General features: G+C 40.9%; 2 non-coding genes and 2 pseudogenes across 2 annotated transcripts; 2 read left to right on the plus strand and 2 right to left on the minus strand.

Annotated features, from left to right (window-relative positions):
• Positions 1-30,217: 30,217 nt before the first annotated feature.
• Positions 30,218-30,348, minus strand: LOC120101314 (small nucleolar RNA SNORA17). Its single transcript, XR_015679424.1, has one exon. It is a non-coding gene; the product is annotated as a small nucleolar RNA SNORA17 (small nucleolar RNA).
• Positions 30,349-30,894: 546 nt separating this feature from the next.
• On the plus strand, positions 30,895-32,228 carry LOC147996283 (vomeronasal type-2 receptor 1-like; annotated as a pseudogene).
• Positions 32,229-46,221: 13,993 nt separating this feature from the next.
• LOC120101291 (small nucleolar RNA SNORA17) lies at positions 46,222-46,352 on the minus strand. Its single transcript, XR_015679367.1, has one exon. It is a non-coding gene; the product is annotated as a small nucleolar RNA SNORA17 (small nucleolar RNA).
• Positions 49,800-50,692, plus strand: Vom2r-ps74 (vomeronasal 2 receptor, pseudogene 74; annotated as a pseudogene).

Here is a 72,089-nt window from a genome sequence, read left to right on the forward strand (position 1 = left end):
ATAGCCAAAAAAAAGTCTCTCATGACCACCTTCTCTGTATATGACTGATACCAACATTATAAGTCATGCTCATCTCCAGCCCAACTTCTTGCCTTCTGTTTTCCAAGCTAGTCCCACACCATCAGAGCATGGTGGCTATTTTATAAGCATAACATGCATGGTCTCACCTTCAAGTTTTCAATTATATTTCTGGGTGTATATGGAATCAGATTTCTATGTTCTCTGCCAGTTAAATGAGCACTAGTCATTCAAGAGGAAAATGAGACAATATCCCATTTTGTAAACTTTTTCTTTTCCCTTTTTGTATGCCCAAACTTTATAAGAAAAGTAACCTCTGCCATCCTCAGTACTCCCTTAATCTCTGTCTGACATCTACTTTAATACCCACCATGTCATAGTTTTATGCATAGTGAGCAACTAGGTTTAACTCCTTTGCAGGGGCTTAACTTAAAGCTGAATTTGTTCTGGGTGTGTAATAGGTCATCACTGTAGCAGTAATTCTTCTTGTTATTGTTTTAAAAAAAGCTACCTGACAAGCAGCAACTTAAGGAAGAAAAGGTTTATTTTGGCTTAGTGTTAGATAGGATACAGTCTATAATATTGGGAAAAGTATCATGGTAGGAGTGTGAGGTCTGATCACACTGTGCTTATAGTCCAGAAGCAGAGAGAGATGCAGAAGTTTTGTCTATCAAAACTAGAGGCCTGTTTTCAGAGATTTATTTCTTTGTATAAGTCTCTGTCTTAGAAAGTTCTACAGTCCACAAAGTTGCACCACCATCTAGGGGACCAAGTGTTCAGATGTATGGTGTTGCAGGAAACAGTTTCCATTTGCGCTATAGCCAGCATTCTCCCCTTGGCCCCATAGGCTCATAACAATTTCATGGTGTAAATACATCTATTCCAGTTTCAGAAATCCCAATAGTGTTTAGCAGTCTTAACACTGTTCAAAAATCTCATGATATACAAGCTAATCTTTCCCCCATGGGGCCCTGTAGGATCAAAAACGAGTAATAGACTTCCACTATAAACCAACCGGAGTAAATAGTCCCATTCCAAAGGGGAGAGGGGAGGAGATTGTACAAATATAGGCCAGGAAAAATCAAAACACAGCGAAGCAAACAGTAAATTCTGCACCTGTGTGCCCACCATCTGACATACATAATGGCACCGTCACAGAGCCAAATATCCTTGGGCCGCCTCTTGTTTTCCTTTGCCTATAACAGATGCAGCTTCTTACTTGGTCCAGCTTTACTTTATGCCCACAGCTTTCCTCAGCAGATGCCACATGATTTCGGCATTTCCAGCATGTTTTCGTTTCCACTTCTACTTAGGCTTCTCCTTGAACACTTCACACTAGCCTTCCATGGGCTCCTTGCAGGTAATCTAGGTGTGCAACACATCGCCTGACCTCCGAGATGTTCCAGAAGGTTGGTGCTAGCCACCATTGCCTACTTGCTTTCATATCTTGCATAAATGTAAAACTACTATCATATGGATAATACTAGTAAGTTGTACTGCCAACCAGAGATATATTTTCATCTCTAGTTGCAGCATCCTCCATGTGCCCACCTTAGGAAATATACCCTAAATCAGTGGTTCTCAATCTTCCTAATACTAAAACCACTTAGTACAGCTCCTCATGTTGTGGTGACCCCACCATAAAATTATCTTCATTGCTACTTCATAACTTATTTTTTGCTACTGTTATGAATTGTAAGTGTAAATATCTGTGTTTCCAATGGTCTTAGGCAATGGAAATGATCCTATGAAAAGGCCATTAACCTGAAAGGAATCAAGACCCACAGGTTGAGAACCACTGCTCTAGATAATTACTTCATTGCTAAAAGCATGTTCAGCAGCATTGTCGATCGTGGTTCTTTCTTTCAACTGATCTCTCATTTTAAATAGATGGAACATCCCTTGGCTGTGGTCTTACCCTTCCTATTATCCCATTAGGAAACGTTATCACTAGGATTTGGAGCAATAAGATACTTGATTCTTAAATTAAGATGGCTGGAGAACATAAAATGCCTTTACAAGATTTTCTCCTGTTCCAGCAGAGGACCCCTTAAGCATGGCAGGATGCCTGAATTCTGGCAGGAAAATGGACAATTTTCTAGACAAATACCAGATACCAAAGTTAACTCCTAAAGAAATAGAAGCAATTATTAAAAGTCTCCCAACCAAAAAGAACTCAGGACCAGATGTATTTAGTGAAGAATTCTATCAGACCTTAATAGAAGACCTCATACCATTACTGTCCAAACTATTCCACAAAATAGAAACAGATGGAGCACTACCGAATTCCTTCTATGAAGCCACAATTACTCCTATACATAAACCACACAAAGACCCAAGAAAGAACGAGAGCTTCAGATCAATTTCCCTTATGAATATTGATGCAAAAATACTCAATAAAATTATTGCAAACCAAATCCAAGAGCACATCAAAATGATAATCCATCATGATCAAGTAGGCTTCATCCCAGAGATGCAGGGATGGTTCAATAATATGGAAATCCATCAACATAATCCACTACATAAACAAACTCAAAAATAAAAACCACATGAACATTTCATTACATGCTGAGAAAGCATTTGACAAAATTCAGCACCCCTTCATGATAAAAGTTCTGGAAAGATCAGGAATTCAAGGCCCATACCTAAACACAGTAAAAGCAATATACAGCAAACCAGTCGCTAACAACAAACTAAATGGAGAGAAATTTAGCAATCCCACTAAAATCAGGGACTAGACAAGGCTGAACACTTTCTCCCTACTTATTCAATATAGTATTATCTAGTATAGTATATTATAGTATACTTATTCAATACTCGAAGTCCTAGCCAGAGCAATCAGACAACGAAAGGAGGTTAAAGGGATACAAATTGGAAGGGAAGAAGTCAAAATATCACTATTTGCAGATGACATGATAGTATACTTAAGTGACCCCAAAAGTTACACCAGAGAACTACTAAACCTGATAAACAACTTCAGCAAAGTGGCTGGGTATAAAATTAACTCAAACAAATCAGTAGCCTTCCTCTACTCAAACAATAAACAGGCTGAGAAAGAAATTAGGGAAATGACACCCTTCACAGTAGTCCCAAATAACATAAAATACCTTGGTGTGACTTTAACCAAGCAAGTGAAAGATCTGTATGACAAGAACTTCAAGTCTCTGAAGAAAGAAATAGAAGATCTCAGAAGATGGAAAGACCTCCCATGGTCACGGATTGGCAGGATTAATATAGTAAAAATGACCATTTTGCGAAAAGCAATCTACAGGTTCAGTGCAATCCCCATCAGAATTCCCAGTCATTTTCTCATAGAGACAAAAAGAGCAATTTGCAAATTCACTTGGAATAACAATAAAAAAAAACAGGATAGCGAAAGCTATACTCAACAATAAACAAACTTCTGGGGGAATCACCATCCCTGACCTCAAGCAGTATTACAGAGCAATAGTGTTAAAAGCTGTATGGTTTTGGTATAGAGACAGGCAAATAGGTCAGTGGAATAGAAATGAAGACCCAGAAATGAACCCACACATCTATGGTCACTTGATCTTTGACAAAGAAGCTAAAACCATCCAAAGGAAGAAAGATAGCATTTTCAACAAATGATGCTGGTTCAACTGGAAGTCAGCGTGTAGAAGAATGCAAATTGATCCATTATTATCTCCCTGTACAAAGTTTATGTTCAAGTGGATCAAGGGCCTCCACATCAAACCAGATACACTGAAAGTAAGAGAAGGAAAAGTGGGGAAGAGTCTTGAACACATAGGCACTGTGGAAAATTTTCTCAACAGAATACCAGTGGCTTATGCTCTAACATCAAGAATTGACAAATGGAACCTCATAAAACTGCAAAGCTTCTGTAAGGCAAAGGACACTGTCATTAGTACAAAATGGCAACCAACAGATTGGGGAAAGATCTTTACCAATCTCTACCATCCGATAGAGGGCTAATATACAATGTATATAAGGAACTCAAGAAATTAGACTCCAGAGAATCAAATAACCCTATTAAATATTGGGGTACAGATCTATAAAAAAATTCTCAACAGAGGAATATTGAATGGCTGAGAAGTACCTAAAGAAATGTTCAACATCATTAGTCATCAGGGAAGTGCAAATCAATACTACCTCATGCCAGTAAGATGGCTAAGATCAAAAACTCAGGTGACAGAAGATGCTGGTGAGGATGTAGAGAAAGAGAACACTCCTCCATTGTTGGTGGGATTGCAAACTGGTACAAGCACTCTGGAAATTAGTCTGGCTGTTCCTCATATATTGGACATTGAACTACCTGAGGACCCAGCTATACCACTCCTGGGTATACACCCAAATGATGCTCCAACATATAACAATGACACATACTCCATTATGTTCATAGCAGCATTATTTATATAATATCCAGAAGCTGGAAAGAACCCAAATGTCCTTCAACAGAGGAATGGTTACAGAAAATGTGGTACATTTGCACAATGGAGTACGTCTCAACTATTAAAAACAATGACTATATGAAATTCTTAGGCAAATAGATGGAACTAGAAATTATCATCCTGAGTGAGGTAACCCTGTCACAATAGAACACACATGGTATACACTCACTGGAAAGTGAATATTAAACCAAAGTTTTGGAATACCTAAGAAAAAATTCACAGATCATATGAGCTCAAGAAGAAGGAAGAGCAAAACTTTGATGCTTCATTCTTCCTTAGAGGGGAAAACAAAATATTCATGGGATGAAATACAGGGACAAAGAGTGGAGCAGGGACTGAAGAAAAGTTCATCCATAGACTGCCCCACTGTAGCCCTCCAGGGGTTTAAGGTCGGGCAGGACACACCTGAAAGGAGGGCTGGAAATGAAAAGGGCAGGGGGCAAGAGAAGCATGGAGCCAAGACATTATTCTGATCAAGCCTCAAGGTTTAATATTCAGCACAGTGTATATAAAAAGTAGAAACCACAAAACCCACTCCCAGAACAATAAATCTGAGTTTCCATATCTTTGCAGTTCATTAACTCCAGCACAAATCAAGGCTGCAGCTTGTTAACTCTGGCACCTCAAAGTTCACAGCTATAGTCAAGGCAGATGTTTCTGCTCAGCTCTATCACTCAAAGTCAGCTTCTGCCTTTGGTGGGAGTTTTCATAGTCTCCCCAGCCTGCCAGGCTAAGGATATCACACCCTACATGGGGATCCCTCCCATATGCAGCCACCAAACCCAGTCACCATTGCTGATGCCAAGAAGTGCTTGCTGACAGGAGCCAGATATGAACATCTCCTGAGAGGCTCTGCAAGAACCCTTCTGATACAGATGAGGATGCTTGCAGCTAACTATTGGACTGAACAAGGGGATCCTAATGGAGGAGTTAGAGAAAGGAATGAAGTAGCTGAAGGGGTTTGCAACCCCATAGGAAGAACAACATTATCAACCAAGGAGACCCCACCAGAGCTCCCAGGTACTAAACCACCAATCAATGAGTACACATGGAGGAACCCATGATTCCAGCCACATTTGTAACAGAGGATGGCATTGTCCAGCATCAATAGGAGGAAAAGCCCTTGTTCCTTTGAAGACTCATTTCCCCAATGTAGGGTAATGCCAGGATGTTGAGGTGGGAAAGGGAGCATCCCCATATAAGCAAGGGAAGTGGGGAGGGAGCACGGGAGAAGGGGTGAAAGGGGATAACATTTGAAATGTAAATACATAAATTATCCAAGAAAATAATTTTTTTAAAAAGTATAGTGAAAAAAGGAAAGAAAAATCAGACAGTGATCAAAGTAACACTCAGCATTTAAAACTCAAGGTCATACTTTGTTGAATTGTATCATAGATTTAATTCAGATTGTGGTTTTAATTTCATTTACCAGAGACTGGGTTTAAAAAAAAAGAGCAAAAAGCCTTTTCTAAATTAACAGTGATAATGATAGATCCAAGAATAAAATCTGAGGCGGGGGAAGAATGGACCAAGTTATTGGAACTGTAATGGCAAGGATTAGGAAATATGGCATTGGCCGAGGAAGTGTGTCACTGGGATTGTGCATTGAGCTTTCAATAACCCACACCACCAGCAGACTCTCTCTCTCTCTCTCTCTCTCTCTCTCTCTCTCTCTCTCTCTCTCTCCTCTCTCTCTCTCTCTCTCTCTCTCTCTCTCTCTCTCTCTCTCTCTCTCTCTCTCTCTCTCCTTCTCTCTCTCCCTGAAAGTTGCAGATCAGATATAAGCTCTCTGCCACTGCTCCAGCCCCATGCTTGCCTGCTGCCATGCCTGCATCAAGATGTCCTTGGACTCACACTCTGAAACTGTAAGCAAGCCCCCAATTAAATGTTTTCTTTGATGAGTTGCCATGGTCAGTGTGTCACATCACAGCAATATAACAGTAACTAATACAGCTATGTTCTCTCTAAATTTAAATTTTCCTTTATCCCAAAAATACCTCCTATAAAAGGGATTTCAAAAGGTCTTCATTTGGTTTGACATGGTTCGATGACAGCATTTCCATTTGTTTATTTAATGAGATTTTATTGAGGGAATATGACAGTGAATAGGATAAATATCTTAGTTCCTACGACTGATATGTGTTTGAACAGTTGAGTATAATAATTTAGCCATATTTTCTTATGCAGCCATTACTTTCAGGAGCAGAATCAAATTTCCCTCCTCAACATCATTTCAACTCTACTAGGACAGCCAGCTGCAGAACTGGAACCAGCAGAAGCTAAAGCAATATAGCATTTATTGCATGGACCTCAGTGCACACTGGAGTCATGATATCGTTCAGTGCATCATGGATGTACATAAGACACATTCTAGAAATTAGGTCTGGAACACCAAGAAGATACCACTTTCTTCTAAAAGGAAGCTATCCAACCTCATGCTGAGACTATAAATAAATACAAACCCAAAAGCAAAACCAGAAAACTAAATAAAAAGTAAATATTACTTCTGATTTTAGTGTCAGATAGCAATAATTGACAATGTTTTCCTTCCTACTGGAAATTCCCAGTGGAAGAAAGGGAGCTAATAATGAAGTCTTTTATGTTTTGTTAAAAACAAAGAGGGCACCAGGGATGTTGACTCATACATAGACAGGTTGCTTTGCAGAAAAGCCATCAGAGTAAGGAAGGAACTTTGTGACCTGAGAAAGTTGAGTATCTTTTTTGAAGTGAATAAAGCTATAAACAGTAGTAAGAATGCCTTTACAGCATACAACGTTTGCAAGGGTTGATAGCTATGAGTGAAGCAAGTTGGAATGTAAGCAAATGTCTTTACAGTTAATTCCACCATCACAGCTCTTATTGCTGTTAACTGCTAAGTTTTGAATGCATAGCTGGAATTCTAATGTGTATAAACACAGCAAGCTAGACCAAAGCTTTTGATTTTATGAAGTGCTACCCATGACTCTCCTATGAGGTAAGCAGACAAGCTCAGTATGTGGCTTTATTTTCTATTTATTTCACTTAATTTTGTTAATATCACAAGGCTAAAAATGATTTCTTGGTATCCGGGGGCACACAAATATCCACCTCCGTAGCATAGGTTCTAACATGATATATAGTGTGTATAGGGGCTGTGAAAATGTGAGTCAGAAAGTGTGAGTGCTCGTTTTTCAGCCAGATCATAAGAGAGAAATTTTCTTGAAGAATTGCTGAGGAAATTGCACAAGGGAACACGCATGCATAGAAATTAGAAATTAAGAAATCAATAGTTTATTCAAGCTCGTAAAAATTTAAATAACTTCCCCACATTTTCTTCTTAGCTTACCAGAGTAACCTTCTTTTGCTGGCTTTTTTTCATCTTTACTGCCATGAAAATAAAATAGCCTTAGGCTCACTGCAAAAGAAAAAGAAATCAAAATGAATTAAAAGAAAAATACAAAGCATTCTCATTATGTGACTTAGTGACTGGTGGGTGGCATGTCATATCGGTTTTATGCATGTTTTTTTAAAAAGAATAAAAGATCAAACTCTGTGTGCACGTGTGTGTGTGTGTGTGTGTGTGTGCGTGTGTGTGTGTGTGTGTGTTCTTTTAAAATTTACCAGGGACTGTAGAGGGCCACAATAACATTCGCCACCACTAGATGGCGCTGGCTTCCACTGCGCCCCACGTGGAAGGCCAGAACAGCCTCCGCCATTACAAGATGGTGCTAGCCTTCGCCCCGCCAGCTGACTCCCTTTCAGGAAGTTAACTGTGCGCATGTGCAAGAGTGCCTTCGTGCCAGGTCTTTGCCCACTCAGGGGTGTGCCTGATGAGATCATGGGTAAACAACCAATCAGGTGTGGATGCGCCGCGCTAGGGTGTATATAAGCGCACCATGTTGGCACGCCGAGGCTTCTCCTTAAGATTAAAATAAAAGTTTGGATATAGCAAGGATTTCTATGTACCCGCGTGTTTCTTGCCGGCGAGAAGTCGCGTGTGGGACAAGGGACAGTATAACTGATTTTTATCCCATGGAACTTTAGGTTGATTCCAGTTCATCTCTGTTTCTGGATAATCAGGTTATTTCCAACTAGATTTTTGTTGTTGTTGGATGCTCGGTTCCTTCTAGCCTATCACTACTTTAATCCTTGTCATGGCAAAAAATTCCCAGAAATTTAGTGGCTGAAAAAAGTACACAGGCCAGTGATATGGTTCGACAGACAAAGGTGCCTGTCATCCCAAGCCCAACCACTAGAGATGAATCCCCAAACCCACGTGGAGGAAGGGGAGAGCTAACTCCTGAGTGACATCTTGTGTGTGACTTTCATCAAATAACATAAAGTTCACCCTAGCAGTAGGATGAGACGCAACTTACGTCGATTGCAGGAGTTTATCAGGGGAGTGAAAAGTCAGCCTAGATCTAAGGAAATGAGGAGCATCAGAGGAAACACAAGGAGCTAACTCCTCATACAAGGAACTGTTGAGTGCACGTGTAGGAGCCTACAGCGGGCGTGTATGGCCACTGACATGTCCTATGGTGTCAAGGGAAGGGCTGCTGTAAAAGAAGCTGCACCGTTGCATACACAGAGATAAAGACAAACCTTGTAAGACCTGGTTTGGATGGATTTACTCCCAAAATAGATACAGATCTCCTGAAAATGACCCAGGTCATCTGAGACATGAACTTAATATTACTAAGGTATCAGCTACTCTCCAAATGATCTATAAACTCAACATAATAAAACTTAGCAAAATCCCCAGTGTTTTTTCTTCAAAAGTAGCAAACAAATCTTAAGACTCTCATGGAAATAAGAAAGGACCATTAACGTGATTTCAAAAGAACAAAGAACAGGCTTCTAAAAGATAATATAGCATAACATATTTTTAAAATTGTGAGACCAAACAAAGCCTATCACATCATAGTTTCACAAGGCAATTTATCAAAAGGAAAAGAGCCCCAAGAGCAGGCATAAGAATCAAAGACCCACTTGCTATCACACTCAGGAGTCCCATAAACATACTAAACTGAAAGCTATAGTATGTACTCAGGGGACATGGTACAGACCCATGTAGACCCTATGCTCACTGCTTCCATGTTTGTGAGTACACACGCCAATCCCAATCTCTGCAACACTACTGTAATGAAGACAAAATGACTCGAACATATTGGTTGATGGGATGAACTGAGGTAACAAATCCTTAAATTGACGTTAGTTTTTTCAAAGCTGCCACAATAGTTTAATTGGGAAAGAATAGTATTTTCAAAAGTAATGCTTCCAGAATAGTTGATTATCTTTAAAGGGAAAAATACCCAAAACATTAGGTTTCGGTTTTTATTTCATACACAAAATTCCACTCTAAAAAGACCATGAACCTAAACTTGAAAGTTAAACATTTCACAGTATCTTAAAGTATGCACACAGTATGGTTTTCTTTGAAATGAATTGCATTAGGAAAAAGCAAACCCAAGCACAAGGGGAGGCAGACAAAAATATAAGCACTGGCAAGGCTCTCACAAAACAAGGAAATACTAAGTATTTGCAAAGTACTGCTGATGTTAAAAACTCTACCTTGCTTGTAGGTGTGAAGAAAAGGTCTAGACACTTCAGGAAACTTTGAAGGAGTTCCTCAAACTTCAAGGACGACCATCACACATGATCTATCAGTTGTGCTCCTTGGTATTTGTCAAAAGAACTGAGAACACAGGTTAAGAGGTAGTTTCCTGAGTCCAGCCATCTCCGGAATAAGTTCTTTGCTGGCATGTTCAAAACTGAGTTCCTATTTCTTCAGATGGTTCACGTTTGTCACTTAACCAGTAAGGGATGGATGCAAAGAGGGAAGTCGCCGTTATCCTGTAATCTAACTAGGGCCCACAGCCATAAATGTGTTTCTTGTCTTGACTTAATTCTACATCTAACTTGCCCATTCCAATATTTCCTTATTTTTCTAAAATTCTGAACCAAAGTCCAGGAGAGGACCTGTTTGCACAATCCGAATCAAGGGTCCAGGGACCAGGTGACCCAGATAAGGCCCAGTCACCATCGTTAACTTCCTTGCTTAACCCCTTGTGTTAAAATATGATTAGTCAGTGCAACAACCCACCCGGTCCCCCTGGCTTTGTGTTCCCATCCTATACAAATGTCGTACAATCTCCTTTCAGGGTTGCATTCAGATCCTGAACTGGCCAACTCCCTGGTCACTCAGAAAATAAAGCTTTTATTAAGCTTCCATACCAAAAGTGAACTTTCTTGGCTTCCATTCTGAACCCAACACACACCCATCTACACATTCTTATAGAATGTTTATAGTAGGACGTCTCGTAGTAGCCAGGATGGAAAAAGTCCAAATGCAATATCAGCTATGAATAGGTAAATAAATGTAGTGAATTTATACAAAGCAGTATTGTAGGTTAGTGGTCCTGTGTCTGCTCTGTCACAAGGTTCAGGCCTCTCAGGGAGGCAGAATGTGGGACGTTGACCATACTTACCAGTGTTTGGCTGTGGGAAGTTGCTGGACACTCCTCTTGGGGGTGTGGGGAAACAGGGTCTGAGGAACACAGTCGGAGCTGGCTCGTGTGTCCCGGGCCTGCAAGGAGGCCAGGCCTTCAGGTTCTCAGGCTCTTGGGCATCCAGGCGCTACTGGGATGCCACAGAAGAACTGAGAACAGAGTGGGAGACAGGTGGGCTGGATCCAGCCCGGGGACGAGAGGGAAAAGGGGAGCTCCAACTAGTCCCGCAGGGAAAGTCAGTGGTTTGGCAGTGGCTGGCTGCAGGCTTGGTGGTAAAGGTAGCTGGAAGTGCAGGGAGGCCTTCTACAGGAGTTTAGATGGCGGCTCTGTAGGCTAAGACCTTCTCTGTGGCTCCCCACAGGGGATCCTGTTGAAAACAATCAGTCTGTGGTTTTAAGGCATTTATTGCCATAGTACCCCACTTCTCAGAGTGGGCCTGGGATTAAATAACTTTTGCAGGGAGGAGTGTCTGGGAAGGAAAGGTGATTGGGTAGGCCTCCAGGATTCAGGTATCTCATTGTTATGGAGATCTGCCTTGAGCTTATGTGACCAGTGGTCACATCCTCTAACTGTGGAGGGGCTTGGGGCATTGCTCTTATGTGTCTGATGGACACAAATCTATGGAGGGCTGCAGGCTAGTGACAGGCCTGGTTTCCTGGGAGTCAGGCAAACTGCCTACTGTCCCTTCAGGGTCACCGGGATCTCAAACGTCCTCAACCAGGAACCAGGGTGTCGTTCATGTTCCCACACAGTATTACGAGGCAACACCAAACAGACAAGTAAGAAGGATGAACATACGAAAAGGTGTCACATATTGTTTGATTTCATTGATACAGACATCCATAAAAAGAAAATATTTAATGACAGAAAAGCAAATTAGTAATTATGTGGGTCTGGGGATGGTGCTGGAGTAGAATGAGTATGTAATCAGAATGCATTGAAGTTTGTTGTTTTGTTGTTGTTGTTGTTGTTGTTGTTGTTGTACACAAAAACAGCCAAAGTTAGTCCAAGGTGATGGCTACAGACCCTCACAGATAATAAATCTCACTAGACCAGTTTTTAATTGTATAAAATTTGGGGTGTATAAATATTAATTAAGATATTGTAATGAAGTGCTAATATATCCTACAGCATGGATAAACTTTAATACATAATTTATGTGGTAAGAGCTAAATGGAAAGCATCCACGTTAGATGATCTTACTAAGTGCAATGCCAAGAGAGGGCAAATGAACAGGAACGGAAGGTAGATTGAGTGGCTGCCTGGAGTTTGGGGTGAGGGAGGACTGGGAAATGGGATTTCTTTATGAGAAGGGGGAAATACTTTAAACATGGAGTACGATGGTGGGTGCACAATTCTATCAATATACTAAGCCAAAAGTGAAGTATATACCTTAAAGAGTTTGGTTAGTGGAATGTAAATTGTATGCTATAGCTGCAAAAAAAATATTTTTTGACACAGCCATTTTTTGGTGTAGAATTGACTAGAATAGGCAGGCAGATAAACACGTTGTTTTTGTTTTAGATTGCCACTAAATCTGGCCATTTTCCCTTACTTTACTTTTTAGTCACTTACGTGCTTTGTCAGCTGCTTTTTTATAACTGAACAAATATCTGAAAGAAAGACTTCCAGATTTCTTCTGGCTCTAGTTTGGGTGGGTTCGGCCCTAGGTCACATGGCTCTATGAGCATGGGCACAGAGCATCACTAGTAGGAGACTAGCAGAGGGGATTCCTTACTTCATCTAAACAGGAAGTAGAGCACGGACAAGGGTTCTAGGGAGCGGGGTATATGTCAGTGGGAACTGGGTTTTGCCCTTCAGGATCTACTTCTGCCATCTAGACCCCACTTTGTAAGGTTTACAGTCACCAGAAGGGTCAACACAAGACCCTATGAGGACCAAATACTCAAACCATAACCCATATTAATCGTCACAATTTCCATATAGCCACAGCACACTGCTGCATGTAATGTGCTGTACTTGAAAAGGAAGAGGACACTCTGGGGCCTATAGGCTAAACCATGGCTTTCTTTCAAGCCAGCTAAATTCACAGCAGGAGATTAATTAGGATGTCAAATTGTTTCCCTGAAAATAGATGCAGTAAAAGGGGTGGCAACCCGTCGCTTTCTCAATTCAGCAAAGCAAGTACTTAAAACTATGCCTGCAGCGTCTGAGTTTCTTTCATCTTGGATATAACTGAGAGCTGCCTCTATTTAGACACGAGTGGGGGGTGGGACTCTTGTATAACGAAAAGTGTGTACTGGAATATTAAATATCCAGAAATCTACTCAAGGCTCTCATGGCCTCCCATCAATAATTTGAATTTCACAACAATATGCTTATAAAAAAAAGTGCCATTTTTCCATTTTTCCATTCCTCTGTAAACCAACATACAAATAAGATAATTCTATGTAACAAAGTTCAAACTATAGGCAGTAATTAGTTTTTGGAGGAACTAGTACACACTTCATATATTAGAGGAAGCAATCATTGCCCAGCTGGAATATAGTGTATGTTGTAGGTTACAAAAGCTGACTATGGGGGTTGGGGATTTAGCTCAGTGGTAGAGCGCTTGCCTAGTAAGCGCAAGGCCCTGGGTTTGGTCCCCAGCTCTGAAAAAAAGAAAAGAAAAAAAAAAGCTGACTACAGGATGCTGCCCTAGGGAGCATTTTTAACACTTTTTAAAGGCTTAGGGGAAGCTTAAGGCAAGAGACAAGGTATAAATAGTCAAATCCTACTTTGAAATTATTAATATAACTTAAAATAATTTCAATACAAATAATTAGGTGTTTTATTTCCTACTGATACGGCCAGTCTGCCTATGAAATGTAAAGATTAGGGAGATGAATATATCCATGTCCTTTCATGGGATAGGTACGAATTAGGATTCCAAATGATCTTAACACTGAAGGAGTGACCATGAACCATTTGACAAGCTGGGGTCCAGAGTGTGTTCAGTCCAACAGCCACGGTAGCCTGGCTTCTCGGCAGCACCCACAGGAGTTCATCAGTGTGCTTGGCGTCTGAAATTCTCCTACAGCCCTTTGATGACATGAAAGCCTCTGTAGACTCTGGCTTTTCTTTGCTTAGAGGTAAAGAAAAAATGACAGGGTCTGCCCCTGTTCTTAGAAGAGTACTAGGGAACTGAAGGATAAAGCATGTTAGTATATGCTAGAACATGGGCCTGCCCTTCGAGGCAGAATCAGGCCATGCCTCCCTGTAGCTCCTCTAGGAGAAAAAATTAAGAAGCAGTCAGTGCTATGACTTGACAATTCTGAAGTCATGGTTATTGACTCCTCCATGCTCCCTGTCATGTCTGTTACACTGAACTAAATCCCATGACATGGAGCCTTTCCTCATACCGTTAAAGGTTGTTAAAGTCAAATTGCTCTTTGCCCTGGAGATTGATCTGCAGATTTCTGTGGGTAGTGGGGTAGGGGGCATTTGTTCAGGGAGGTGTTCTAAAGGCTACAATCTGAGAAGGCTCTTCCAGTTTTCCCTGCCATCTTCTCATGACAGCCATCTCTTTCTCTTTTCCCTATATATCTCTTATTCCCACTCTCAGTGAAGCACCCACAGATTTCAAAGTGAACACTTTTCTTCCCTTTAAGGTGCCCTCCCACCTCAAGGACTAGTTTTGACTTTGAGCCTCTTTGAGTCTAATAGACCTTGTACCAGAAGGGGATTATAATCGGCTGGTTTCATGTCGGTGTGATATAAGCTAGAGTCCTCAGAGAGGAGGAATCCTCAACTGAGAAAATGCCTGCATAAGATCAGACTGTAAGGCCTTTTCTTAACCAGTGATTGGTGGATGGAGGAGGCTCGTTCATTGTAGGTAGGACCAACAAGAAGGGCAGCTGGTGTGCCTTCCTTACTTAAGAAAGATGTTCCCACATATAACAAGGACACCTGTTCCACTCTGTTCATAGCAGCCTTATTTATGATAGCCAGAAGCTGGAAAGAACCCAGATGTCCTTCAACAGAAAAATGGATACAGAAAATGTGGTACATTTACTCAGCTATTAAAAACAATGACTTCATAAAATTCTTAAGCAAATGGATGGAACTAGAAAATATCATCCTGAGTGAGGTAACCCAATCACAAAAGAACACACATGGTATGCATTCACTAATAAGTGGATATTAGTCCAAAAGCTCAGATTACCCAAGATATAATCTACAGACCACGTAAAGCTCAGGAAGAAGAAAGACCAATGTGTGGATGCTTCAGTCCTTCTTAGAAGGGGGCACAAAAATACTCACAGGAGGAAATATGGAGACAAAGTTTGGAGCAGAGACTAAAGGAAAGACTATCCAGAGACTCCCACCTGGGGATCTATCCCATATGCAGCCACCAAACCCAGATAATATTAAGGATTCCAAGAAGTGCATGCTGACAGGAACCTGATATATCTGTCTCCTGAGAGGCTTTACCAGGGTCTGACAAAACAGAGGTGGATGCTTGCAGCCAACCATTGAACTGAGAATGGGGTCCCCATTGGAAGTGTTAGAGAAAAGACTGAAGGAGCTGAAGGGGTTTTCAACCCCATAAAAAAAACGACAATACCAACCAACCAGACCCCCCAGAGCTCCCAAGGCCTAAACTACTGTCCTAAGAATACACAGGGTTGGACCTGTGGCTCCAGCCGCATATGTAGCAGAGGATGGCCTTTTCAGGCATCAATCAATGAGAGGAGAGGCCCTTGGTCCTGTCAAGGCTTGTTGTCCCAGTGTAGGGGAATGTCAGGACAGGAAGGTGGGAGGGAGAGGGTGGGTAAGTAGGGGAGCACCCTCATAGAAGCAGGGGGAGAGGGGAGATGTGATAGGGGGTTTCTGGAAGGGAAACTGAGAAAGGGGATAACATTTGAAATGTAAATTTTAAAAGTATCCAATAAAAGAAAAAATAAATAAATAAATAAATAAATAAATAAATAAATAAATAAATAAGAAGCAAGCTGAGCAAGCCAGTAAGCCTCTATGACCTCTATATTAGGTCATGCTTCTAGGTTTCTTCCCTGCTTGGTCTCCTGTCCTCACTGCTTTTGAGGAAAAACTATGTTATGAGAGTGGGATCAAAATAAACCCTTTTCTCCCAAGCAGCTTTTGGTCATGGAGGTTCATCTGATATGATGAAACCATATGATAATCTTAACTAAGACAGGATTGTGTTCAGTTTCCTTTCTGGACTGATGACTACTGTTCTTTTATTATATTTAACAGTGGTAAGTAGGAAATATATCCAGTCACCATTTCTAATCCAGGAACCTTGATGGAGACAAATGTGATTAGACACCTAGGGCCATTTTTAATATTTGTCGGGTTGCTTTCTCCTACATCAAAGCTCTGTGGAAATGGCACTTAGAAATCTCTGTCAGGGGAAGTCCCACACCCGCGGATCCCGGCCCGCAGCAGCTCTCTGCTCCCAGACCCGGTGAGAGAGAGACCCAACCGCCTGGTCAGGTGGGCACTCCTGAGGCTGCAGAGCGGAAGAGACCACCAACACTGCTCACCCCTGCCCACATCCCTGGCCCAAGAGGAAACTGTATAAGGCCTCTGGGCTCCCGTGGGGGAGGGCCCAGGAGCGGCAGGACCCCTGCCGGAGACACCGCCTGACCCTGAAGGAAACAGACCGGATAAACAGTTCTCTGCACCCAAATCCCGTGGGAGGGAGAGCTAAACCTTCAGAGAGGCAGACAGGCCTGGGAAACCAGAAGAGACTGCTCCCTGCACACACATCTCGGACGCCAGAGGAAAAAGCCAAAGACCATCTGGAACCCTGGTGCACTGAAGCTCCCGGAAGGGGCGGCACAGGTCTTCCTGGTTGCTGCCGCTGCAGAGAGCCCCTGGAGAGCACCCCACGAGCAAACCTGAGCCTCGGGACCACAGGTAAGACCAAATTTTCTGCTGCAAGAAAGCTGCCTGGTGAACTCAAGACACAGGCCCACAGGAACAGCTGAAGACCTGTAGAGAGGAAAAACTACACGCCCGAAAGCAGAACACTCTGTCCCCATAACTGACTGAAAGAGAGGAAAACAGGTCTACAGCACTCCTGACACACAGGCTTATAGGACAGTCTAGCCACTGCCAGAAATAGCAGAACAAAGTAACACTAGAGATAATCTGATGGCGAGAGGCAAGCGCAGGAACCCAAGCAACAGAAACCAAGACTACATGCCATCATCGGAGCCCAATTCTCCCACCAAAACAAACATGGAATATCCAAACACACCAGAAAAGCAAGATCTAGTTTCAAAATCATATTTGATCATGATGCTGGAGGACTTCAGGAAAGACCTGAACACACTTAGGGAAGCACAGGAAAACATTAATAAACAAGTAAAAGCCTACAGAGAGGAATCGCAAAAATCCCTGAAAGAATTCCAGGAAAACACAATCAAACAGTTGAAGGAATTAAAAATGGAAATAGAAGCAATCAAGAAAGAACACATGGAAACAACCCTGGATATAGAAAACCAAAAGAAGAGACAAGGAGCTGTAGATACAAGCTTCACCAACAGAATACAAGAGATGGAAGAGAGAATCTCAGGAGCAGAAGATTCCATAGAAATCATTGACTCAACTGTCAAAGATAATGTAAAGCAGAAAAGGCTACTGGTCCAAAACATACAGGAAATCCAGGACTCAATGAGAAGATCAAACCTAAGGATAATAGGTATAGAAGAGAGTGAAGACTCCCACCTCAAAGGACCAGTAAATATCTTCAACAAAATCATAGAAGAAAACTTCCCTAACCTAAAAAAAGAGATACCCATAGACATACAGGAAGCCTACAGAACTCCAAATAGATTGGACCAGAAAAGAAACACCTCCCGTCACATAATTGTCAAAACACCAAACGCACAAAATAAAGAAAGAATATTAAAAGCAGTAAGGGAAAAAGGTCAAGTAACATATAAAGGGAGACCTATCAGAATCACACCAGACTTCTCGCCAGAAACTATGAAGGCCAGAAGATCCTGGACTGATGTTATACAGACCCTAAGAGAACACAAATGCCAGCCCAGATTACTGTATCCAGCAAAACTCTCAATTAACATTGATGGAGAAACCAAGATATTCCATGACAAAAACAAATTTACACAATATCTTTCTACAAATCCAGCACTACAAAGGATAATAAATGGTAAAGCCCAACATAAGGAGGCAAGCTATACCCTAGAAGAAGCAAGAAACTAATCGTCTTGGCAACAAAACAAAGAGAATGAAAGCACACAAACATAACCTCACATCAAATATGAATATAACGGGAAGCAATAATCACTATTCCTTAATATCTCTCAATATCAATGGCCTCAACTCCCCAATAAAAAGACATAGATTAACAAACTGGATACGCAACGAGGACCCTGCATTCTGCTGCCTACAGGAAACACACCTCAGACACAAAGACAGACACTACCTCAGAGTGAAAGGCTGGAAAACAACTTTCCAAGCAAATGGTCAGAAGAAGCAAGCTGGAGTAGCCATTCTAATATCAAATAAAATCAATTTCCAACTAAAAGTCATCAAAAAAGATAAGGAAGGACACTTCATATTCATCAAAGGAAAAATCAACCAAGATGAACTCTCAATCCTAAATATCTATGCCCCAAATACAAGGGCACCTACATATGTAAAAGAAACCTTACTAAAGCTCAAAACACACATTGCACCTCACACAATAATAGTGGGAGATTTCAACACCCCACTCTCATCAATGGACAGATCATGAAAACAGAAATTAAACAGTGATGTAGACAGACTAAGAGAAGTCATGAGCCAAATGGACTTAACGGATATTTATAGAACATTCTATCCTAAAGCAAAAGGATATACCTTCTTCTCAGCTCCTCATGGTACTTTCTCCAAAATTGACCATATAATTGGTCAAAAAACGGGCCTCAACAGGTACAGAAAGACAGAAATAATCCCATGCGTGCTATCGGACCACCACGGCCTAAAACTGGCCTTCAATAACAATAAGGGAAGAATGCCCACATATACGTGGAAATTGAACAATGCTCTACTCAATGATAACCTGGTCAAGGAAGAAATAAAGAAAGAAATTAAAAACTTTTTAGAATTTAATGAAAATGAAGATACAACATACTCAAACTTATGGGACACAATGAAAGCTGTGCTAAGAGGAAAACTCATAGCGCTGAGTGCCTGCAGAAAGAAACAGGAAAGAGCATATGTCAGCAGCTTGACAGCACACCTAAAAGCTCTAGAACAAAAAGAAGCAAATACACCCAGGAGGAGTAGAAGGCAGGAAATAATCAAACTCAGAGCTGAAATCAACCAAGTAGAAACAAAAAGGACCATAGAAAGAATCAACAGAACCAAAAGTTGGTTCTTTGAGAAAATCAACAAGATAGATAAACCCTTAGCCAGACTAACGAGAGGACACAGAGAGTGTGTCCAAATTAACAAAATCAGAAATGAAAAGGGAGACATAACTACAGATTCGGAGGAAATTCAAAAAATCATCAGATCTTACTATAAAAACCTATATTCAACAAAATTTGAAAATCTTCAGGAAATGGACAATTTCCTAGACAGATACCAGGTATCGAAGTTAAATCAGGAACAGATAAACCAGTTAAACAACCCCATAACTCCTAAGGAAATAGAAGCAGTCATTAAAGGTCTCCCAACCAAAAAGAGCCCAGGTCCAGACGGGTTTAGTGCAGAATTCTATCAAACCTTCATAGAAGACCTCATACCAATATTATCCAAACTATTCCACAAAATTGAAACAGATGGAGCCCTACCGAATTCCTTCTACGAAGCCACAATTACTCTTATACCTAAACCACACAAAGACACAACAAAGAAAGAGAACTTCAGACCAATTTCCCTTATGAATATCGACGCAAAAATACTCAATAAAATTCTGGCAAACCGAATTCAAGAGCACATCAAAACAATCATCCACCATGATCAAGTAGGCTTCATCCCAGGCATGCAGGGATGGTTTAATATACGGAAAACCATCAACGTGATCCATTATATAAACAAACTGAAAGAACAGAACCACATGATCATTTCATTAGATGCTGAGAAAGCATTTGACAAAATTCAACACCCCTTCATGATAAAAGTCCTGGAAAGAATAGGAATTCAAGGCCCATACCTAAACATAGTAAAAGCCATATACAGCAAACCAGTTGCTAACATTAAACTAAATGGAGAGAAACTTGAAGCAATCCCACTAAAATCAGGGACTAGACAAGGCTGCCCACTCTCTCCCTACTTATTCAATATAGTTCTTGAAGTTCTAGCCAGAGCAATCAGACAACAAAAGGAGATCAAAGGGATACAGATCGGAAAAGAAGAGGTCAAAATATCACTATTTGCAGATGACATGATAGTATATTTAAGTGATCCCAAAAGTTCCACCAGAGAACTAATAAAGCTGATAAACAACTTCAGCAAAGTGGCTGGGTATAAAATTAACTCAAATAAATCAGTTGCCTTCCTCTATACAAAAGAGAAACAAGCCGAGAAAGAAATTAGGGAAACGACACCCTTCATAATAGACCCAAATAATATAAAGTACCTCGGTGTGACTTTAACCAAGCAAGTAAAAGATCTGTACAATAAGAACTTCAAGACACTGAGGAAAGAAATTGAAGAAGACCTCAGAAGATGGAAAGATCTCCCATGCTCATGGATTGGCAGGATTAATATGGTAAAAATGGCCATTTTACCAAAAGCAATCTACAGATTCAATGCAATCCCCATCAAAATACCAATCCAATTCTTCAAAGAGTTAGACAGAACAATTTGCAAATTCATCTGGAATAACAAAAAACCCAGGATAGCTAAAGCTATCCTCAACAATAAAAGGACTTCAGGGGGAATCACTATCCCTGAACTCAAGCAGTATTACAGAGCAATAGTGATAAAAACTGCATGGTATTGGTACAGAGACAGACAGATAGACCAATGGAATAGAATTGAAGACCCAGAAATGAACCCACACACCTATGGTCACTTGATTTTTGACAAAGGAGCCAAAACCATCCAATGGAAAAAAGATAGTATTTTCAGCAAATGGTGCTGGTTCAACTGGAGGGCAACATGTAGAAGAATGCAGATCGATCCATCCTTATCACCCTGTACAAAGCTTAAGTCCAAGTGGATCAAGGACCTCCACATCAAACCAGACACACTCAAACTAATAGAAGAAAAACTAGGGAAGCATCTGGAACACATGGGCACTGGAAAAAATTTCCTGAACAAAACACCAATGGCTTATGCTCTAAGATCAAGAATCGACAAATGGGATCTCATAAAACTGCAAAGCTTCTGTAAGGCAAAGGACACTGTGGTTAGGACAAAACGGCAACCAACAGATTGGGAAAAGATCTTTACCAATCCTACAACAGATAGAGGCCTTTTTTCCAAAATATACAAAGAACTCAAGAAGTTAGACCGCAGGGAAACAAATAACCCTATTAAAAAATGGGGTTCAGAGCTAAACAAAGAATTCACAGCTGAGGAATGCCGAATGGCTGAGAAACACCTAAAGAAATGTTCAACATCTTTAGTCATAAGGGAAATGCAAATCAAAACAACCCTGAGATTTCACCTCACACCAGTGCGATTGGCTAAGATCAAAAACTCAGGTGACAGCAGATGCTGGCGAGGATGTGGAGAAAGAGGAACACTCCTCCATTGTTGGTGGGATTGCAGACTGGTAAAACCATTCTGGAAATCAGTCTGGAGGTTCCTCAGAAAATTGGACATTGAACTGCCTGATGATCCAGCTATACCTCTCTTGGGCATATACCCAAAAGATGCCTCAACATATAAAAGAGACACGTGCTCCACTATGTTCATCGCAGCCTTATTTATAATAGCCAGAAGCTGGAAAGAACCCAGATGCCCTTCAACAGAGGAATGGATACAGAAAATGTGGTACATCTACACAATGGAATATTACTCAGCTATCAAAAACAACGAGTTTATGAAATTCGTAGGCAAATGGTTGGAACTGGAAAATATCATCCTGAGTGAGCTAACCCAATCACAGAAAGACATACATGGTATGCACTCATTGATAAGTGGCTATTAGCCCAAATGCTTGAATTACCCTATATCCCTAGAACAAACGAAACTCAAGACGGATGATCAAAATGTGAATGCTTCACTCCTTCTTTAAATGAGGAAAAAGAATACCCTTGGCAGGGAAGGGAGAGGCAAAGATTAAAACAGAGACTGAAGGAACACCCATTCAGAGCCTGCCCCACATGTGGCCCATACATATACAGCCACCCAATTAGACAAGATGGATGAAGCAAAGAAGTGCAGACCGACAGGAGCCGGATGTAGATCGCTCCTGAGAGACACAGCCAGAATACAGCAAATATAGAGGCGAATGCCAGCAGCAAACCACTGAACTGAGAATAGGTCCCCTATTGAAGGAATCAGAGAAAGAACTGGAAGAGCTTGAAGGGGCTCGAGACCCCAAAAGTACAACAATGCCAAGCAACCAGAGCCTCCAGGGACTAAGCCACTACCTAAAGACTATACATGGACTGACCCTGGACTCTGACCCCATAGGTAGCAATGAATATCCTAGTAAGAGCACCAGTGGAAGGGGAAGCCCTGGGTCCTGCTAAGACTGAACCCACAGTGAACTAGTCTATGGGGGGAGGGCGGCAATGGGGGGAGGGTTGGGAGGGAAACACCCATAAGGAAGGGGAGGGGGGAGGGGGATGTTTGCCCGGAAACCGGGAAAGGGAATAACACTCGAAATGTATATAAGAAATACTCAAGTTAATAAAAAAAAAAAAAAAAAGAAATCTCTGTCAGAGAAAGAAAACTTACCTTTACAGACAAAACAACTTGTCACTACCTCCTCTGACAGTATTATTATTTAATACAGGTACTATTCAACACTCTGACAGTATAACTATTCAATAGAGGTACTATTGAATCTGACACTTGGAAAGACTCACCCATACCCAGAGAATTTCTGATTTAAATAGGGCCTTTGGAGTTCTGGGAAAGGCTCACATAGTCTCCCCTAGTACTTTCAAGATGTTGCCAAATAGCACTGCTATGTGGTCAGAGGTCAAGGGTCTCAGAAAAGGAAGGGAAAGCTAACTAGTGAAGACGTGAGCAATAATCTTACCTCCTGGACCTTACTGGTCTCCTTTCCACAAGGTCTAAAATGGATCACTGGCTTTGGATCTGTACCTCCGCCTGCATTAGCCAAATGAATTCATGCTACTCATTTTTAAAGAGAACTAAATGAAAACAGTTACTTGAGGTGTGTTGAAAAATGAGGAACTGAAAATTTATCCATCAGTGTGCATTCAGAAGACCCTCCCTGTGAGAGCACAGAGATGGGATTTTTATGGTCTGCTTTCTCTTTGATGAATTCCATGATACTTGGAGGAGGCAATCACTGAAACCCTGATATAACACCAGTTTTCTGAAGGTTCCTAAACGGAGGACCAGATGCTGCTGCACAGATCAGAAACCTCCTCAATCTGAACCTAATTCATGACCTAGAGGAAGAATGAGAAATGAGGAGCAATTTATAAGTGTGAACTGTGAAGTTTGAAATATACTTATAGCTTAAAATAATGTATGTTCATGATTTTATAGTCTCAAACACAGAATTTCCTCAGAGGATTAGATCAAAAATCTCTGTGAATGATAAACATAGCATTGCCAAGGGGTATCCTTAGCAACTAATGGGTAATTGCTCAGAAACAGCTGCCTTCTGGTAATAAAGGGAGGCCAAGCATGCATGAGGCATTCTTCTGAGGCATTCCAGGAAGGTTGTGAACTAAGCCTGGGAGCTCAGGAAGGACTCTCGTGCTGTTAGCACTGAAGAGAGGGCACTCACCCAGGGAGACATTTTATTAGATGAAGCCAAACTCTGAAGAGCATCGAGGGAGAGAAACCTTTGAGAATCGAACTAGTCACTAAGTCTTGTTGGTAACACCTTAAAAATATGAGGGGAGACTATGTGAACCACCCACAGTTTAGAAAATGGAGGCAAATAAGACATTTGATAGAGCTAGATATTTTTTAGTCAGAGTTAGTTGTGTTACTTACAGGGTCATATGTGAAGGCAAAACCAGCTGTGAGTAAATGGGCAACAGCCCTCAGTTAAACAGTAAGCTATGAATACAGACTGGATTTTGGGGTTATGACCCAAATAATCACGCTAACATACTAAAATAAAATCTTATAAGATGGATACAATTTGGAGCTACTAATTTTTATACCTTTACAAATTCTTTTAAATTTAGACAGAATGACACATTTATACATAAAATAGCTGATATCATAAAGAATGAATTATAGAAAAACATTAAAATTTTCTATAATTGTTTCTAAAGATAAGTCATTCGATGCTTATAATATTTGTCACAATTTTGCATCACTTTGATCATATACTTTCCATTATCCTCTATGATCTTCTACCTTTTCTCCAACTCTTCCTTTTTCACAGGTCTGCTTTGTGGGAGTGTGTGTGTGTGTGTGTGTGTGTGCGTGTGTGTGTGTGTGTGTGTGTGTGTTCCACTACATTTAACTGAGCTTGTTTGAGTGATCATGGATGAGGGATTGCTTACTTAAGCAAGAATAATTTACCAGTAGATACACCATTGAGGAGTATTCCTCTTCCCTCTCCAGTAAGTGCTTATAGCTTCTCAGGGAGTGATGCGGCCTTATAATCGCGCCCCTATTCATTATAGAATGTTTTTAGTTCAGTCTTGCACAGGTAACTACTACTTCTGTGAGTTCCTGGGCACTGCATCTAAGTTGTATGCAGAAGGCAGTACTTTACAGCACTCTTCCCTCTCTTCCTGAACTTATATTTTTCTCTACTCCCTTTCCCTCAGTGTTCCCTGAGCCTTAGAGTAGTAGAAAAGATGTTTCATATAGGCTCAAAATTCAAAAGTCACTTATCTTCAGCATTTTAACCAGTTAGCAGTTTATGTGTCTCTAAATTAACCATCTATGGCAAACAGAATCTTCTCTGATCAACACTGAGAGTAGTACTAATCTATGGGGAAAAACATAAAAATTTAGAAGGCAAATCAGTAGTAGTGGATTTTCCCTAGAGTCTATAATCTTCCCTTCCATAGATTTTTACTTAATTTTCAGTAGCAGGAATAAGTTCCCTCCTGAGGAGTGGGTGTCAAGTTCACTCAGAAAGCAGATGACTTCCTCCAGCAACAGTCAGGATACAATTGCACCAATCGGCACATCTGGCCTAGAAAGTTGGTATTGTAGCTCATAAGAATCACAACTATATAAAAGTGTGAAGTTTTCCTCAAGGAGACTACATAACACCTTCTGATACTATGGAAGGTATTTGGGGAGGAAGCTTTTAGTTTAATTTCAGGTTGATTTTTCTATGTTCTTCAACCAAAGAATGTGGTCTCCAGCAATCGGTACTTAGCAAGCTCTGCTGTGCAACCAAGAGTAATGGCGATGATCTGTTATTTTGGTGGCCTCTGAGTCATGCTTAACAACTCACACGAAGTGGTTATCTCATGCAAGGCACTGGCATTTTTTTTCATCTTTATTAACTTGGGTATTTCTTATTTACATTTTGATTGTTATTCCCTTTCCTGGTTTCTGGGCCAACATCCCCCTAACCTCTCCCCTTGCCCTTCTATATGGGTGTTCCCTTCCCCATCCTCCCCCCAACAATCACGTTCACTGGGGGTTCAGTCTTGGCAGGACCAAGGGCTTCCCCTTCCACTGGCTCTTACTAGGCTATTCATTGCTACCTATGAGGTTGGAGCCCAGGGTCAGTCCAGGTATAGTCTTTGGGTAGAGACTTGGTCCCTGGAAGCTCTGGCATTGTTGTTCATATGGGGTCTTGAGCTCCTTCAAGCTCTTCCAGTTCTTTCTCTGATTCCCTCAACAGGGGTCCTGTTCTCAGTTCAGTGGATTGCTGCTGGCATTCGCCTCTGTATTTGCTGTATTCTTGGTGTGTCTCTCAGGAGAGATCTACATCCGGTTCCTGTCAGCCTGCACTTCTTTGCTTCATCCATCTCACCTAGTTTGATGGCTGTATATGTATGGGCCACATGTGGGGCAGGCTCTGAATGGGTGTTCCTTCTGCCTCTGTTCTAAACTTTGCCTCTCTATTCCCTGCCAAGGGTATTCTTGTTCCCCTTTTAAAGAAGGAGTGAAGCATTCGCATTTTGGCCATCCTTCTTGAGTTTCATGTGTTCTGCACATCTAGGGTAATTCAAGCATTTGGACTAATAGCCACTTATCAATAAGTACATACCATGTGTGTTTTTCTGGCACTGGCATCGTGTCAAGGCATATTTATGAGAATGATTATCAAAGTTTTAGTGGCAGTAAAGTAGTGGTAAGGGAATATACCTTGCATTTTGTCTGTTCACCTGTAGTACTGAGGATAAAGTCTAGGGATTTGCTCACACTAGGCAAAAGCTGCACCACCAAACCACATGCTCAGGCCTGCATGGTATCTCCTGTGGAACTGAAAGTGCAAATTTAGAAGGAATAAAAAATAGAAAGAAACAGAAACAAAGGAAAGGGTAGGTGACTCGGCTTGTACCTTAGGTGTAGATTTGGTATAGTTTACCCAAAATTCTAGTCCCAAAAATCCTGTCTTTTATTAAATAATAATGAGAGATCACATATGGACTAAGGACACTTAGACACATATACTAGCACAGGTATTTCAATAAATCTAAAACGAAAGCAAAATAAATGTTCTAGATGATACTATTGTATTTGTTATCTCATTAATGAATTGAACAACCATCTATATTATCTCAATTATTAACTTTAGAAGCCAAGGTCCAAGAGGTTCAAATATCAAGATAAATTTTGGGGTTTGTGATTTTGTCTGTTTGTTTTACAGCAACATTACATTTTTCTGAAAAGATTTATTTAGTTTACTTTATGTGTATAAAGGTTAGCCTAGACACATATGTGGGCACCACATGTATGCCTGATGGATCCCTTGTAATTGAATTTATGGGTGGTTGTGAACTATTATATAGGTGCTGAGAATTGAACCCAGATCATCTACAAGAATAACAAGTGCCCTAAACTACAGAACCATCTCTCTAGACACAAGTAACAAGGTCTTATATGGCTACATTTTAAAAAATGCTTTTATTCAGAATTTTATACATCATATTTTAATCATATTCAATGCCATTTCTCCTCCTAACTTCTTCCATATCTACTTCTACCTCTCTACCTTCCCCCAAAATCATGTACTTCTTTGCTGTTTGTTTGATTGTTTGATTGAATGATTAACTCATGGAGCCCAATATATTCTGTCCATGTACTCATGGGTATGGGGTCAACCTACCAGGAGCCACACTCCTAAAGAAAGCTGATTCTTTCTTACCCAAAGCCATCAGCCATCCACATCTCATTAGGAATGGGAACTCATGAAGACCGTCCCCTTCCATGCTAAGATGTTCACTGGATTGATAGCGTGTCGACCTTGTGTAATTAATTGTGGTCTCTGTGAGGACATGAGTTCACCAGTCCTGTCATGGTCCAAAAGACACAGGTTTGTTCCAGCCCTTTATGACCTCTTGGTCTTGCTGCTCCCTCTCTGTGATGACAACTGAACCAAGGTAGTTGTAATATAGATGTCTCATTTGTGGCTGTTCAAAGAGACCTCACTGCTGACATCTCAGAGCTCCATGTATTTATGGGTAGAAATAGGAATTGAGAGGAAAGTTGGATGTATGTCTATTTCATAGAATAATACTAGTAGGTTCACCCTTGGGACCTATAAAATCCCCAACCATTGATTCTTGGTCAGATTTACAGTGCCAAATGTTTTTCTTCCTTCGGAGCAGGGTTTAAATCCAAATCAGAAAGGTATAATTCTATAACATTCATACCATTGTTCCAGCCATAGGTATATCTTGCCATGCCAGACATTATCACATTTCACAAGGTTCGTAGTTGAGTAAGACTTACTTAACACAGCAGCATGAAAGTTAGACAGCAGGAAAGAAGCTTTGTGGTCAGTAGCAAAACTTGAATTCTCCACATTCTAATTCCAGTGTGTGTGTGTGTGTGTGTGTGTGTGTGTGTGTGTGTGTGTATGTGTGTCTGTATCTGTGTCTGTGTCTGTGTCTGTGTCTGTGATCTTCATTAATTGGGGCTTACCATCAAGTTTTGGGGGCAACAAAGAGTAATGGCAATAGCCTATATTGTTGAGAGTTTCTGGAACATCTAACCCACAATTTCAGGGGAAATATCCCATAGCTGGCCCTGTGCTTTTTATTTAGCAATCTATGGCTTCAGGGATAAGCATACTCCCCTGAATAGGATAACACCAATTAAATACTTTTATATAATATAAACTATATGAGTGTATGGTAGCTTATAAAATATTAGGTTTCCATATGTCCTTTTCAAACATTAGTTATTCTGTCCACAAATGGATGAATTCTTTAACAAGTCATTGAAATAAGTTGTCTTTGCTTCAGAAACACAGTTCTTTCTTTTAAAAGATTTTTTATCAGTTCTTTGTGAACTTTGCATCATGAATACCAATCCCACTCATCTACCCCTCTCCCACTACCCACCTTCTACCCTTGCAACCACCACCACCCACCCTCCGCCAACAAAAACAAAAAGTATTTTAGAAGCTGTAGTGTACCATAGTGTGTCCCATAATATATCCTTTCATCCACACTTTGCTTGCAAATGTTCATTGCAATGACTCATTCATCTGGCACGAGGCCTCTGACTTCTACTCTGCTATCAGTATTAGAACCTCTCTGGGACTCCTCTTGGATAACCTGTTGTTGTCCTATGTGGTGAATGTCTGGTAGTGTTGGAACTGTAGACTTGGTCCCTTCATGCTTTCCAACAGTTCATCTTCATCAATGGCATAGATGTTGGGATGGGCCAATTCAAGGCCTTGGATCTGAGCCTGCAAGGTATCTGAGCTGGTTAGCCTGCCAGCTTTCCTTCACCCATGCTTCCAGGACAACCTCTCCTACTTTGCTCTAGCTGGCCCATCCAATGCTACAATCAGCAAGGACAGAACCAGCTCTCCCATTTTCATGTCCTTGGTACTAGCTCATCTGTGCCTATTCCATCAGGGTCAGCTCTACTGTGCTGCCCAGGTAAGGTGCAAAGCCTTCTCACTGGATTGTTCTCACCAGCAGGTGGGAGGCTTGAATGGTTCTCAACCTCTCATACCTTTGGGGCTGGCTCATCCTCAACACCTCCCCATAACTAGGGCAAGATCTACCCTGTTGCCCAGGCAAGATATAGGGCCTGCTCTCTTGAGGGGCAAAGGCAGTTCTCCTACTCTCATGGTCCGCCTCTCCCACCTGCTATAGGTGGTAAGGGATGAAGAAGGGGAGAAGGGTATCTCTCCCTTTTCCCTGTTACCACCACTGCACAGCAGACAAAAGGCAGGGCTAACTCTCCAAATGCTCATGCCCTCAGGGTTGACTTACTCCTAGTCCCCACATTCAGAGCCAGCTCTACTGTGCTACCCTAGCAAGATGAGGGGCTTGCTCTGCTCTACTGATTGCTGCAGTGGGTGAGGTACATGACCAGCTCTCCTGCTCTCATACTCCTGGGGCCAGCTCTCCCATGATTCCTAAGCCAGGGGTGGGGCCAGTTCAGCACAGCCTTCAGATATTAACATGCCTCTAGGTGGCAGGCCTAACCTGGGATATCCACCTGCCCTTTGGTACATTCCTGCTGCTCCAAAGCCATAGACCCACACATGGGCCTTGGTAGCAGCACAGACCAAAATCCCACCACACCAGATACTTCACATATTCATATCAGGCTGTTTCTCACTACCCTCAAGTCTCCAGTTCTGCCTCCCTTTGTTGTGCCCATATCCTTCTGCTTCTCTTTCTCTTCCATTTCTCTACCACTTATTTGCCCCCTCTTAGTGGTCCCTGAGTGTCTGCGGTTGATTCAGGGGTGTTCTCAGGAATTCTATGCCCCGCCTGTGCATTATGGCACTTGACAGGGATCACCTCAGGGATGGTCTGTCCACCCCCACCAAGTCTGCATTCCACTGGACTTATGGTCATCTCAAGATAGCTGAGTCTGGGTCCCATGGCACTGGGCTGGTGGTTGTCTTGGGCTTGCTACTTGTCCAAGCTTTCCCATATGGCTCTATGTAGTAGTGGGGGATATCATACGTATCTGGCTTATTCCTGCCTGGTGCCCCGGGTCCCAGGTAGGGTTCTTCTTGTTGCTGACTTGCTCCCTGCCCTGGCCTGCCTGGCATCTGACTGGGCTCATTTTTTATGAAGTTTTAGGCTACTAATTATTCAGATGTTCACAGGTCAGAACACTGAACATAGACATAGCCTCTGTCATCTCTGTCACCAACCAACTCACATGTGACACACAGTTATTCCTTTAATGCCTCTAGAGAAAGCCACATTTCTTTCTTAAACATGTTCTCTATGATGTTGCTGGTCATGTAGTTCTAAAGAAGAGTAACTTTAGCTGACAGTATAAGAATAGAACAAAAGGGAAGGACTGAGAAACGCAGACATAGTCTAGTTCTGTGAGTGCATCAACAGCCTTGGAGCTTTGGTGTTATAAATGATCCTACTTGAAGTGATCTATTAGCAATATTAGTTTGCATAAAGTAGTAGCATTCTCTAAACTACAGTCAAAAACATGGAGGGTTAATTACCGCCAAGATGCATTTAAAACAATTAGGAATATGGGATCAATTGATCTCCATGTGTATGGTTCCAAAGATAGGAAATACATACAAAGATCAATGAACTCTGAGATTAAAAACTACTCCTCCTTTTCTTTAATATGCTCATATAAAATGGGTGTTTAGTGACATAGTGAAGAATACTGCTTAAATACAAGGTTGGAGTAACACTTTCTGTCGTCCATCTCCAGCTAAGTTTTACATACTCAAAATCTTGGAAATCAAGAGAAGAAGAGGAAAAAGATGAAAAGTAATGGGAAATGTGATGGTGGCAGAAACAGAGAGCACAGGTGAGAGAAGCTGGTGCCAAGTAGACTGAGAGCACAACTCATTCTATCACCTTTGCATATGAGAGCTAAAGCTGAGGAAGAGTCCAGATAAGAGAAAACAACATTCCTGTCAGGGATATGGCCCACCCATGAAGACTAGAGCATCAAGTGTCCTCACCTTAATAACTGGTAGCCTGATGGTCCTTTGCATTGATAGGGCAATCAAACACCACTACCCCCACTGATTTGGGGGAATGGAAAGTCATTGTTGATGGATGGATGGATGGATGGATGGATGGATGGATGGATGGATGGATGAAAAAAAGTGAGCACAGCCCAGTTCACTTCCTCTCAGTGAATATATTCTAAAGTTGTGCCATTTAAGACTTGGGTCTTGGCTTCCAATAACTGTGAATATTTTCAGTTGTAGGTGAAATATACTTCTCCTGCTCGGCTCTTAGAGACAAATTCCAGCTTCTATCATATAGTTGCAGTGTAGTAAACAGTGAAAAGATTCAGTTTGAGGCCATGGTGAAAACTCAAAACTTCAATTTGTTTGGATCTGGGTAAGTGCTATTGCAACTGATGTCGATTATGGAAAATATGCAGTAAAGTCCTTTAGGGGGAAAATGGAAACTTTTAACCTTTGCATTGCTTTCTCTGAAACCTCTCCAAAAGTCTACTCCAATAATAACTGCAAAATGCTGCTAATGCAGTAAAGAGTTCCTCTGCAAAGTCATTGTGCTTTATGCAACTGACATTCATCTCAGCCCCTTTGTGCTGGAAGTGGTTCATCATAACATAACTGACAGGACATGGATAGCCAGTGAAGTCTGGGTTAACTCTGCTCTCATTGCAAAGCCTGAGTATTTTCCCTATTTTGGTGGAACCACTGGACTTGCAATATCAAGGACCATTTATACCAGAATTCATTTATGATGTATGCCAGAGCAAGGATTCAAATGATATCTTTACCATTGAATTACGCCCTTATCTTGAACTAAAACAACATACTTGTTTGGACTCAAAAAAGTCAACCAGTTGTCATTAATAGTAAAAACACTGTGAATGCTATCGATTTCCCTTGGATCATCTCAGCTTTTAACTGTGTCCGACCCAATTCTCATATTCCTGCAGAGTAACTATGACTGGTAAAGAAGACAGATTGTTTGACATGTTTGATCAGCTCTACACTAGAAAGGAGAAACTGGAAGATCTGAAAAATACCTATCTGGATACATCTCAGCTAAGAATCACAAACAATGTCAAACAAGCTGTGTATGCCATAGCTTTCCTTGGATCATCTCAGCCCATGTGAAAAAGGACAGGGCCATTTATTTTTAATGACAACTGGGTGACTTTTTTGAGCCCAAACAATATGTTGTTTTATTTCAAGATATGGATGTAATATCTTTCACCGTCTCTGTCTCTGTTTCTCTCTCTTCTTTTGCTTAAAATTTCTTATTGACCATTGGAGTCACTTCTCTTGGCATTTATCAACATGGAGTAATAATCTGCATCCATATTGTCTCTGTAAAGTATTGATGTGTTCACACAATATTCACATGAAGTGTTCTGATTTCTCCACATCATCACGAGCAATACTTTTTTTCTTTCTGATAATAGCCCTGCTTACTGTAAAGGTTGGTTTAAGTTTCTCGGCACTGTTACAGAAGCCTATCTTCAAAAAAAAAATGCTGTTAAAGTCATTGTCAAAAATCTTCTGGTTGGCAATGCACAGGTTTACATCTAGGGAATTTTTAAAAAAATATTTAAGAACAACAAAACGTATTGCTGATTCGGTTTTATTATAGGTCCATTGAGGTTTCCATACTTCCTTTCTTCCTTTACCTTCTTTTGATTAAATCTCAATAAACTGTATGTGCTGGGGAATCTGTCAGTTTCTCTCTGTCACCGAATATTGGTCTATATAGCAGGTTCATAAGAACAGTTTATAACAAAGTTATTGCTGGCTTTTGTCTCCAGCCAGGCTCAACAAGTTCAAGGCCTGCTCAGGGCATGATACACAACAGTGTGAACCCACCAGCCACCCTGGCTCTCTTCAGACTGAGCGACCCTATATAAGGAAAGAAGACTCTTGAGAGGCTATGAATGAATGAATGAATAAATAAATAAATAAATAAATAAATAAATAAATAAATAAATAAATAAATATTTGGATTATTTTGCTTTCCAAGTCACCCCTCTGCTTTGCAGCAGGTTTCTTCTCTGCGTGTCTGGTTTATGTGCCCTCCATCCCTTTCTTCATCTGCTGGTTATGTCTGAGGTGTTTGAGATTTCCCTGCTGCCACCTGTGTCCCTGCCTTTTAACTCTTGAACTGGCAGAGAAAACAATTGTAATCAAGAGCTTGGCCCATATCAATTAAACAGTTTTATCTTTGGTCCCTTATTTATTTTTGTTGTGATTTTTATTATGTCTTCCTTTACCTTAATTTTTTAGTTCGTTTGTTATTGCTTTCCTAGATCTTTGAGATTCAATGGCAGATTGTTTGTTCTCTATCTTTTTGCTTTTCTCAGTGTAAACATAGGTAGATATAAATTTCCTTCTATATCCCATAATTTTAAATTTTCGTTGCATTCTTCCCCTTCTTAGTATGCTGTAAATGCTAGGCAAGTGCCCTGTCACCAAGCTCTATCTAGAACCTTCAAGTTTTAAATTTGTATTGAAGACGTTAAAATTAAGGAGAATTTCATTTTCTAGAATGTTTCGATTTTTGACTCTGTTTTCTTCCTATAGTAGACTTGTATAGCAGCATCAACTTAATTTTTACTGTGATAATTTTTACTGAAAAAGGATGAAGGTTTTTATTGGCTTCTAACATCTCTATCTTAAGATGCCCTCTTCTGGTATAAAGAAAAATAGTTTTGGGAATTTTTTCAGGGTAGGGAGGTTGGTTTTGTTTTCGCTTGGTTTGGTTTTGGTTTGCGGTTGTTTGTTTTTGTTTTTGTTTTTGTTTTTCATAGAATGATTTGTAGTAAGGGAGAATTGAATAATCTTTTGAAGCATTCTTAATCCTCCTCCCATTTCTTTACTATTTTCTCAGTACCAAAAAGGATGCGTGTTGAACTCCCCTCCTTCTTTATGAACCTTCAATTTCCACTGAAGTGACATCATTCTCGGTGTTACTGTGAGACTTACTCTTCTGTCCCTATATAGTAAGTGCTGTGTTCTTGAATTTATTTTTAATTTTAATTTTTACAAATTTTCATAAAAATATAATAAATCACCTTTTTACCTTCCTTTTCTTTAGCAATTTACCCCACCACCTCCCCACTCTCAAAATGATAGCTTCTTATTGCCATATACATATTGATTCTACTTTGGTGTGGGAAGAAACAATCCTTTGTTTCAGAATGGTTTGATCTGTTCCCCATGGACCTCTCTCTTATTTTCTAAAAAACTATTTTCAGATTCAAGAAATGTCCTGTATATCTAGGTTTGAAAAAAGAATTCCTGAGACAGCTTTTCTTGAATTTAATGCTTGTTTCTCTGTCCACAAATACTTGAAGTTTCTGACAAGCATGGGCTCTTTGTGATTTTGATGTCATGGAACATGTGTGGAATATTTCTGTTTTGTTTTGTTTTCTAAACTCACACTGTCTTTCCATAGGATATGTGGTGACTCTCAAAGCAACAAGTGTAGTTACCCTAGGGCCTTATATTTTCCCCCTGTTTTCTTCTCATTTATTTCAGGAAAATGAATAGGAGGAGAGGAACTCATAGGTTCATAAGTTGAGATAGGAAACCTAGTTACCAGGGTATTGTACATATGTGTACATATGCATATGCATTTTTAAATGTTTGAAGACATCATTTAAAAGCTCTATACTGGACTGTTAAATAAACAACAGTTAAGACTTACAACCTAAAGATTTTTTTTATTTTTTATTTTCTTAGTAATCATTCCATTAGTTTACATCTCAAATGATATCCTGCATCCCAGGTACTCCTCTGCTAGCCCCCCATCCCACACCCACCCTCCACCCTCCCCTTTGTCTGTATGAGAGTACTCCCTCACCCATCCACACTCTCCTGCCCCCACTGTTTCAGCATCCTCTATGCCTTCCTGGGACCAAGGACCTCCTCACCCAATGCTGTTAGACAAGGCCATCCTCTGCTGCATATGTATCAGGAGTCATGGATTCCTCCAGGTACACTCCTAGGGGTGGTCTAGACTCTGGGAGAACTGGGTGACCAACCAGCCTGTGTTGTTCTTCCAAAGGGGCTGCAATTCCCCTCTGCTCCTCCAGTCCTTCTGCCAGCTCCTCCCACCAGGTTCCCTAAGCTCCACCTGATGATGGTTGGCGCCAAACATCCACATCTGCATTGGTCAGTTGTTGGCCTGAATTCCTCTTGATCATGGCAACAGTGCTAGCTTTGGTGTCTGCAGACATGATGGGTACCCAGGTGGGGCAGTCCCTGGTTGGCTCTTCCTTCAGTCTCTGTTCTATTTTTTGTCCCTGTTCTTTTGGACAGGAACATTTCTGGGTTAAAAATTTTGAGATGGGTGGGTGTCCCCATCCCTCAACAGGGGGCTGTGCCGATCTGCTGGAGGAGGTCTCTGTAGAGATTATCTCCCCCTTCTCTAAGCATTTTGGCTAAAGTCGTCTCCATTGGGTCCTGGGAGCCTCACATTTCCCTGGTGTGTGGGATCCTTCAGTGGCTATCCCCTGTTCTTCATTTCCCCTTGCTACATATTTTTGTTCCATTTCCTGACCTTTTGTACCTCTCTTTTATCTCCTCCAGATCCTGATGCTGCCACCCTTATTTCCTGCACCTCCTTTCTCCCTCCCTGTTCCCCTTTCCCTCCACCTCCCACAATCATCCTGTGTCCCCCTCAATGCAGGACTGAAGCATCCACACCCTGGCTTTCCTTCCTTTTATACTCCATATGTTCTGTGGGTTGCATTATGGGCATTGTGGGCTCTAAAGTTTTATTTTTAAAATTTTCTGAGGAGTTAATTGAAGTCCAGATTTTAAATAGGTATAGATCATTTTTATGTAAAGATCTTATTCTAAACAGGACTACTGCCATTTTAATTATTACTACTTATTTGCCATTATTCCAACATTCCTTTCTACTGTCCCTTTACAGTCTGGACATCTAAACCATGCTAGATAAGTAATTTCCACACGCTAGTGAGAACTCTAGCACTGAGCTGCCTTTGATATACAAATCTGCAGCTCTTCACAGTGGAAGTGGTAGGTGAGCGAATGACTGCCTCCTGGTACACAATGTGCAAACAATACCTAGAGGAGTGCTAGAAAACAGCAAGTCATGCTGCTGAAAAGCTACAGTCCAGGTCTGAAAGCTAAAGCAGAAGGAGCACAAATGCAGCCTGTTTTACAGTGAGTGAGAAAGATGGTGTGGGAGACAGAAAGAGAAGGAAAATGAAAAACGGATGTTGAAAATAGCCAATCAAAACCCACCATCAGTAGCTAGAAATTAAGAACACTATCATGGACCAAACAACTAAATTATTATTGTTGTTGTTATTATTATATTATTATTGTTGTTGTTAAATATTAACTCAATGGAAATAAAACTACAAAATAATTACATTAACATATAGCATTAAGTAACTTATGAAGTCACAGTAAAATGATAGACTATAGTAGGAAATTTAATCCACCTGGTAAATCTCAGATTGAAAGAATTAAACAGAAGATGTAAACAATGAAAATGTACAGGTATAGCCAGGGACATGTTTTGTTTCAGGACTTTTTTTGGCATAGGAGGATAGAACAGAAAAAAGTGTTGTACCACTACTTTATTATGCCTACTTACACTAAAGTTTGAAATCCCCCAATCTTCCAAGGCTTTTAGGAAAACCATCTAAGTGTAAAAAGGAACTGAAATTTTTTTGAGTGTGCCAGGTATCAACAAGATATTTTTCATCAATTAGTTTTGTTAATCTTTCCATGAATAAGCACACCTAGGTTTATACAGACTTACAAAAGTGGATCAAGGACCTCCACATAAAACCAGATACACTGAATCTAGTAGAAGACAAAGGGGAATATTTTCTGAACAGAACAGTAGTGGCTTATGCTCTAAGACCAAGAATAGACAAATGGGGCCTCATAAAATTGCAAAGCTTCTGTAAGGCAAAGGACATTGTCAATAGGACAAAACAGCAACCAACAGATTGAGAGAACTTTACCAATCCTATATCCAATAGAGGGCTTATATCCAATATACACAAAAAAACTCAAGAATTATACTCCAGAGAAGCAAATAACCCTATTAAAAATGGGGAACATAACTAAACAGAGAATTCTCAACTGAGGAAATGTGAATGGCCAAGAAGCACCTAAAGAAATGTTCAACATCCTTAGCCATCAGGGAAATACAAATCAAAACAACCCTGAGATTCCATCTCACACATTAGAATAGCTAAGATAAAAATGTCAGGGGACAACAGATGCTGGTGAGAATGTGGAGAAAGAGAACATTCCTCCATTGTCGGTGGGATTGCAAGCTTGTACTACTCTCTAGAAAGGAGACTGGAATTTCCTCAGAAAATTGGACATTATATTACCTGAGGACCCAGCTATACCACTTCAGGGCATACACCCAAATGATGCTCCAACATACAACAAGGACACATGTTCCACTATATTCACAGCAGCCTTATTTATAATAGCCAGAAATTAGAAACAACCCAGATGTCCCTCAACAGAGGAATTGATACAGAAAATGTGGTACATTTATACAATGAAGTACTACTCAACTATTAAAAACAAGGATCTCATGAAATTTGCAGGCAAATAGATGGATCTAGAAAATATCCTGAGTTAGGTAACTCAGTCACAAAAGGACACAAATGGTATGTACTCAATGTTAAGTGGATATTAGGCAAAGGGCTTGGAATACCCACAATACAATCCACAGACCACATGAAGTTCAAGAAGAAGGAAGACCAAAGAATGGATGCTTCAGTCCTACTTAGAAGAGGGGACAAAATAATCAAGGGAAATAAAGGGTGGGAGGACTTTGGAGGAACAGAGGAGGAAGAGGAGGAAAAGGGGGGGCAGAATCAGGTATGAGAGGAAATGGAGGAAATGAATAGAGGATCAGGAAATTGAACGAAGGTGTGTAGCAATGGGGGATGGGGAGCTGGGAGTAACCACCAGAAAGTTCCAGATGCCAGGAAAGCAAGAGCCTCCCAGGACATCCTGGGGATGACATTAGCTGAAATATCCCACATAGAGGAAGGAGAACCTGTCAAGACCATATCCAGAGGTTAGGCATGGCTCCCAGGTTGAGATGGAGCCACCCAACCATTTCCAAAATTTTAACCCGGAATTGCTCCTGTCTAAAGGAAATATGGGGAAAAAGAGCTGAGTGAGGACTGAAGGACAGGCCATCCAGAGACTGCCCCACCTGGGGATCCATCCCACATGCAGACACCAAACCCAGACACTATTGCTGATACCAAGGAGTGCTTGCTGAGAGGTGCCTGATACAGCTGTCTCCTGAGAGACTCTGCCAGATGCTGACCAATACAGATGCAGATGCTCAAAGCCAACCATCAGACTGATCACAGGGACCCCAATTGGAGGAGTTAGGGGAAGAACCTAAGGAGCTTATCCGGCATCAATTGGAGAGGAGGCCCTTGGTCCTGTGAAGGTTTGATACCCCAATGTAGAGGAATGCAAGGGCAGTGAGGCAGGAGTGGTGGGGGGGGCACTCTCATAGAAGCAGGTTAAATGAGGGTAAAATAGGGGGTTTGCAGTGGGGAAACTGGGAAAGCGGATAACATTTGAAATATAAATAAATAAAATTTAAAAATAATAAAGTGTACACACAGAATCACACACACACACACACACACACACACACACACACACACACCCTACATGTCAGCCTTTCTTGGACCATCCTGAAGTAGTGCTTAATATATTAAGACTGAAAGCTAAAACAGCATTGTATGTTACTGGGATGCCCAAATCCTCTGCTGCAGTCCCTTTTTCTGTTTCATCTGCTCTGTCAATCTTCAAGAGTTCTCTTTGTTCTCATAGGGAGCCATCATGTTCTCAGACCACAATCATGTAGCCCTTAACTACAAATATCACCAAGGTGTAAACTAATTAAATCAGGATTGGGGATAGCTCAGTGGGAGAGTGCTTGCCAAGCAGGAATGAAACCCAAGTTTGAGCCCAGCTCCCAAACACACACAAAAACAATGAATAAATAAAAATGAAAAGAAGCATAACTTCTGACTCTGGCCAGGGAAGCAGGTAGATTAATTGTGAATCATCACCTCTCCCTTCTCTTCTCCAATTCTAATTCCCATACTCTCACTTTAAGCTTTGTTAGCAGACTACTTTTTATGGCCTCCCCTAACTAGTCCTCCCGATTCCTAGAAGACTAAGCTGATTCTGGTGGATCATCTTGCTTTCTTCCCTTCCCATGGACCCCTTTTTTGCCTCCCACTCCATTCCCATCTCTAAATGTCAGCAATAAATATGCAAAATCATATTTTACCAAAAATGCTCAGTGGCCACACTTAGCAGAATCCAGCAAGAATATCCTACCAGGCAACACATAGCCACCACGCTCTCTGAAGAACCAGAGAGCAACAAAAGCCAAGGAACAAAACACCCACACACCCACCCAACAAAGACAAGGCCAGGTATCATCAATGTGTGAAATTTCGAACCAAAACTAATCAGAAGAGAAAGGGGAAAAAAAACATTGTAATTCTATTACAGTCTCTCTCTCTCTCTCTCTCTCTCTCTCTCTCTCTCTCTCTCTCTCTCTCTCTCTCTCTGTGTGTGTGTGTGTGTGTGTGTGTGTGAATTTTACATCATGTACCCCAATCCCATTCATCTCCCTGTTCATCATGTCCTCTGTCCTTCATTTTTGCAACTTCTGCCTCAGAACAAACAAAACCCATCTCACCATGGAAGCATCAAAAGCATCAAAGTCTCACGGTTTGTCACACATTATACCCTTTCAACCAAACAACTTTCTTGCAAATGTTCATTGCAATGAGTTATGGTTCTAGTTTGAGGCCTTTGGCTTCTGCTCCATAATCACTACTAGATCTTCAATGTGAGTCCTCTCAGATCCTCTTGTTGCTTTGGATCTGCAGAACTGGCCCATTTATGAGTTCCAGCAGCTCACAGACAGGGTAAATGTTGCAGTGTGTCAACTCAAAGTCCTAGAAGAGGGATAATCTCTTTTGCACTGTGTAAAAACATCACCTGTCAATAAAAACCTAATGACCAATAAGAGGCAGGATTAGAAAGTAGGACATCTGGCAGAGAAAGAGGATCTCTGATAAATAGGAGTGAAAAAATTCCCCATTGTAACTTGGAAGAAGTCAGACGTATGAAAATGAGGAGAGGTAGCCAGCCATGTGGCAGACATAGAATAGTATAAATTGGCTAATTAAGTTAATTGAGCTAGTTGGAAGAACAAACCTAGCTTAAGATCTAGGCACTTATTAATATATAAGCTTCTGTATAATTATTGAGGAACCTAGAGAATATAGAAAAGAGCAGTTACACCCTGGATGTGGGCCTAAATGGTAGCTGAGTTGATCAGCTCACTGGCTCACCAACACCCACATCGCACACTAGGATCAGCTCTCCAGCTGTACTTGGTACCCAAGTACCAGCAACCGGTGGAGCCGCTTTCCTGTTCTCATACCCTCTGGGCCAGCCCACCTGCACCCCTGCCACCAAGGTAAGTTCTACTGTGGTGCTCTATGAGGTGCAGGGTCTGCTCTTCAAAGAGCTGCAGCTGGCAAGGAGTGGGACCATCTCTCCATTTCTCATGACCTAGAGGCTATATCTCCCACTGACCTCAAGAGACAAGTTCATAGCATTAAGTTCCTACATTAAAGCAAACAAACAAAAGTTTTTTTTAAATGCTGGAGGGATCTTCCTGTACTAGCAACTTAACAGCACACTGAAATCTCTGGAACAAAAAGAATTGTTCACATCCAAGAGGAATAGATGGCAAGAAATAATCAAACTCAGGGCTGAAATCAATAAAATAGATACGAAGAAAGCAACACAAGAATTAATGAAACAAAGTGTGGATTCTTTGAGAAAATCAACAAGTAGACAAATCCTTATCCAAACTAAAATACAGAGAATATCTAAATTAACAAAACAGGAAATGAAAGGCAGATAAGGCAGCAAACTCTAAGAAAATCTAAAGAATCATTAAAACATTTTCAAAACCTATACTCTACCAAATTGGAAAATCTAAAAGATATGGACAATTTTCTTGATACATACCACTTTCCAAAGTTAAATCAAGATCAGGTAAACAGATCTACAACCTCTAGTAATATAGACTCAGTAAGTAAAAGTCTCCCAACTCCAAAATAAAAACCCAGTGGCCATATAGTTTTAGTGCAGAATTCTACCAGAAGTTCAAAGAAAAGTTAATGACAATTCCACTCAAATTATCTTAGAAAGAAAGGAAGGGAGGGAGGGAGGGAGAAAGAGAGAGAGAGAGGAAGAGAGAGAGAGAGAGAGAGAGAGAGAGAGAGAGAGAGAGAGCGAGCACTGAACACTGCCCAATTCATTTTATGAGGCCACAGTTACTCTGATACCCACATAAAGACCCAACAAGAGCTAAGCAGTGGTAGCACTCACCTTTAATCCTAATACTCAGGAAGCAAAGGAAGAGTCAGGTGAATCCCTGAGTTCCAGGCCAGCCTGGTCTACAGAGCAATTTTCAGGACAGCCAGAGCTACAAAGAGAAATTCTGTCTCAAAAAAAAAAAAAAAAAACCAAAAGCCAAATCAAACAAAAGACCCAATATTGGAAGAAAATCATAAACCAGTTTCAAAGCATGAACATAGATACAAAATTGTCAATAAAAATAGTTGCAAATGAATACAAGAACATGTCAAAAAAAGCATCCACCCTGACCAAGTAGGCTTTATCCCAGAGACACAAGATTGGTTCAACATAAGTAAATCAATAAATGTAACATACCATATAAATAAATTGAAAGACAAATACCATATAACCACTCATTCATTCAATGGAGAAAGAGCCTTTGACAAAAATCCAACACCCCTTCATAATAAAAGTCCTAAAGAAATTAAAGAGACAAAGGACATACCTCAGCCTAATAAAGGCAGTTTACAATAAGCCTGCAGCCAACATCAAAGTAAAAGGAGAGAAACTCAAGTATTTCCTCTAAAATCAGGAAAAAGACAAAATGTCCACTCTCTCCACACCTCTTCAATATAGTACTGGAAGTCTTACCTAGAGTAAAAGCATAACTGAAGGATATCAAGAGATGCAAATCAGAAAGGAAGAATTCAAAGTACTGTTGTTTGCAGATGGTAGGATGGTATACAAAAACATTCTAAAAATTTTCACTGTGGAACTCCTACAGCAAATAAATACTTTATTAGTAGCTGGATACAAAATTAACTGACAAAAATTAGTAGCTTTCCTATATACAAATGACAAACTGAGAAAGAAATCAGGGAGGCAATATATTTTGCAATTGCCTCAAAAAATATAAGATATCTTGGGGGTACCTCTGATGAAGCAAATGAAGAAGTTATATAACACAAACTTTAAATCACTGAAGAAAGAAATTGAAGAAGATAACAGAACACAAAAAGGTCTCCCAAGCTCATAAAGTAGTAGGATTAATATAGTAAAAATGGCTACTCTTCTAAAAGCAATCGACACATTCAATATAATCCCCATCAAAATTGCAACAGAATTCTTCACAGACCTTGAAAGGACAATTTTCACATGGATATGCACAACAACAACAACAACAGGATAGCTAAACCAATCCTGAATAATAAAAGTTATTGGAAGGGGTTGGGGATTTAGCTCAGTGGTAGAGCGCTTGCCTAGGAAGCGCAAGGCCCTGGGTTCGGTCCCCAGCTCCGGAAAAAAAATTATTGGAATTATCACCATCACTGACCTCCAATTGTCCTACAGACCTATGGTAATAAAAACAGCATTATTGGTACAAAAACTGACGTGTTATTCAAAGGAATCAAACTGAAGATCCAAACATAAAGCCACTCAAAGGACACCTGATTTGTGTGTGTGTGTGTGTGTGTGTGTGTGTGTGTGTGTGTGTGTGTGTGTGTGTGTGTGTGTGTGTTTTCTAAGCCAGAAATACACATTGAAAAAAAGAAAGCATCTTCAACAATTGGTGCTGGTCAAACTTGATGGCTGCACATAGAAGAGTTCAAATATATCCATACTTAACACCCTACACAAACTCAGCTTCACATGTACAAGAAACCTCAACTAAAACTAAATATACTGAATCTACTAGAAGAGAAAGTAAGGAGTAGCCTTCAACTCGTTGGTAGAAAAAAAAAAGACTACAGAGAAACTTTCTCGGTTGTGTTCATTGCTGCTCTATCATTAACAGCCAGAAATTGGAAACAGTCTAGATGTACATTGTCATATAAATGACTCAGGAAAATGTCGTACATTGACACAAAAGAATATCACACAGCTGTTAAAAATAAAATTATGAAATCCACAGGTAAATGGATGGAGTTAGGAAAATCATTCGGGGTCAGGTAACCCAGATACAGTAAGACAAATATGGTAATCTATTTGCTTACTTGTAAATGTTGGTTTTTAATCCTTTACTGTGCATTGCTAAAAAGTCCTACAATCACAGCAGTTAGGCACTAACAGGGAAGGAAAGATCTCCCAAGGAAGAAAAAATAAAGTACATAATTATGTGAGGACGGGAGCAGGGTGGAGGTGGAATGGGGGTTTAAATGGGGGGAGGGGTAAAGGGGAGGTAAAGGAATGCAGAGGAGACAGCTAACAGTAAAAGCCATTTGAGAGTTCATTAAAAGAATTTACTGCCGCAGCAGAATCTTCAAACAAATACATCTATACGGAACCTAAATGGAATCAGGATAGTAACAGGGGAAATAAAATCCCAACTAGACATTTTTTGCTAGCAAGTGAAGCATCCAGTGCCAGAAATAGGTTACATCAAATTGAATTATTAGCTGAAGGGAAACCTTCAGATAAACTAGGCAATTGCCAAGGCTGTTTCTTGTCCTTTCCAGCTGATGGTAAGGCCCTCTTGCTGAAGAAACACCTATGTAATCTCAGTTAAGTATGGCAACATTGTGCTGGAGCCTGACTAGAGTCTCCACCCTACTGGTACTTAAAGGTATTCTGCATGCTACCCAAGGAGAAAGGTAAAAACCAACCCAGTTATAACCACTTCTATCTACAATGGAAACCTGCCTGCATGGTATGCTGATGCAGTAGTCACACTGTGCGAGTGACCAGCCATTCTCTGAGGAAATCTAAGGCCCACTCCATGAGATGGAGCCCATGCCTGACACTGTTCCAGTGGTCAAGAACCTGAAACTAGATAAGCCCAAGACCTAAGTGGACACATGTCCCCATCCCAATCCCAGAAGCTATCTTAACTCAATAACCACTTGCAAAAAAAAAAAAAGATTTAGTTTTCTCTAAGGGAATTTCACTGGGAAAGCAAACTACTCTTATGGGTAGACTGCATGCCCAACAGTAGATGCCAACAGAATGTAAACTCAACCACAACTTACAGATTCATTGTTTAATGATGTCCTGTCAGGACTTTTTAAAAAACTTGTTTTTATTATAAACACACACACACACACACACACACACACACACACACACACACACACTACCTACATAGTCTACATAACATATCTTCCAGTTTAGTATTTTTATAGGATTCCTGAGTGTGAGAATGAGTGGATCTCTGCATCTACATCTGCTTATTGCACTTTTTCTTGGACTCTTTTCCTTGTGTGTTTTGTTTTGTTCTATTCCAATGTGTTCGTTTTTAGTCTGTCTCATTTTATTCTGTTTTGTTTTATTAATTCCCTGGAAAGCTGTTTGCTTTCTAACAAGAGAGAAAGGAGATAGATATGGATTTGAAGGGAGGTGGGAAGAAACTGGGGAGGAGTAGAGGGGGAGGAAACTATAATCAGAATACATTAAATGACAAAAAAATTTTTTCAGCTTTTTCTTGGTTCTTTGTGAACCTCACATCATGTACCGCAATCCCACTCGTCTCCTCCTCTCATACCCACTCTCTCTTCTCATGTGGAAGCGGCAGTATCACAGTGTGTCACACAGTGTACCTTTTTGTACACATTTCTTTGCTTGCAAGTGTTACTGCAGTGACTCGTTAGTCTGGTATGAGGTTTCTGGCTTCCGCTACTCTGTATGGAACCTCACTGGGACTCCTCTTGAATATGCTGTTGTTGCCCTGTGTTGTGGAGATCTTTAGGACTGGCCCCTTCATCCACTCTAGCAGTTCATCAATGGGGTAGATATTGGTGTGGGTCCATTCAAAACCTTGGATCTGATAACTGAGGTATCAAAGGAATCTGAGCTGGTCAGCCCACCAGCCCTCCAGCTCTCCTGCTCTCTCACACTCATGGCCAGCTCACCCATACCCCACAACCAGGGCCATCTCTACCTTGTTGCCCAGGCAAGTGTTACAGCCCATGAAGGACAGGCACAGTTCTCCCACTCTCATGACTCTTAGATAAGCTCTCCTTCCTGCCATAGATAGTGAAGGACAAGGGAAGTGAGGAGGGCTTCTCTCTCTTGACTGCACTGCTACCTAGAAGACAAGAGGCAGGGCTGGCTCTGTGGCACTTATGCCCTCGGACCTGCTCACCTACAACTCCCACATCCAGGGACAGCTCTGCTTTGCTGCCCAGACAAGGTGTTGGCCCCACTCTCCTGAGTGCTGATGCAGCTGAGGTACAAGGCAAGCTCTCCTATGTACAGCAGCTGGGGCGGGTGAGGAGTGTCAGCTCTCCTGTTCTCATGCCCCTAAAGCCAACTATCCTATCCATGTGAGGGGTATGAGCAGTTCTGCACAGCCCCAGATATCAACAAGTCCTGGGACAACAACCCAGACCAGGGAGTGCCACCTGACCTTTAGAGGTAAGAGACTCCTGCTATGGCAGGGCCATGGACACAAATGTTGCAGCAGAGGCCAGGACCCCACCATGATCCCAGGTGGCATCACCAGCTACTCACGTCAGCTGTTCCTCGCTACCGTCAGGTTTCCAGTTCTGTCTTTCTTCATTATGCACACATCCTTCTGTTTCTCTTTCTCTTCCATTTCTCCATCACTTACTTGGTTCTCTTAGTGGTACATGAAGAATCTTGACTGTTTGGGTGGTCTCAGGTATGGTCTCAGGAGTGCTATACCCCACTGATGCACTCTGACCACCCCCAGGCCTGTGCTATGCCTGACTGGTGGTCATTTCAGGCTTTCTTTCTTTCAGGGAATGTTAGGCTACTAATCATTCAGAGGTTCACAATTTAGAACACTGAGCATAGACCTAGCCTCTCTCTTTTCTGCCACCTACTGGCATATATGTGAACAGCAGCCACGCCTCCAATGCTTCTAGGGGCAGTTTTTTTAAAAAATGAAAATAATTAACAGTTAACAACAAAAACTGAAATCCAGTCCCTGAGTTATATTAGCTGTATGGACTCAGCAGTCTCATGTAGCCAGGGGTTACTGTATAGAACAATACAGATCTGTGAACCATCTATCATTCCAGAAAGGTCAGAGCTGCTTAACCTGAAATATGTAATATCTTCCGTGACTTTGAACCTACTCCCTGCATGGTGAACTACTGCATGAATAGATCTTGACATTTTTTCTTTTGAATCTGCAAGCCAATTTGAGCATGGGTGCTCATGTTTTACATGGAAAAAGAGAATAAAGCGTCACTGCCAAATGTTTTGGAATCCTTTTTCTAATTAAAATAATAGAAAACAGTTGAAACTTGGCAATTTTCTATTTTTATATTTCAATACAGTATCACCACGCTTACTTTTTCTTAACTTCTCTCTAGAATTAGTGTTATATTTGTATTTTGGAGTTGCTTCAAATATAGTTGGTTCCACCCAAGTCAGGGAGATTAAGTCTCCAGAGACAGGAGGAAATGCCAAAGATCTGAGTTAGGTGATCAAGGCTTTTGGGGTCAAGACCAATGCTAGAAAAGCATTTCTCATTTGTGTTACATAAGCAGACAATACATTGAGTGACTTTAGAGTTAGCTTAAGAAAATGCAAGTACAGGAAAGGAATATACTTGGTGTTATTGTTATCATTGGTCATGTGAAAGGACCCAGAATATTTCTCCTAGGTCTTTCCCTTTCCCACACAGCTAAAGTGAACACACCAGGCATTCTCTTCATGTCCTTGTTTCAAATGCATTGCCTTATCATTGTTTCCACAGTTCTTTCTGGAAGGAAACTTTCTGGGAAAAAATTTCTGTATTCTGCCCCATCAGAGGGAGTTCATGGTTTTCTTACACAGGCCACCACTGTAGTTGAATGCAAACTTTGTGAGCATCTACTAATACATCAGCAGTATATGTTTATTAATTATGGATGATTACATAGGCTCATATTTTGGTTTGCTTTTCTGTTTGTTTTTGAGATATAAGCTCATATGATCGAGATAGAGTTAGAGATAGATATAAGGGCCAGGCTAATTTCAAATTTACAGTCTCCTCTTTAGCCTTCCACATTCTAGGATTGCAGGTATGTGTCACCAAGCATAACCCAGAGAAGACATCCTACCCCTCTTTGAAATAAGAACACACCCTCCAATTTAGACATAAACAAATTTATGATTGCTACACTTCCAATTTTTAAAACACACCTCTAGGCATCTAATATAAAAATATGGATGTCTGGGAAGATGGCTTTGTGGATAAAAAGTACTTTTCCTGAAAATGTGAGACCTGAGGACCTAATATTCTATGCCCACATAAAAAGTCAAATGTGGCTATATATTCCTGTAACCCCAACATTGGAGGAAAGGCAGAGACATGTAGATGTAGATGCTGAGAGCTTCCTGGCCAAAATAATGAGTTTCAGGTCCAGTGGGAGAGCCTTACATCAAGACAACAAGGTGGACAGCATTAAAAAGAAAACACATAAGGTCTTGCTCTGGCCTCTGCGTGCACATATACAAGTGCGCACTCACATGAATGCCCCGTGCACAATACAGCTCATGCATGCACACACAGTAAATGAATAAATTAATTAAGATAAATTCAAAATGTAAATGGATACCTGTATTTACTACTGTAAATTCATTTAACTAGAAAATATCCACGTGCTACACCTCTCTACTTCCCCTACATTTTCCCAATTTTCCCTAAGGTCTTTTGCTCTTTTTCTTCATTTCTATTAGCCATTTGTGGCATGTGTTTGACTTTAATAAAATGACAGGAATAAACCATTGTTTAAATATCTCTACTCCACTGAAAATAATATCTTTCACGTTTTCAAGATGATTTTAGGGGAGATAGGTTTCCCCAGAGGAAAAGATTTATCAAATGCTCTCATCTCCAGAGTGTCATGGGCAAAGAGCCTAGTTTGGTAAAATTTCTTTCTAGACTCTCCTGAGGAGTGCTTCTATATATTCCATTATCCAAGGTTCACTGGGTACTTGTACTTCAGGAAGTCTCACGGAACTCCAAATCAGAACTTTCTTAGATTCACAGGGTTGAAGACACTTTAGGACTTTGTCTCATCCATTGATTTTTTTTTATTGCTAGCTTCACTGTTTCGTGTGTGCAGAAGCATGTCCTCTGGGCACCAGTAAGCAGATTTGTCACAGGGAATCGTATGTCTGCTATGTGCAGATGGATGAGTCAGAAAATCCATTTGGAGGTGGACATATTTTGGTGATATGAAGTCAAGATTAAACACATGTTGGCCAATACGTCATTGGAAGTTCTTTTGATAAATTGTTTGTAAATAGTGTATGAAAAATCATGAAAACTCATCAAATTATTGAACATTCTGTGAGATGTGAAATAAGCTACAGTATGAACTCTCATTTCCAAAGCAGCTAAAGTTGGGGAAGACCTACACACATGAAACTAAAAAGGATGATAACTGGTGACATTTGTGAAATATGAAATATGAATAAACTCATAAAGTCTTTATAAATACTAACTATAGCTGGGGAAAACTTACCTGAATATCTTAATGATCTACACACGGAAAGCGCACACACAGTGCAGCCGCTGCTGGTGACTTCTATGACAGCCTGTGCAGTTGGAGGCTTGGGTTGTGGGTTTTATTGGCACAGGTTAATTTTTATTTCTACTTTCTGCTAAAAGAGGACAGTTGCACTTGTCTATTGACAAACGGCCCTCAAGAGCAATTGATTCTTTTAAAACATTGTGGGAAAAACGAGTACTGTAACCAAAGCAACTCCCTAGTGTCAGGTCTGCATAGAATTCCAGCCACAGAAGTCAGTACAGCATGATAAAAGGGGAGTCCAGTCTTTCCCTGAACCCTTGAATGACTATTAACATAAATTCATTTCATTGACTAACATAAACGCAGCCAAGTAGTGTTTTCATGTTCACCAATGCTTTCTTTTAGACTCTAAAGCATCCAGACTGACTCCCCTTCTTAGCCTCAGAGAAGATGGTTGCTAGATTTGTTTCCCTTCTTACCTTATCCTCTCTACCCACTCAGATTTGCATATAGAGTTGGAAATATCTAAATGCTATATTATTTTTTACTATATATTTTTACTATAATATTTTTTACTATGAGGAGATATTGAATGAAATATTAAAAGACAGGGATTTAAACAACATTGTGCAAATCAAAATCTTGTTGACTGTTTTTACCTTAGTAGTTATTCATCTCATTGAAGATTGTTTTAAGCTTTATGGAGAAGAAAAAGAAGCATGGTAGTGTAAAAGACCAACTCATAAAAGGCTGAAATGGAGAAGAAAGGCTAAATTCCTAAAATTAAATGTAACTCTCAATCTTTAGAGATATCTGCACTTTGTCAATGTCAGTCAAGTGGAATGTCATCCATGTAACGAAGTTCCTCACTTGTGAGGAGGCCCTGGCGTTCACCCTCGTCATCCTTTCCATATTTGTGCACTTGTGGTCTTGGCAGTCACTGTTGTGTACGTGATCCACAGACACACTCCACTGGTGAAAGCCACTGACTGGGAGCTCAGCTTCCTCAGATGTCTTTGGTTATCATGGTGCTCTCATCCATGCTGTTCATAGACAAGCCATGCAATTGGACCTGCATGGCCCGCCAGGTCACTCTGGCACTGGGCTTTTGCCTTTGTCTGGCTTCCATTCTTGGAAAGACTACTTCACTCTTTTTTGCCTACAGGATTTCCAAATCCAAAACCTGGCTTATATCCATGCATCCCATTTATCAATAACTCATTGTGCTGATCTGTATTGTAGGGGAGATTGATGTATGCACAACTTACTTGATACTGAAGCCTCCAAGGATGGTCAAGAACATTGAACCTCAGAATGTAAAGATCATCTTTGAATGCAATGAAGGTTCTATAGAGTTTCTAGGATTGATATCCTTCTGGCTCTGCTGTGTTTTCTTAAACCTTTGTGGCTTGCTAGCTGCCAGATAACTATTATGAAGGGAAATGTATCACTTTTGGGATGCTGGTCTTTTTCATTGTCTGGATCTCTTTTGTTCCTGCTTACTTAAGCACCAAAGGTAAATTAAAAGTGATTGTGGAAATATTTGCTATTTAAGCATCCAACTATGGCTTGTTAGGCTGTCTATTTCATCCCAAGTGCTTCATTGTCTTGCTTAGGTCAAATAGGAACATGGATGAAACTGTTGGTGGAGGAGTCCCCACTGTTGACAGGAGCACCCAGCTGACCTCAGCCTCTGTGAGCAGTGAGCTTAACAACACCTCAGCGTCGACTGTTCTGGATGAGCAGAGCTGTGAGCTCCCCGTGGCCAGCAAAGCCGGATGACAACCTGGCTCAGTCTTCCTTTTGCATTGCTTCTGGAGCAGCTGCTTATGCTGTGGGATTAGGCCTTTCACAATGTACTTTTTTTTATTATTATTAACTTGAGTATTTCTTATATACATTTCGAGTGTTATTCCCTTTCCCGGTTTCCGGGCAAACATCCCCCTCCCCCCTCCCCTTCCTTATGGGTGTTCCCCTCCCAACCCTCCCCCCATTGCCGCCCTCCCCCCAACAGTCTAGTTCACTGGGGGTTCAGTCTTAGCAGGACCCAGGGCTTCCCCTTCCACTGGTGCTCTTACTAGGATATTCATTGCTACCTATGAGGTCAGAGTCCAGGGTCAGTCCACGTATAGTCTTTAGGTAGTGGCTTAGTCCCTGGAAGCTCTGGTTGCTTGGCATTGTTGTACATATGGGGTCTCGAGCCCCTTCAAGCTCTTCCAGTTCTTTCTCTGATTCCTTCAACGGGGGTCCTATTCTCAGTTCAGTGGTTTGCTGCTGGCATTCGCCTCTGTATTTGCTGTATTCTGGCTGTGTCTCTCAGGAGCGATCTACATCCGGCTCCTGTCTTCTTTGCTTCATCCATCTTGTCTAATTGGGTGGCTGTATATGTATGGGCCACATGTGGGGCAGGCTCTGAATGGGTGTTCCTTCAGTCTCTGTTTTAATCTTTGCCTCTTTCTTCTCTGCCAAGGGTATTCTTGTTCCCCTTTTAAAGAAGGCGTGAAGCATTCACATTTTGATCATCTGTCTTGAGTTTCACAATGTACTTTTAATGTAGTGAATAAAGTCTTAGTCTGTAAAGCTACCATTTAGAAGGTAACATAATAGGGCATAATTGAAATTAGAAATATTTCCATTAGAATATTTCATTGGGTCTTTAGAGCAGACACGTAAGATAAGCAGTAGAGTAGGATATGACAGATAGGACTTATCAGAAGTGATAAGAAAAGGCTCAGTAGCATAGTAACAAAACTTACTTTCTTCCTTAGCCCCTATTGTTTTAGGAGAGTCTTCTGAAGGCTCAACTGGGGACTGGCTAGATCAGAGTAGCATTCGGCAATATCTGTGAGAAAATGTCTAGATTTCTGATTGATTGGAGGGGGAGCAGTATAGGTGGAACCATCCCTGAGCAGGTGGTCCGAGGCTGAGAGCGGACAGTGTCCCTCTGTCATTTCTGCTTCAATTTCCCACCTTAAGCTCCTGTCCTGATTTTTCTCAAGGGTGGATTGTGACCTGAAGGCATAGATCAGGTAAACCCTTTCCTCTCCAAGGCTTTTGTCAGGCTTTCTTTTCACAGCAACAGAGAGCAAAGTGGAAAACCTTTCAAACTGATTCTGTCTTCAATAGCTGCCACCTGGTCCCTTCTTGCCCACATTCTTCCAGTAGAAGCCAAATTGTCTGATTGTCCCTTTAATATCTCAACAATATTTTACTTATCCATTCCTCCATCCACCCCACCCTACCTTGAGAGCTTGGAAGTTTTGCACAAAGAAAGCATCGTTCCCCACTTTTATGTTCTTTCTCTTCTTTTCTCCCTTGTCCTCTTCCATTGTTGTCATTATCACTATATTACAACTTATTTTGTGAAAGAAACTTGAGCTGTATCCACCATCTGTCTCTATCTTTGTAACTCTAACACCTAAACTGTATCTTGCTGATCAATCTCCAGATGGATGGATGAATATTTATTGGTGTAGCTGACCCATGACCCTGCACAGCATGGGAGGATTGTATCAATGAGAGACAGGGAGGAAAAGATTGGCTTCTAAAGCACAGGATGTGCTGAGGATGGGAGGTGAGAGGAGGCAGGCTCCTCTCCTGAATGGTCCACCGTAAGCAGTGACTCAGGATGCTGCTAGGCTTTTGTTTTTTCTTTCTTTGTTTTTGTTTTTGTCTTTTTTGGGGGGGGGTTGACATTTTTTTCTTTTATTGGAATTTTTTATTTACATTTCAAATGTTATTCCCTTTCCCACTTTCCTCTCCAGAAACCCGCTGCTATGTCCTCCTGCTTCTGTAACGGTGGTCCCCTACCCACTCCCTCCCACCTTCCTGCCCTGACATTCCCCTACACTAGGACATCAAGTCTTGACAGGACCAAGGGCCTCTCCCACTGATGCCCGACAAGGCCATCCTCTGCTATATATGCAGATGGAGCCATAGGTCCATCCCTGTATTCTCTTAGGATGGTGGTTTAGTTCCTGGGAGCTCTGGGGGGATCTGGTTGGTTGATATTGTTGTTCTTATGCGGTTGCAAACCCCTTCAGCCCCTTTAGTCCTTTCTCTAATTCCTCCATTGGGTACACACACACACACACACACACACACACACACACAACACAACACAACACACACTCTCAGTTCAACCATTGGCTTCAAGCATCTGCCTCAGTATTTGTCAGACTCTGGCAAAGCCTCTCAGGAGACAGCTATGTCAGGCTCCTGTCAGCATGCACTTCTTGGCCGCTAGGTTTTTTTACTTGGCCATTCTCGTCCTTCTGTCTCTGCACAATGGTATTTGTGAGCTTCATTACAAACTGCCTTTCCTTATAGCTGCTGGTAGGTTTTGCTAATGAGAAGACCCTGGGGATTGCAGGTGAAAAGAAAGGTTATAAGTGCCATAGCTCACCCTCTCATCTGCAGCGACTCTCCCATGATAGACGTCATGAAGTACCCATATTGTTTGTTGTATGGCAGATTTTCCCACCAGTATCACATCATCTTGGACTTTGTCTCTTATACCTATGGCAACCAGAGCAGAACAATACAAGGGCTAGCCAGGTCTATGGAATGGTAATGGAACTGAGGGCACTCTTCAGGAGGTAGAGGAAGAAGAGGATCTGAAGACTTCAACGGAAACTCTCCTCATTCAGCTCCAAGTGATCTTCAGAGACACAATGGGAAGTGAAGGTTAAACTTGAAAAGGGGACTTCATGGTGCAGATTCCATCAAGTGCCCATTCATGATGGAGTGGGACTTTCTAGTGATGCAGCTGTCTGGGATTCACGCACACGCCTGTGAGTTAATCCCTTACCTATATTCCATAAGGAAGTTCAATAAATCCCTTGACCTCACCAAATTGGACCTTGGTGGATTCATACTGTGGCCTGCTATGGAGTAATGAATGTTTACTTGCATTTCCCTGGGAAAAGCTAACAAAACACATCCCTTTCGTCTTCTACGTTCAGACCCGACTGTACAACAGCTTCTTAGCTGCAGGTGCGTCACCATCCTGTGGCACATGCTTTCACTTTGCCAACTCATGTCAGTTTTCTCTGTTTAAGTTTCCTTCTCATTAAATAATCTGGTATTTGCTGTGGGATCCTGATTCATGCAGTGAGCCAAGTCGCTTACGTTTTGTGATATCCCTATCTTTGATATACTATATAGTGCATTTCTGCTGACTAAATAGATTTTTAGTAGCAAAGAGTGGTAATTAATTTAACTACCATCCAAAAACTAACCCCAAACCCCTGAAGGCAGAATAGGTAGAGAAATTGAGATCTACTCGCTCAATGAGATGCTGTAAAGCAATCCTTTAGGACAGAGCTGCTTTGTGGATAACGAGACGGAAAGAGTGGAAGTGATTTGAAGTTGGGAAGGCTAATCATGTAAGCAGGAGAGAGAAATGGCTTGGGCCAGGACCAGAGCTCTCAACAGCATGGCAGGTTGAGCATGACCACATCAGAATTGCTGATGTATTTTGACAGTTGGCAGCTGCACATTTAAAGCCTATGTTCAAAAGATATCTGATGTGTAAGCATTGACCAGCACTTCCAAAAATGATCTCATTGTAAACTGGCTTTTACTGCTCTTGGAAATGCTATCTAAAAAGGACATGATTTAAGCTGATAATCTGTATACATGGAAAATAATCTCAAGGTTGTTTCACTAATAATTGAAAAACAAATGAAAAGGAAAATCCAAATCTTTAAGCTAGATGTGGTAGTGCAGCCTGATAATCCTAGCTCTTTTGAAGTTGAGAGAGGTTGGCGAATTCTAGATTACTCTGAACTATATAGTGAGACCCTGTATAGAAAAACTAACAAATACATTTTGGGGTTTAGACCTATTTTTGCTTCTGCTTATGTCATAATTCTTTTTTAAATGCTGCTTTGGAAGTCAGCTGTCTTGATGGGGTTTTAAGGAAGTGGTGTGTATAAGATATGGTCCCCTTCCTGTTTCTAAATGAGTGCAGCTAGCCCAGACACGTATCCCTTGTGATTCATACACAGTGGCTTGTAAAACAACTGCAGAATATCTTTGAGTCACTTAAAGATCTGATGTGCAAAACAACTTAGTTAAACCAGTGCATGTCCTTCTCATGCCGCTGTCTCAGTTTGCTATCATTGCTCTGATAAACACCTGGACTAAAATCAAGTTGGGATGGAAAGGGTTTATTTCAGCTTATTGCTTCCAGTCCATCATGAAGGAAAGTCGTGGCCAGAACTGAAGGCAGGAACCTTCAGGCAGGAACTAAAGCAGACCCCATGGAGGGAATGATGTGGACTGAATTACTCCTCTTGGCTTGGTTAGCCTGCTTTTTATACAAACTAGTCCCACCTGCACAGGGATATCACTACCCGTAATGAGGTGAGCCCTCACACAGCAATCATTAATCCAAAAAAAAAAAAATAACCATAGTCTTGCCTATAGGCCAATCTGGTGGAAACATCTTCTCAATTGAGATTCCTTCTTCCCAGATGACTTTAGCTTATGTCAAGTTGAAAAAAAAATAAAAAACCCAACAACACCTACCTGAAATACCTCCCCAAGATGGCAACATTGATTCCTATCTTTTCTTTTGAGGCTTTCCTCTGTGATGCCTATATTTGTGCCTGCTAATTTAAGATTAATCACAAGGCTTCCTTAAAGTACAACAACACTCACTTCGTTATCAGACTTTTAAAGTAAATCATTCCATAGTGTTTAAATATTGATCAGGAGGCTAGTATTCTTAGTCATGTTCTTGACTGGAGAGATCGTGACATATGTCTTTGGAGTCTTAATCTTAGGACTTGTAGGAAACAACAGAGCATACTGGCTAAAAACAAGGAGTTAAGAAAATATACTATGAGATCAGTAGTTTCTTTCTTTGCTGTGAAATGCTGCTTTAGCTCTCTGAGTATGAATCTAGTAAATACTCAACATTCAATAATTAACTGTTAGTTAATTATACTTTTTTTTACAGTAGAAAGAATTTTACGGCTATTCCAATTAATAGAAGATAGTTGCATCTTGTGCCTGTCCATCCGAGGCCCATGAGTTTCAGGGATTTGAAGTTCCAGTTGGGGTAGTAAGCTCTCCTGTTTCCTGATAGTTAACTGTGCTTCTGGTACACATAATCACTGAAATCAGAATCCAGCAAACACCATTTCCCTTTCCCACACCCCAACACCCCTACACATATAGTAAACTAGATAGTTGACCACTCCAATATGGCTCTTAGAACAGTCCTTTCTCCATTATTCACCAGTTAGTCTATCTGCAACTTGTAACCACAGAACTTGTCACTTACCCTGTCTTCTTTTTTGATATTGAACTCTACTCCACCTCTTATTTCTTTCCATATTTCCACTGCTTCATAATGCATCTTCAGTGTTAAGGACAGTGCCTGGTGAATGATATATTCTCTCAGATACTATCTACTAAGGTGAAATAGCAAATTCTGTGGCTCCTCTCTTAAGCCATCAGCACACTTACAAATGATGGCAGCCATCTTTGTATGGTCCATTTGTCTTTACCATGCTGTGTACACTGGACAGCTTGCTCTGCAGCAAGAGTCATCTTGGGCTCTTATCTGACTTTGCCACTTCATTGTTAAATTCCTGCAAGGCTGCTGCTCGCCCTGCTTTTGTTCTCTGTTTATCTTTTCTTTAGACTCCTCTCTCACCCTTTGTGATTTTCCATCCCTCAGATTATACAATTCCCTGAACTCATCATCTCTGAGAAATAGTTGCCTCTAATTCCTGGGACATTCCATCTTTTTCAGTAAACTTCCCTAAAAGAGCATAGCATGCGTCTCTTCTGCATAGAAGCTTTCTTGCCAACATTTCTCAAAGACGTTGGCATTGGGTACATCCCTGGGAACTGCTATGGCTATGGTGCCTCTGATACTAATGTTTACCATCTCATATTGCAACATTCTTTGGAAGAGCACTCTAAACCCAGGCCGTTCTGCATTCTTCATCTCTGTTTCTTATTCCCAGGAGAGGACCTGACACATGATAGGTAATGAATAAATGCTTTCTGAATATCACCGGATGGTGTCAGGTAGCTATTGAACTCAGGAGTGTCTTGGGTCATTTGTAATCAAGACACAGAGGGAACTGCACATAATTACTGTTTGCTCATTTTAAAGTTTCTAAGTCATACTGGCATCCACTTGTACTTATGTCCATGGTTATGGCTATATTAAAGCATTTTCAAACATGGTCCTGCTTTCCGTGAGTGAGATAATACTGTAAACCAGGGTGTCTTACATATTGTCCACTGCTAAACTATTTTTACCAAGGAAGTTCTTATATCACACAATTCTATAGGTCTATAAAATAGGTATACAACTTAAACAGTTATAGTAATAAATCATAACTGAATACATTTTGAAAATTCTTAATTTAATTTCACCATTTTAAAAACAAATGCAGCCAAATCAGTAAGATAGATGCACTTGTTTATTTTTACATAAATAATTAAATCTCATCTGATTATTTGAGACTAAATCTTCCAGAGTTTTTAGATTGATATTTTGATTTTATAATTGCCAAAACTAATAATTGCCAAAATTCCCTCATAGAAGTACATTGCTTGAAATGGCAGAAGGATGTTTCAGAAATTGTTAGAAATTTTGTTCTAATTACAAGACAAATTCCATTTAATATTTTATGATATGAAGTCAGGAATGCAAGTAACAATTTTTTAAAAACCAAATATCCTAATATAATACAGTCCAATGATATATTAATGTTGACATCCACATGATGAAGAATTATTGGTTGAAGAATTTTAAGTATTTGTCTACCATTACTAAACCATTATGTTTCTATAAGAACAAAAAACATTTGATGTATAATAAGAACACTGCAAGTTTTAACCTGTGATAGTCTGAAATTTGAGCAGGGGCATTTCAAACTGTCTTTGTAGGTGTTTTGAAACAAGAAAGCATATGCACTGCAAATGTGTATGCTGTTTGTGCAAAGTCAAGATGCAGCCAAGGTGTGTGGTGAAGCACAGACCCTGTTAGAAACTCCTGGGTTTAGTACATGTCTTTATTAAGTTTTGATTGCTGCTCATTCAGAAAACTTATACTGTTGCCAATTTTTGAACTCTCACATTCAGTTACATGACGAAATGATGTCTCAACACAGTTTAAGAAGCTCTATCATAGAGGCATGTGAATCTCTGCGAGTTTAAATCCATCCTGGTATATATACTTAGTGAGTTCCAGGTCAGCCAGGACCACATAGTGATACCCTGTTTCAGGAGACAGAAGCTATATATATTGTGGGCTGGTAAGATGGATCAATGATTAAATGTGTTTGTTGCCAAACCTGATGGCCTGAATTCAATCCCTAGGGCCCAAGCGATGGAGGGAAAGAATTGACTTCTCCAAGTTGTCCTCTAACTTGCACCTGTGTGCAGTGCCATGCAAACTCTCACACTGGTGTACACACACGCACACACACACACACACACACACACACACACACACACACACACAAGTTTTATTTTTTAAAAGTAGTAGCTATGGTGTAAATACCATTATGGAATCAAAAGTGCCATGCTTCTAGAAACAAAGTCTCAGGTCTATAAGTCAAACCACCACAGACCACAATTGTTTATCAAAGTAAATATAGCATTTTGTCAGCTGAGAATCTTCCATCTAGGCCTAGGCTGTTGCTAGGAAAACTGGCCTAACATGAGGCTCTACAAAGCAGAAAGACCAAAATACTCTCCACACCCATGGCATTCAGTGCTCATAGCAGCAGTTTTGGCCCTAAATTAACCTCTGAATCAGTATTTTGTGTTCCTCCAATCCATACCTTTGCCAAATTTGGGGTATAAGATTATGGGATTTCTCAGTTTGCTGCCTATGAAATGCTACAATCACTGGTAGTACACGTACGCACACACATACACACACACACACACACACACACACACACACACACACTTCTTCCAGTTCTTCCCAGGTTTATAATACATTAGAACACAAGTCACAGAGTAAAAAAGGACCAGCAGCACATCTTTATTATGCAAGATACTAAGTTCATGGTACAGCTTATTTGACTCTCAGGGTGAGAGTCAGAAGTGTTCTTAAATCTGATTCCAAGAAATACATAGACTTACTACCCAGCTATATGCAGGCAACATAGGACTGGGACATTTGGTCTCCCTATGTGAGGAGATTCTTAGGAGAAACTTAGATCTTGAGGAACAAGGAAAACTCCTACCTCTGGTTCTCAGAAAATGATGGAGAAAGTGTCTGGATTCAGATGTGGTGCTCCCCTTTCCCTTGAGAGTGAAGCAGTAACAAAGGCCAAGGATGTGACACTTGAACTCCTTTAGGATGTTGGGAATCAGTGGAGAAGAACATTCCCACTTAGCACCAAGCACACGACAGGACTCAGATGACACTCTGTTGTAATCAGTGAGAAGTATGTTAGGAAGTGCTACCATTCCATGAGTGAATCTTATTCCTTTCAATGTCCTATAGTTGCCTGATATATGTTTGTATGGATAACTATACAGTGATTTAACAGCATAATGAGAGCTTGTTCATGGGTGCCTTGCCACTCGCTGTGTCTTGTAAAGGTTAGATAAATGCTCTACATTATTTCTTACCTATATTTCAAAACTGCCCATTGGTTTCTAAAGATTCTGAGCCATGAACTGTGGAAAAGAGAACTTTTCTTCATAAAGTTGATTTGGTTTGATTTTAAACTGTACTTGTCTTCCATACCTCTCATTCAGAGCTTAGTATAGACATGGCTGAAGTAGGAACTTCTGGTTTCTTTGGAAAGTCAGTTATATCAAATGACGTTTTGCTGAGGCACACAGGTAAAAGAAGATTTTGATGAAGAAGATATGTGAAAGAATGTTTTGCTGAAGTAAACACAGCGGAAAGCATATTTTGCTCTAGGACACAGGTAAAAGGATGTATGATGAAGGAATATACATATGACCCCACCCATCGTGGGTGCTAGAGCATTGGTTTGTCTTACTGTAGCTTGCTATTCTTTGCTAACGACATGCATGTGTTGGTTCAGCTCACACTGTGCTGCAGAGCTCCACTTGAATAAACTCACCAAAGGACTTCTCATGAGGTTCCTGAAACTTCTTGCCACTTGTGCAGCCTTGGGCTGGTTGGTGAGCCTTGCACTTTCTTCTGGATTAAATCGCCCTTACTGGTTCCTGTGTGGTGTCTGCTGAAACAACTGGACTGCAGCTGCTAATTGTTATTTGGTGTTTGCTAATGAACTGAATGGCTGGTATCCTGACAAGGAAGATTGAACTAGTCCCCAAAGAAGTATTTCTAAGCAGGTCTACTTCTCCCATGTCCTAATAAGTTTTCTTTTCCACTATCTCTGGTGGATGGTGGGCTAGAGAAGAGGTTGAACCCTTGTTAAAATGTATGCTGGAAAAATGTTTGCCTACAGTTTGCCTTACTGTGTTAACATATTTAAAAGGCAGAGTGATAGAGACTCTGGATTTAAAATCCTGAACAACTTAATAATAGCATGCTCCCTATTTTATTGATTCTTTGTGAGTTTCCCATCATGCACCTCAGTCATGCTCATCCTCCTATCACCTCATATCAGTCCTCTACACTTGCAGTTTCCCCCAAAAATAACACACACACACACACACATACACACACACATACACACACATACACACACATACACACACACATACACACACACATACACACACACACACACACACACACACACACACACACACGTCCCAGAGTCTATGCCCCTCTCCACACATCTTCACTTGCAAATGTTCACTGCCATGAGTCATTGGTCTGGTTCAAAGTCTCTGGCTTCTGTGAAACCATCAATATTGGATCCTCACCAGTACGCCTTCTGGTTGTCCTGTTTTCCCTGTGTCATGGAGACCTTGAAGGCTTGGAACAGCAGAGCTGGCCCTGTCCTGAGTGTCAGTGACTAACAGATGATATAGATTTGGGGTCAACTCAGAGCCTGGATCAGAGCTTGAGTGCTGCTGAGCTAGTCAGGGGCAGGCTCTCCTTTATATGTACCAGCAGGGTGAGCTCTCCAGTACTGCTGCAGCTGGGCCACCCAGTGCCACCACTGGCAGGAGTCAGAGTCACTTCTCCTGCTCTTATGCCCTTAGCTGGCTCACCTAACCCAGGCCTGCAGAGCCGTCTCCACTGTGCTGCCCAGGCAAGGTGTAGGGCCCACTTTCCCAAGTGCTGCTGCCAGGTGACTCCAGTGGTCCCTTCAAGACTTTGAATGGCAAGAATTGGAATTGCCAAGTTCTTACTGTGCGTAAGAAGATAGATATGAATAAAGGTTGTATGAGAATGAAGATGGGAGTCTTATCCTGAACATTCACTTTCTAGCCAGGGAAACAACTCTGCATATTCAATGAAGCATCCTAAGTTGTTCACCGATAAAAGATGGTTATAACAAAATACATTGGTCTGGTCAATTATTGTCTGGGACTTCTTTCTCCGGGCTCATTTCCTCATTGTTATGTATATAGGTGCTTACATAGTTAAGAGAAGTTTACAGTGAGATGTTGACATAGTGGCACAGTGCTGGGCTGATGGTAACTATTAACAGTAATAAGTGTCATGTGCCACTCAGTTATAAGGCAATGCAGAGAAAATTATGGTCAGTTGAGCAGACTCACAGGTAAAAACTGTGAGAAGCTGTGTGGAACATGGTTCATGACCAACATACAAAGGAGAAGAGGAGATAGTGACTCCAAACACTCACAGGCCTCCTGTCAGACTTCACAGCAAATCACAAACTTCTGTACTCCAAGTGTTCAACATACCGTTCTGCAATTTCTGTCACAGCACCAGCAACACTGGAAATCCTGTCAACTTGTGAGTATTCTTATGTGTCTGTTGCTTATATCCTCTTCCAAGAGAGTGAACCAAAGGAGGACAAGGTGTTAGAACTCAGGCTCACGGTTGCATCCCCTACATCTGGACAGTATCTGCATATAGATGATACTTAATAAGTATTTGATAAATTGATACAATCATTGATTTATATAGGCCAGAAAACTGGTAATCTTCTTGTGTGTGTATGTGTGTGTGCATGTGCATGTGTGGGGGGGGGGGAGGTTTATTCAGCCACAAAGAAAAATAAGACCACAATGCTTTCATCTCTAGTTTTGAACCAACTTTGCATTCCTTAGCCATAGTGTGCTTGCTTTACAGGATTCAACTCTTTTTTTTTTTAAGATTTATTTATGTATATGAGTACACTGTAGCTGTCTTTGTTATTATTTTATTTATTTACATTTTAAATGTTATCACCTTTCTCTGTTTCCCCTCCAGAAACCCAGTAACCCATCTCCACCCTCCCCCTGCTTCTATGAGGGTGCCCCCTCACCCACCCACCCACACCCTCCCACCTCTCCACCCTGACATTCCCCGACACTGGGGCATTGAGCCTTGACAGGACCAAGGGCCTCTCCTCCCACTGATGCCCGACAAGGCCATTCTCTGCTAATGTTAAGAGAATCTCTCCAAATCTATGTAACTACCTTTGGGGCTTGGCTTAACCTTACTAAAGTTGGCACTGATTATTATAATTTTGAATAAGGAAATGAAGGCTCCTCACCTGAATGGCACAGAAGAGCTGGCCCTGGTTATGGAGATGCATGTGAGCCAACCCTGGAGGTGATTGCATGAGAGAGTGGGCATATCTACTCATCTGCCATGAGGTGGCATGGGTGCAGGGGTGATATCCCCAGCCCCACCCCTCATCCCACCATCCCCAGCATCATGAGAACAGCAGCACTCAGGAAAATGGGTCCTGCACCTCTCCTGAGCAGCACAGTAGAGCTGGCCTTAGCAATGGGATTGTAGATGAGCCAGCCTGGAGGCAAGAACAAGCCGTCCAGGCTTCATGTCTGCCATGAGATGACCTGGTTAGAGGGGTGATAACCACCCCCCCACCCACGCACACACAGACTTATTCTTCACAACTTTAAATCAGGAGAGCTAGCCCTGAGGGTATAAGAGCAGGATAGCTAGCCCTGCACCTTCACTGGCTATAGCACTTGGGAGATCTGGTCCTGCAATCTACCTGGGCAGCACAGTGGAGCAGAACTTAATGGTGAAGGCATGGGTAAGTCAGCCCCAAGGGCATGAGAGTGGAAAGCCGGCTCAGCCCCTTGAAGGCAGCAGCACTTGGGAAAGTGGGCCCTACACCTTGCCTGGGCAGCACAGTGGAGACGGCTCTGCAGGCCTGGGTTAGGTGAGCCAGCTAAGGGCATAAGAGCAGGAGAAGTGACTCTGACTCCTGCCAGTGGTGGCACTGGGTGGCCCAGCTGCAGCAGTACTGGAGAGCTCACCCTGCTGGTACATATAAAGGAGAGCCTGCCCCTGACTAGCTCAGCAGCACTCAAGCTCTGATCCAGGCTCTGAGTTGACCCCAAATCTATATCATCTGTTAGTCACTGACACTCAGGACAGGGCCAGCTCTGCTGTTCCAAGCCTTCAAGGTCTCCATGACACAGGGAAAACAGGACAACCAGAAGGAGTACTGGTGAGGATCCAATATTGATGGTTTCACAGAAGCCAGAGACTTTGAACCAGACCAATGACTCATGGCAGTGAACATTTGCAAGTGAAGATGTGTGGAGAGGGGCATAGACTCTGGGACGTGTGTGTGTGTGTGTGTGTGTGTGTGTGTGTGTGTGTGTGTGTGTGTAATGGGGGGAGACTGCAAGAATGAAAGACTGGTATGAGGAGAAAGGGAGGTAGGGACTGAGGTACATGATGGGAAACTCACAAATAATCAATAAAAAGTTTAAGTAAGCAAATACCAAGTAGTGCAAAATTCATGGCATTTCAAGATACATTGGATACTTCAAAGAAATTTTAAGGCTATAGCAGCCCCTTTGGGAGTCTGGGTCCAATGCTGAAGGCAGGTGGTGGTGAAGGAGTCTCTGCTTTAGGGGTAAAAGAAAAATTTAACAAGTCCTATCTTAACAATAAATCTGGTTTCTTTTTAAAATTGGACTGTAAACATAATGGTTTGTAGTGAGGCTCTTTCTATTAAGTTTCCTTTAAAAAAGAAAAAGAAAAAATATATTCTTTGTCCTTTGCAATCCTGAAAAAAAAAATCCTGTGCCTGAGGTATAGGTTAGAGATGCTAATAATCCCTTCACAGCTCTGAAAATGGTCTTTTTCCACAATCCTTGTTTGATATTTGTTTCCTATTTAAGACTTTAAAATTGTCACGCGCTTATGTCTCAAAGTCAGTTATTGCCAATTGAAACCAATGCAATTCACACTGCTTTTAAAGAAATGTGAAAACTAGTTACTACGATTTCCATAGTTATTTGAAACTTAACTTACTGTGAGATTTGGTCTGCAGCCATTTCCTACAAAGAACTTGCATGGTATTGGGAGGACCCCAAAGGGCATGTGGTCTTCAGGAGGGATAACCACCCCTGCATGGAAACAATGGGATGATCTGACAGGAACAAAAGAGGTCTCTTATGGCAGGGTGGATGGCGATCAGTAAACAAATTACTGTGGAATTGCTATGTATTCTTTAGATATCAAACTATTGTTAAGAAATTTACTGGACATTCGAAATGTAAATAAGAATTACTCAAGTTAATAAAAAAAGAAATTTACTGGAAGTGATTGATTAGTGATAGAGTTGTTAGTAAATAATGATTAGTTCTTGTTGTACACAGAACATGGCAGTTGATGTTAAAATTTCAGAGATCATTCAATGTTACAAGCCAGGGTCTCTGTTTAAATTGTCTTGGTGAAATAAAATTGTGAACAGAGCACTTGTAAAATAGTTTTCAGAACTATATAAGAAGGGTAAGACTGGGGTATTGTTTGAGAGACTGTAATCAAATTACATTTTAAACGTTTATGTCTATGTTTTGTAAGTTTTCTTGGAATCAATCTTTAGAATCTGGTAGGATGGGAGGGGAAAGAGAAAAAACATTATTTTCAACATTCAACTTCTCATTGGATGTTAACATAAAATTGAAACCTTTTGACTTAGTCATTTTTGGCTTTCAGTTGATTCAGGAAGCTGTTTAAAAAATTTTCCTCTTGTACTTTTTTTTAAAGTGTGTGTGTGTGCTCAAACTAATAGAAGAAAAACTAGGGAAGCATCTGGAACACATGGGCACTGGAAAAAATTTCCTGAACAAAACACCAATGGCTTATGCTCTAAGATCAAGAATCGACAAATGGGATCTCATAAAACTGCAAAGCTTCTGTAAGGCAAAGGACACTGTGGTTAGGACAAAATGGCAACCAACAGATTGGGAAAAGATCTTTACCAATCCTACAACAGATAGAGGCCTTATATCCAAAATATACAAAGAACTCAAGAAGTTAGACCGCAGGGAAACAAATAACCCTATTAAAAAATGGGGTTCAGAGCTAAACAAAGAATTCACAGCTGAGGAATGCCGAATGGCTGAGAAACACCTAAAGAAATGTTCAACATCTTTAGTCATAAGGGAAATGCAAATCAAAACAACCCTGAGATTTCACCTCACACCAGTGCGATTGGCTAAGATCAAAAACTCAGGTGACAGCAGATGCTGGCGAGGATGTGGAGAAAGAGGAACACTCCTCCATTGTTGGTGGGATTGCAGACTGGTAAAACCATTCTGGAAATCAGTCTGGAGGTTCCTCAGAATATTGGACATTGAACTGCCTGAGGATCCAGCTATACCTCTCTTGGGCATATACCCAGAAGATGCCTCAACATATAAAAAGAGACACGTGCTCCACTATGTTCATCGCAGCCTTATTTATAATAGCCAGAAAATGGAAAGAACCCAGATGCCCTTCAACAGAGGAATGGATACAGAAAATGTGGTACATCTACACAATGGAATATTACTCAGCTATCAAAAACAACGAGTTTATGAAATTCGTAGGCAAATGGTTGGAACTGGAAAATATCATCCTGAGTGAGCTAACCCAATCACAGAAAGACATACATGGTATGCACTCATTGATAAGTGGCTATTAGCCCAAATGCTTGAATTACCCTAGATCCCTAGAACAAACGAAACTCAAGACGGATGATCAAAATGTGAATGCTTCACTCCTTCTTTAAATGAGGAAAAAGAATACCCTTGGCAGGGAAGGGAGAGGCAAAGATTAAAACAGAGACTGAAGGAACACCCATTCAGAGCCTGCCCCACATTTGGCCCATACATATACAGCCACCCTATTAGACAAGATGGATGAAGCAAAGAAGTGCAGACCGACAGGAGCCGGATGTAGATCGCTCCTGAGAGACACAGCCAGAATACAGCAAATACAGAGGCGAATGCCAGCAGCAAACCACTGAACTGAGAATAGGTCCCCTATTGAAGGAATCAGAGAAAGAACTGGAAGAGCTTGAAGGGGCTCGAGACCCCATATGTACAACAATGCCAAGGAACCAGAGCTTCCAGGCACTAAGCCACTACCTAAAGACTATACATGGACTGACCCTGGACTCTGACCCCATAGGTAGCAATGAATATCCTAGTAAGAGCACCAGTGGAAGGGGAAGCCCTGGGTCCTGCTAAGACTGAACCCCCAGTGAACTAGTCTATGGGGGGAGGGCGGCAATGGGGGGAGGGTTGGGAGGGGAACACCCATAAGGAAGGGGAGGGGGGAGGGGGATGTTTGCCCGGAAACCGGGAAAGGGAATAACACTCGAAATGTATATAAGAAATACTCAAGTTAATAAAAAAAAAAAGTGTGTGTGTGTGTGTGTGTGTGTGTGTGTGTGTGTGTGTGTGTGTGTGTGTTATATCTTGTAAAACATTTCAGGAAACTGTAATGGTATCAGTTTTGTGTCTTACCTAAAATTTATAAAAATTATAAAGTTTTGAAGGAAAACAGAAAATAGAGGCTCCAAAGACTTAGGCATCTCAAATAATTTACTAGTATTGCAGATAGCAGAATAAAATTTCAGACTCTTGTCCTATCTGATGTTGTAACCTAAGTTCTCTACTCTGTGACTGTGGCATCTTAAGGACCAGGAAGAAAGTCATTGACAAAACCTATAGATTGTGAAATTACACAATGCACAAACTAAAGGTGTCTAGTTAGAAGGCGCAATCACTTATTAGAAATAGTCTTGCTTAAAGCTTCCTGTAATGAAAACTCATAGACATTGATGATTGAAATAATAACTTTGTGGAGAGATTGTCCGCATAAATTCTGGGAGTCAGGAGTTATGGGCTCTATTTTCAACCCTAAGTATAATTAGCTCCATGACTTTAAGCACACCCTGCTGTTTCACACAGGGGAAGTAACCAGTTTCTGGGATTTCAGATTAATGCACTGTACAGTGTGGTAATTTGGGAGATTCTATAAATCATTTAAAAAGGAGCTAGTTTATTCCTCCAGAATATCAAAACCACCAAAATGCATGTCAATTAGTGGACACAATCCTAGATCTTCATATAAAATATTTGTACCACATGTGGAAATCTATTCTGAAAGCCATTGGTATTTTAATAAGCAGGTTGTAAAAACATTTATGTAGTCATAGTCTTGTGTACAGTGTGTAAGAGCGTCACCTGTCAATAAAAAGCTGAATAGCCTATAGCAAGGCAGAAGAGAATAGAAGGTGAGACATCTGGCAGAGACAAAAAGCAAGAGGAATGCTGGGAAATTGACAAGTGTGGGAAATTCACTGCTGAGACCTGGAAAAAATCGAATGTATGAAACTGAGAAGGGGTCACCAGCCATGTAGCAGACATAAAATAGTATAAATGGGTTAACTGAGTTATGAGCTAGCTGGGAAAAAGCCTAAGGCCTCAGTATTTGTTCATAAATAAATAAGCCTCTGTGTCATTACTCAGGAACTGGGGCATACAGAAACACACACACACACACACACTTTCACATTTAGTAATGAACCCCCTCATCCCTTTTAAGGGTTGAGTTAGTAGCTTGAGGACAAATAATTTCTTAGGGTTTATGCTATTTAGAAAACATCTATCTTTCAGACTGAAAAAATAAACTACAAAACTTTATTGTTTCTCCTATTACTGTCATCATGAAGTGTCTATTGAGAGATTAATATAGGCTTGAGAGATGGCTTAGCCATTAAAGGCTAGCCTTCTATTATACTAAATAAATAAGACTTCCTATTTATTTATCCTTGGGTTACTTCAAAAGGAGACAGTAGAATAGATCTTGATTAAATGGACTCATTTTGTTGCTTCGTAATTTAGCTACTAATCTGGAGATGGATCAAAAAGTTTTTCTTTTAAATGAGTCAATTGTTTAATGAGAAAAGATGCATTACCAACTATGTTCTATGAATTACCTGAGCATCTAGAGGATAGTTAACATCTACCAGACTGAGGAGTCCCACAAAACCATGATGTTACAGGGTACACGCAACCAAGATGCCCTTTCCCTTTGCTAGGGACACTTCTCCTTCTACCACCAAGAGAGGTTAGGGGAAGAGGACAGAGTTTCTGTGAAGAAGTTTAGACTGAAGCCTGGAAGTCCTGAGTTCTAATTCTACCTGGTCATGGATTTTACTGTGGCTTTGACCAGGTGATCATCTGCACCTGAATCCCTAAAAGAAGAACACTGGAATAAAATTATAGCTTAGTAGATTTCATTGGACCTGAGATCTACTAAGCTATAATTTAGAGTTGAACTGTGGAGTCGTTCGGGGTCCAGAGGACACTAAACAAAGGGTTGATGGCTACCACAAATAAGGAATATTTGCCAGTGAAAACACCAAGCCTTTCCACTGGCTATAATTGAACCATCTACAAGGTCCAAGCTATAGGGTTTCTTTAGTTGGCTTTGTGTTCTACGTAAAGTAATCCGGAATGACTCTGAGCCTAGTTGACTTTTCCAGAAGAGTCTAAGTCTTTCATACATTATTTATTGAATTGGCTGAGGAGAGCTTGTCCCTGGAGCAGCAATGGAAAGGCAGCTCTCTCAGCAGAGACATCATTTGTTCAAGCAGTGAGATTCAGTAATGCACGACATAGAGTCACGTAAGAAAAGCTGCTTAATACCCCTTCACAACCCTCAGTATCAGAGCAATTTCAATGCAGATGTTACATATTTTAGTAATTTTCAAGGATTCTATCAAGGACACACACACACACATCACACACACACACACACACACACACACACACACACACACACACACACACACCTTAATTTGGATATTGCTGCAACCAACTTGTCCTTAGCCAACAGTGAGCCTTTGATTCTGCAGCTGAGCCAGCTTCAACTCAAATTGCAGTGTCTCTCAGAAGCCATTGAAAGGCAACCAAATACCTTTTTTTTGAATGCTACATTGTTTTATTTCAACATTAAAAACTATACAATACCGATAATTAATCGCATTATGGAAATTCAAATCCATGCATGTCCTTGCATTCTTAAAATGTTCAAAATACTCATAAAAGTAACAGTTCCTGTTTTCTTACTCTCTAATACCTTCTTCACTCCTCAGGAGTATTTGTGGAAGTTGCTACTTTTTAGCTAACCATACTGCCGGCCACGTAGTAAGGACTCTTCTGTACCTGCCCAGGTGGTCCTGGGCTCTGCCAGGCTGAGTCTATAGCAGCTGTCCTTGCACACTTGTGTGAGCTTCCTTTCTTGTATCCTTGTAACTGGCAAGCCCTTGCCAGCACAGAGAGGACTCATTTGCACCCTCAGGAGGTCTCTGTGCCCTCCAGTAGGAGGTTCAGATTTGTGCTCCTGAAGGACTTCCCACATCTTGATCTTTAGCATGCTAATCTTCCACCTCTCTAAAGGCGCAGCTCTGTACAAGCAGGGAATTGATCTTCCAAGTTCCTGTTTCTTTTCATTTTCAAGCACTGGTTTTGTTGTTTATTCGTTTGTTTGTTTTGTTTTTTAACTCAAAGTTTAGAATTTAAATTCTTCAAATTAATGTTGCTTGTTTTGGACTCCTGCCTTCCTTGCTGCAAGGAGAATGAACGCATAATTTCTGCTTATGTATGCAAATTAGAAGAGTAAATACGTTTAATATAAAACCTTTGATGAGTGGTACATTCTTGTGTTACTAAAGGCAGATGAATTGATATAATTCTTTTGGAGCAGTAAGTAGAAACCATGATTTTTCTCCAGGACAGGAGAATATTGAGAATACAGTCTCCTATCTTACCCATCCCTATTCACCAATGTCAGTATTTTAAACTGATTTGTTTTTAATTTGTAGCCATGGTCTTGGAGAAAATTCAAATTTTAAATTTCATAGTTCTATTTAGATGTCTAAATAATGGTAGAACAGACAAGAAAAAATCAATAGCTGAGGAGATAATACTTCGTCAATTATAGAACCTTCTTTTACAGGGATATTATATTACTGTTAAAATGTTTTTAGGTTTCTAAATGACTTTGCTTTTCAGTAGCATAAGAACACAGTGTGAGGTATATGATGTGGTTTCATCAATATCCAGCATCCTCTGTAGTTAGGAAAAGAATGGCAGATATGTGTCCATAGCCTTGTTTTGAGAAGGTAACAAATAGTGGTCATCTTCTTCTTTTTAATAAACACTTCAAAATGATCATATATTTTCTTTTCTAGTTAGAACAGGTAACCTTAAGCAACTCTCTTGTGAAACTTTGAAAAGGCTCCCATAATATCCCATGTTCTTTTCTAGACATTAAACTTAGTTCACTTTCCCGGTCAGCGAGAGGGCCTTAATGATCCCCAGGCATAGTGAGTGTGTATCATGAGAACAGTAGCACTCACCAGCACATTGGTTAAAGGGTCTTTTAAAATGTGAAAGGGAGTATAAGAAAGACATCCCCAACATCTCCAGAGATGGTCTCAAATCTTCAGACAGTCCAAATTGCACTGTTGTGTGTGCATTTGAATAACCCCTGTATTGTGGCTTTTTATTTGCAACATGTATGCACACTCTAATCTCATTTTGTCAGTACTCACAGCAGTCTGGAGCAAGAAACAAGGAACATTACTTTTGTGTCCAATCAATAACTAGACAGTAGAATCAGAATCTCAGGAACATGCTAAAGGGAGACACACGTTTTAGAAATTCAAACTCGCCCTAATTGGCTGCATATCTTCTTTAGATTTGAAAGATATGCAGAGTCTTTGCAAAAGCATGGAAATATTAAAAAGAAAAATTGTAACAAAGAGCTCTCAGATTTAAAATCTGCTTAACTGTGAAGGATTTAATACTATCTGGACACTGCCTATTAAAACTGAAATAACGACCCATAACTTCCTGCATATTGTTGAGTAGTCTGCTTGCTAGTTCATTACTTTATCCTCCTAAGATGCTCTCTCACAGACAGGGGACAAATGTCTAAGACCTAGTAACACCCCAGGCTGTATCACTGTACAGCGTCAGGACTTGTTTTCCCATTGTAGTTTGTGTGCACAACACCCAATGGAATTGTGTGGTGTCTAACCCATGTAACTATATGTGGTCTTGGTGACACTGGGGTGAATTCTGCCTTCCACTGCGGTATTCAGTTCAAGCAGTGTTATTCATGAGGATTACTGGCCAGCACAGCATCAAAAGACTTGCATTTCAAATTTTGTTTCATGTACTAAGGCTGTATCAGGAGGTGACAAGGTAGCACAGAGATTGCTGCAGGAAAACACAGGTAGGACAAATAGCTCAGTGGATAGAGTCACCTCTTGCCAAGCCTGATGACATGAGTTCAGTGTCAGGGTATCACATACTGGAAAGAGAAAACCAACTGCAATAAACCGTGTTTTGACCTCCATATACATGCCAGGACACATGGACATCCCCACCACGCACAATAAAAATAAATAAATAAATAAATAAATAAATAAATAAATAAATAAATAAATAAATTGTATTAATAGTTTTTAAAGACTCTATTTGTATATTAGACAAGCCATGACCACTTTCCTCTAGCTCAGGGTTCTTATCCCTGTACCCATTGACAATGTTTAGTAATAAAAGAATAAAATTTTTAAAAAATTGTTAGTATCTGGAGCTAAAGTTCAGGAATATTTCTAAACACTTCAAGGAGTATAGCATAGTCCCTACATCACAGAAAATCAACTGGCCAAAATGTCATCAAATGAGAGTAGTCCTGTGAAGTGGGATGGTTCACTTCTTGGCTCCGTTAATCATGTTTTGTATAATAGTC

The sequence above is a fragment of the Rattus norvegicus genome, chromosome 2, assembly GCF_021556685.1.
Source record: "Rattus norvegicus strain SHRSP/BbbUtx chromosome 2, alternate assembly SHRSP_T2T, whole genome shotgun sequence".
In the NCBI taxonomy this organism is placed as follows: domain Eukaryota; kingdom Metazoa; phylum Chordata; class Mammalia; order Rodentia; family Muridae; genus Rattus; species Rattus norvegicus.